This window comes from Zingiber officinale, chromosome 7B (genome assembly GCF_018446385.1).
Source record: "Zingiber officinale cultivar Zhangliang chromosome 7B, Zo_v1.1, whole genome shotgun sequence".
In the NCBI taxonomy this organism is placed as follows: Eukaryota; Viridiplantae; Streptophyta; class Magnoliopsida; order Zingiberales; family Zingiberaceae; genus Zingiber; species Zingiber officinale.
In genome coordinates this window covers 103,079,033-103,151,121 of record NC_055999.1, presented here as the reverse complement: position 1 = coordinate 103,151,121, position 72,089 = coordinate 103,079,033, and the positions used below count along the sequence as shown (strand labels likewise).

Here is a 72,089-nt window from a genome sequence, read left to right as displayed (position 1 = left end):
CTCTCGACTCAATAATTTAGTTAATTATTTGTTACGAAAGTTAGCTAAATCAATCCTTAGAGTCAAGTCACTTCTAAAGGAAGTAGAAGTCCTTAAAGAAGTGACTAACTCCGAATCTTTGACTGAACTAGTTCAGACTGGAAACTCAACTCAAGTCCAAAAACTTGTAGAAGAGAATTCCAGCCTGAAAATTCAAGTCAAGGATCTGGAGAAAACGCTAGAACGGTTTTCTTTAGGTTCCAAGAATCTTGACCTAATTCTTGGGACACAAAGAGTCGTTTACAATAGAACTGGTCTAGGATTTAAACCATAGAAAAAATATAAATCTTATTTATCTCTTGTACAAAGAGCAAATAGAAAAACAGTCCAAGCATGGGTCTCCAAGTCCAAATTGATTAATCAAGTTGGACTTGGTCAATATTGGATCCCGCATGATCAAATACACTACTTCGATAAACCATATCGAGGCTATGATCCAGGGGGAGCAAAAAGAAAGACGATATTAATAAAACGAACATAATTAAAAATTAAAAATTAAAAATTAAAAATTAAAAATTAAAAATTCAATTAAAAATAAAAAATTAAAAATTAAAAATTAAAAATTCAATTAAAAATTTGAAATTAAATTAAAAACTCAAAATTCGAAACTCAATTCGGAATTAATTCAAAACTAAAAGTAAAATTCAACTTAAATCAAATAAAAATAGAAGGAGGATCCAGAATAGTTGGCACCCCCAACTAAACTACCCGACTGGGTAATCGAACTTAATCTACCCGATAGGGTAACCGAACTTTACCTACCCGGCAGGGTAAATATGGTTAGATTAAAATGAGCTAGGTTTAACTTGACCCACGGTACTGGTGAAATATTGGATGATAGTACGTTGGGGAAACTTAGTCATCGCATGCCTAGGAAGATATGGCTTCGTCCTGGTGCATTTGGCTAAGTGAAACTGACCGAAGCTACCCTCTATGGATCCTAACCAGTTAGACCAAGGTTTAGTACTAAGTTCAATGGGTAGGACTATTTGGAAAACCTCGAAGGTATGGTTACTTTAATGATGTCCTTGTGACTCACCATAGCCCAGAAGTTTATTCAAAGAACGCCTGCTTGTTGAACCCAAAACTAAATCTAAATCTAACACAAGTTAAACAAAACCCTTAAATTGAAACTAATTCATCTCACAAAATTATAGGATTCCCTGATTAAAAATTTAGATCAGGTGAGATGACTAAGTAATTAAAAGTAATTCAAAATTTAACTCGTAATTAAAATTAATCAAACTTAATTATTTTTAAAAATTTAATCAAACTTAATTATTTTCAAAATTAATCAAACTTAATTATTTCCAAAATTAATCAAACTTAATCACTTCAATTTCTTTTCATCAAATAGAGTCCAATTCAAACAATTTATGTGTAAGAACATAAAGAATTGGATTAATGGATGTTAGATAGTGGATGCTCCAGACACATGACTGGAGATAAATTAAAGTTCACAAAGCTCAAACTAAAGAATTTAGGGTCTATTGCATTCGGCAACGACGACAAACTTAAGGTAATCGGAAGAGGTAACATCGACCTTAGTTCCAATTTTATTATTCGAAAAGTTCTATTAGTTGAAAACTTCAATTTTAATCTTCTAAGTATAAGCCAATTGTGTGATAGTGGATACTTAGTTACCTTTGACAAATCTAGTTGTTTAGTTAAAAATATTGAAAACCCTGAAATCACACTTAAGGGGGGGCTTAGGAAAAATAATATGTACTCAATTGATCTACCCACTTCCTCAATAAAGTGTTTTCTAACACAAGAAGAGGAAACTGAGTTGTGGCACAGAAGATTGGGTCACACTCACACTAGACTCATTTAAAAAATGAGTCAAAATGGTCTAGTTAAAGGTTTTCCCAAATTAAAATTTATTAAAAAGTCAATCTGTAATGCTTGTCAACAAGGAAAACAAACCAAGTCAACCCACAAATCAACTAATCTAGAAAGAACTAACTCTTTACTTGAGCTCCTTCACCTTGACCTATTTGATTCACATGGAGCCAAGTCACTAAGCAAGAACCAGTATTGCTTAGTTATAATTGATGATCACTCTAGGTTCACCTGGGTAAAATTTTTAAAAATAAAAGATGAAACTTTTGAAGAATTTAGTAATTTTTGCAAGTTAACAGAAAATGAAAAAGATACTAAAATTAAAAGAATAAGAAGTGATCATTGGGGGAATTTGAAAATCATAGGTTTACCCAATTCTGTAAAATCAATAGATACCAACATGAATTTTCATGTCCTAGAACCCCCAACAAAACGGTCTAGTGGAACGCAAAAATAGAACCCTACAAGAAGCCGCTAAAATCATGCTAAATGAATATAACTTAAATTATCAATTTTGGGCCGAAGCCATAAATACAGCAAATTATATTCAAAATAGAATTCTAATTAACAAACTTCACAATAAAACTCCTTATGAAATGTATTATAATAAAATTCTCAACCTAAACTATTTAAAAGTTTTTGGATGTAAAGTTCATATTTTAAATACTAAAGATTACTTAGGAAAATTTACACCCAAATCAAACCAAGGAATCTTTTTAGAGTACTCCACAACCAGTAGGGCCTATAGAGTCTATAACCAAAATACCCTAAACGTTGAAGAAACAACTAATATAATATTTGATGAAGAAAATAATCTACCTAACTTAAATGAAAATGTTGACATTAATCCAAGAATTATTGAAGACGATGAAATTCAACTTAACACTAATAAACCAGAGGAACCAATTTCTGACCCAAAAATAAGACCAACTAGAGTAAGTACTTCTCACCCACCTGACCAAATTTTGGGTGATCCAAACCTAGGAGTCAGAACTAGATCCTCTTATAGTAACCTTAGTCAGATTGTCCTTATTTCTAAAATTAAACCTAAGACTATAGAAGAAGCCCTACCTGACCCAGACTGGATCATTGCTATGCAGGAAGAGTTAGCCCAGTTTGATAGAAACCAAGTCTGGCAACTTGTACCTAAACCCTTAAATAAATCAATAATAGATACCAAATGGGTATTTAGAAACAAGTTGGATGATCAGGGTGAAATAATTAGAAATAAGGCTAGACTAGTAGCCAAAGGATTTAGTCAAGTTGAGGGTTTAGACTATGACGAAACCTATGCACCAGTAGCTAGACTCGAATCCATTAGGATGTTGTTAGCCTATGCAGCACATAAAGGGTTTAGGTTATACCAAATGGATGTAAAATCCGCATTCCTAAATGAGTTCATTAAGGAAGAGGTCTATGTAAACCAACCCCCAGGATTTGAGGACTTAGACTACCCTAATCATGTATTTAAATTGAAAAAGACCTTATATGGACTTAAACAAGTTCCTAGAGAATGGTATGAACGGTTATCCAATTACTCAACATCCAAAGGCTTTAACCAAGGTCACATAGATCCGACCCTATTTGTAAAAACTATAGAAAAAGACATCTTCATAGCCCAAATCTATGTTAATGATATAATTTTCAGCTTAACTAACTCTAAACTTCTAAAAGAATTCATTAAATTAATGGAAAATGAATTTGAAATGAGTATGGTTGGGGAACTAAATTTTTTCTTAGGTTTACAAATTAAACAAACGAAAGATGGAATCTATATTTACCAAACTAAATATGCTAAAGAACTAATTAAAAAATTTGGCATGGAAAATTCAAAAATCATAAATACCCCAATGGCCACTAACATCAACATTGACTCTGACCCAGAAGGAAAACCAGTAGACCCAAAGTACTATAGAAGTATAATAGGAAGCCTACTTTACCTAACTGCAAGTCGACCAGATATAATATTTGCAGTTGGTATGTGCGCAAGATACCAATCTTGTGCAAAAGAATCACATCTAACATATATTAAAAGAATACTTAGGTATATTAAGAGCACCCTCAATATAGGACTTTGGTACCCTAGAACTAGCACCTTTGACCTTTGTGACTATTCTGACTCAGACTATGTCAGGTGCAAATTAGACAGAAAAAGTACAAGTGGTAGCTGCCAAATCCTAGGTCAGTGCCTAGTAAGTTGGTCAAGCAGAAAGCAACATTGTGTTGCTCTGTCCACCACTGAAGCTGAATACATAGCCCTAGGAGAGTGTGCCTCTCAACTTTTGTGGATGATGCATACCTTAAAAGACTATCAATTAGAATACAAAAATATAAAAATCTTAATCGATAATATAAGCTCAATTAATCTAAACAAAATCTAATTCACCACTCTAGGACTAAACACATAGAGGTAAAATACCACTTTGTAAGGGATCACGTAGCTAAAGGTGAAATTGCACTCAACCATGTTAAGTTCAAATCAAACCTAGCTGGCATTTTTACAAAACCCTTACCTGAACTTGAGTTCAGTACACTAAGAAGATAAATAGGAATGTGTTGGGTAGAATAGATGTTAATTTTCAAAACTCATTGTCTTACTTCAACTCTTATTTAATCATCCTGTTTTTTTTCTAGGAAAAATAAATATTTCAAAATCCTAATTTCTTAAAATTATCAAAAGTTGGACTTAGTTTAGGCTCTACCCTAGAAATCATGTTCCCCTAGATTTAAGCCTGAGCATCTCACAAATACCTAGGCTTACCTTGCTTGTGTTTGAAAAACATAGAACGGCGTGAGATGCATAGGGTACTGCCTGGACTCAAGAATGCTTATATCTGTGCATCAATATGAGTCTGGGTGTTAAATACCTTATTAACAGTAATCAGTTTAAGTCATCCAGCCTTAGTCAAATCTAACTGGACCAAATGGCTTAACTTGACTAACCAAGTGAAAGCTATTGCCCTCTAGGCAATAAGCAAGTAGCTAAAGGTTAGACAGTTGGTGAAGGAAATGGAGATTGTAAGATTGAGCATGCTTTAGGGCTCTGATACCTGATCAAAACAATTTGGATAACTTAACATCTATTTAACCTGACTCATGCTTGGACTTAAGGACCAACTAAATTTAAATAAATAATCTAAATTAAATAGTTACTCGCTCTTCGTCCTAAAATTTAACAAGTTCTTACTCCTATTTTTTCAAAATTAAGTTATTTTAAAAATTAAGCCAAGTACATTTTTTAAACTGAAGCTACATTTTCAAAATTCAATGTTTGCAAAAGGCTTAGGTAAGTGATTCATATAGCAACTTTCTAACTTTCTCAAACTTAGCCAACCTTGAAATCTAACTTTATAACTTTTTGCTAAAATATTTTTCTAAGTTACCTCTCAGATTCATTCGTTACTTAGCTAAAAGTATTAAAAGCATATACTTGCAAAATTTTACTCATTGCTTTCAAAATATTTCTGCTAAGTAAAAAGAGACTTCAAATTTTTTTGGCTCCAAAAAATTCTTTAAAATCTAGCTAAGTTTTTCTTCTAACAGATTTTCAAAATTTAGCTAAGTATCTTTCAAAAAACAACTAAGTTTCAAAAGAAGTCAACCATATATTAGCCTTTTAAACTTAGGTGAAAAATATTCCTTTTAAGTCCTCTTTCTCCCTTAGCTAACAGTTTTTTCAGTCAAATTTAATTATAAACTAAGTGTTACACAAACATTTTTTTCCCTTCTTTCAAAGCCTAATATGTTAAAACTTGTTTTAAACTGGCTTATTTTTTATAAATGGCAAAGGGGGAGAGTAGGGAAATTCAAAAGTAAAAGAAAGTCTGATTCAAAAAGAAAGCCCTGTATTAAGGGGGGAACTTCACAAAGTTTAAGTGTTAGCTTAAGTTATGCTTGTATTTGAATTTATATACTTAAGCTTGCTCACTTAAACCTTTTAAATATATTTATGCATTGGTTTTACTTAACTTTGAATTTGGGTTGCCATAATCAAAAAGGGGAAGATTGTTGGTGCGGGAATCATTCGACGATCGAACCCAAATTTTGATAATGACAAAGGATTCAAAGTTAAGGTTATGTTGTGATCTAACAAGTCTGTTTAAGAGTTTCAGGAAAAGTCCTATTTGTGGTTAGGCAAGTGAAAACCCTAGGGGGTGGTAACCCTAGGTCATAGGGGGTGGTAACCCTATGCGGGAAGTCTTTGTGGGTCGAGTGCTTCAGGCAAAAGTCCTAGGGGTAACCCTAGGTGGAAAGTCCTAGTGTCGTGGATCAGGTGAAAGACTGGACCAGCCGGGAAGCAGAAGTCCAGCAGAAAGTCCGGAAGCATCGAGCACCGAGCAAAAGTCCAGTCGATCTGGAGGATCGCACTGGCAACAGGTAAATCTCCTGAGTGGAGTAGGTGAGGACGCGTTCCCCGTAGAGGGAACAGTAGGCGTCGGGTCGACCTAGGGTTTCCGGTCGAAAATCTGAAGTCAGACTCGGACAGTCGGGAGACTGTCAAACTTTAATTCATTATTATTATTGTGCACTAACTCTGTGTTGCAGGTACTCTGGACTAACTCATTTTGCAGGTACCAAAAAACATAAGCTAAGCTCGGATGTACAGTGTCCGAGGCGCCTCCATGGGGCTTGGAGGCACCTCGGGTGCGAGCCAGCTTCTGCTAGCGCAGCTCAGTGGAGGCGCCTTGGTCCAGACCGGAGGCGCCTTGGACCGGGCTTTGAAGGTGCCTTGGAGAGCACAGGAGGCGCCTTGAAGGGATAAGTCACGACCTGTTCAGGCTTGATCCACGCGGGCGACTCGACCATCCTGGAGGCACCTTGGATGGCTTTCAAGGCGCCTTGAACACCCTTTATAAGCAGCACTCTACCAGCAGCTCATAACAACTGCTCCTAAGCGATTCTCTTACGACAAGCTACAAACTCAACGACCCCGAAGTGCTGTAGCAACATCCCGACGATCCGGAACTCCAAATTCGCTATTTTTAAGTGTTGTCGGTATACTTTATTATTGTACTTAATCTGTAGTATTTTTGAACTTATAGTTGTTGCCCACCGAAAGCGGTCAACGACCGCGGGCCTTTGAGTAGGAGTCGAGATAGGCTCCGAACGAAGTAACCTCTCGTGTCTTTTGTGTGCTTGTGCATTGTTATTTCCGCTGCTTTATAGCTCGATAGTTTTATGAATTCGAAATAGTGAAAGCCACGAGCGCTATTCACCCCCCCTCTAGCGTTTTCGATCTATTGGTATCAATTGTTGGTGCGGGAAGCATCTGACGATCGAACCTAAGTTTTGATAATGGCAAAAAATCAAAGTTTAGGTTATGTTGTGATATAACAAGTCTGTTTAAGTGTTTCAGGAAAAGTCCTAGCTGTGGTTAGGCAAGTGAAAACCCTAGGGGGTGGTAATTCTAGGTCATAGGGAGTGGTAACCCTATGCGGAAAGTCTTGGTGGGTCGAGTGTTTCAGGCAAAAGTCCTAGGGGGGTAGACCAACCGGGAAGCGGAAGTCCAGCAGAAAGTCCGGAAGCATCGAGCACTGAGCAAAAGTCCAGTCGATCTGGAAGATCGCATTGGCAACAGGTAAATCTCCTGAGTGGAGTAGGTGAGGACGCGTTCCCCGTAGAGGGAACAGTAGGCGTCGGGTCGACCTAGGATTTTCGGTCGGAAATCTGAAGTCAGACTCGGACAGTCGGGAGACTGTCAAACTTTAATTCATTATTATTATTGTGCACTAACTCTGTGTTGCAGGTACTCTGGACTAACACATTTTGCAGATACCAAAAAACACAAGCTAAGCTCGGATGTACAGTGTCCGAGGTGCCTCCATGGGGCTTGGAGGCGCCTTGGGTGTGAGCCAGCTTCTGCCAGTGCAGCTCAGTGGAGGCGAATTGGCTCTGATACCAATTGTTGGATCGAAAGCGCTAGAGGGGGGGTGAATAGTGCTCGTGACTTTCAATGATTCGAATTCGTAAAACTATCGAGTTATAAATCAGCGGAAATAAAAATGCATAAACACACAAAAGACACGAGAGGTTACTTCGTTCGGAGCCTATCTCGACTCCTACTCCAAGACCCGCGGTTGTTGATCACTTTCGATGGGCAACAATTATAAGTTCGAAAATACTACAGATTAAGTACAATAATCAGAAGTTAAAGTATACCGACAACACTTATAAATAGCAAATTTGGAGTTCCGGGTCGTCGGGATGTTGCTACAGCACTTCGGGGTCATTAAGTTTGTAGCTTGTCGTAAGAGAATCACTTAGGAGCTGCTGGTCGAGTGCTGCTTATAAAGGTTGTTCAAGGCACCTTGAAAGCCATCCAAGGCGCCTCTAGGATGGCCGAGTCGCCCGCGTTGATCAAGCCTAAACTGGTCGTGACTTATCCCTTTAAGGCACCTTCTGTGCTCTCTAAGGCGCCTTCAAAGCCCGGTCCAAGGCGCTTCCGGTCTGGACCAAGGCGCCTCCACTGAGCTGCGCTGGCAGAAGCTGGCTCGCACCCGAGACGCCTCCATGCCCCATGGAGGCTCCTCGGACGTTGTGCATCTGAGCTTAGCTTGTGTTTTTTGATACCTGCAAAATGCGTTAGTCCAGAGTACCTGCAACACAGAGTTAGTGCATAATAATAATAATGAATTAAAGTTTGACAGTCTCCCGACTGTCCGAGTCTGATTTCAGATTTTCGACCGAAAACCATAGGTCGACCCGACGCCTACTGTTCCCTCTACGGGGAACGCGTCCTCACCTACTCCACTCAGGAGATTTACCTGTTGCTAATGCGATCCTCCAGATCGATTGGACTTTTGCTCGGTGCTCGATGCTTCCGAACTTTCTGCTGGACTTCCGCTTCCCGGCTGGTCCAGTCTTTCACCTGGTCTGCGACACCAGGACTTTCCACCTAGGGTTACCCCCTAGGACTTTTGCCTGAAGCACTCGACCCACCTAGACTTTCCGCATAGGGTTACCACCCCCTATGACCTAGGGTTACCACCCCCTAGGGTTTTCACTTGCCTAACCACAGCTAGGACTTTTCCTGAAACACTTAAACAGACTTGTTAGATCATAACATAACCTTAACTTTGAATCCTTTGCCATTATCAAAACTTAGGTTCGATCGTCGGATGCTTCCCGCACCAACAATCTCCCTCTTTTTAATTATGGCAACCCAAATTCAAAGTTAAGTAAAACAAATGCATAAATATATTTAAAAGGTTTAAGTGAGCAAACTTAAGTATATAAATTCAAATACAAGCATAACTTAAGCTAACACTTAAACTTTGTGAAGCTCCCCCTTAATACAAGGCTTTCTTTTTGAATCAAACTTTCTTTTACTTTTGAATTTCCCTACTCTCCCCCTTTGCCATTTATCAAAAATAAGCCAGTTTAAAACAAATTTTAACAGATTAGGCTTTGAAAGAAGGGAAAAAAATGCTTGTGTAACACTTAGCTTATAATTAAATTTTACTGAAAAAACTGTTAGCTAAGGGAGAAAGAGGACTTAAAAAGAATATTTTTCACCTAAGTTTAAAAGGATAATATATGGTTGACTTATTTTGAAACTTAGTTGTTTTTTGAAAGATACTTAGCTAAATTTTGAAAATCTGTTAGAAGAAAAACTTAGCTAGATTTTAAAGAATTTTTTTGGAGCCAAAAAAAATTTGAAGTCTCATTTTTCTTAGCAGAAATATTTTAAAAGCAATGAGTTAAATTTTGCAAGTATATGCTTTTAATACTTTTAGCTAAGTAACGAATGAATCTGAGAGGTAACTTAGAAAAATATTTTAGCAAAAAAGTTATAAAGTTAGATTTCAAGGTTGGCTAAGTTTGAGAAAGTTAGAAAGTTGCTATATGAATCACTTACCTAAGCCTTTTGCAAACATTGAATTTTGAAAATGTAGCTTCAGTTTAAAAAAGGTACTTAGCTTAATTTTTAAAAAAAATAATTTTGAAAAAATAGGAGTAAGAACTTGTTAAATTTTAGGACGAAGAGGGAGTAACTATTTAATTTAGGTTATTTATTTAAATTTAGTTGGTCCTTAAGTCCAAGCATGAGTCAGGTTAAATAGATGTTAAGTTATCCAAATTGTTTTGATCAGGTATCAGAGCCCTAAAGCATGCTCAATCTTACAATCTCCATTTCCTTCACCAACTGTCTAACCTTTGGCTACTTGCTTATTGCCTAGAGGGCAATAGCTTTCACTTGGTTAGTCAAGTTAAGTCATTTGGTCCAGTTAGATTTGACTAAGGCTGGATGACTTAAACTGATTACTGTTAATAAGGTATTTAACACCCAGACTCATATTGATGCACAAATATAAGCATTCTTGAGTCCAGGTTGTATCCTATGCATCTCACGCTGTTCTATGTTTTTCAAACACAAACAAGGTAAGCCTAGGTGTTTGTGAGATGCTCTGGCTGAATTCTAGGGGAGCATGATTTCTAAAGTAGAGTCTAGGCTAATTTCATATTTTGAAAATCTAGTAAAGTTGGAATTTTAAAACCAATATTTTCCTAGAATTTAAAAGATAGAAAAAAAAGTTTTAGGAAACTGATTAAAAATAACTATTCTACCCAACACATTCCTATTTCAATAAACAACTAAAAACTAATAAACATGAGTAAGTAGATGTCAATCAAATACTAATACAGTCTGAGAAGATAAATAGGTGTCTGTCCAAAATACATCAAGTAATAGTCTCAAAAGGCAGGATCATCAAGAGCGGGATCATCAGCTGGAGGATCGTCAGCTGGTGGTGGTGCAAGAGGCTGCTCGGGTGTCGGCTGAGGCTGTCCCTGGCGCCCTATCTCACCTCGGAGAGACGCGAACCCTGCAGCTATCTCGGATCGGAGAGATCGGAGGAGGCGATGGTTGTCTAGCACAGCCCGTCGCGTCTGAATGGACTGGATCTCGAGCCGAGTAAGTCTATCCTTGACGGAGGGAGGAGCCGAAGTCGAAGGCCTGGCTAATGTGGAGGGTCCGGCAGAGGTGGAAGGATCTGCGAAAAACTCCTCTACCAGGAAGTCAGGCCACTCCTCACCCTCACCTGGTACGTCCTCAGCCTCTGGAACACCAGGAGCAGCTACTGGTGGTGGCCGGCCCTTCCAGGCCAGAATCCCCTCGGCAGTGATCTCTGCACCCGCTAATCTAAGACTACGCTGACCTAACTCATCATATATAGTAAGTGGTATGAGTGTCCCTCTGGTAGTGTCTATCCTAGAGGAGGAGAAAATCTGGGTAAGGATATGACAGTAGGGCATATGGATCACTCCAGTCGTGACTGTACTAGATGCATGAATAATGTTATGAAACATATGCAGTGCGATGTCTATATCTAGGCGCTGGCTAAGAGCGTACAAAAAGAAGGAGTGGGATGATCGCATCTTCGAGACGTCTCGAGATGTGATGGGTAGGATGCATGCTGTCAGGACTCTGTATATAACATAGTCCTGAACTCGAAGAAGAGTAGACCTGAACTCAGTCAGGCCAAAGGGTCTCTCCTCCCCAAAAAAATACATGTAGATGTCATCTAAGGTAATATGAGAATAGGGATCACCGAAAGGTAGTTCCCTACTCGGGTAACATAAAAATGTACACTGAGACTCCCTAAGCTCTAAGCTAGTGCGAAGCAGGGAGGAAGTAAACCGAAGATCAGTGCCACCAACTCTGGTGGAATAGGTACTATCATCAACCTTTCAAGGTTGTGATAGAACTGGGCACACAGGTCTTGATTCACTGTAGTGGTGCAGTCAACCAGTTTATCTAGGTGATAGTAGGCTATCATCTGGACTGCGGGGAGACAAAATTGGGCAAAATATTTCCTACCTATATACCTAGGCTTAATGGACTCAAAGGTAAACCTGGCAAAATCTATCCTATGTTGCTCCGAGGGGAATCTAGGGTCCGTGGAATGGGCCCTAGCCGGTGTAGGATCAACAATGTGACGTTTCCTATTTTTGACATTATACAAGAAAAATAGCAAAACTAGCACGAAATTTATGTAATAGATGATTGAGAAGAGTTTAGAGTATACCTAGGAGGCATTTCTAGGATTAGAGGAGGAAGAGATGGGTTGAAGGCGCCTTGGTTGGGGAAAAATCGCACGAGAACCTCGTGTTGTGTTTCGGCAGAAAACGAACAGAAGAAGCCTTCTGTTCATGGAAAAATCGCGGAATGAAGGCGCCTTAAAGGCTCCTTAAGGTGCCTTTGGAAGCACCTTCAAGATGGTCCGAGGCGCCTTAATCAGGTCGGCGAGAGATTTCCCACCGCTGTTGAGGGCGCCTCTGTTCAGGCGCCACGTGTTCCTTTTTTTTTTAAAATTTATTTATTTATTTTTTATCGTTGAAGAAGTTTATGATTAATTAAGTTTTGAGAGGTTATTAATTTCTATTAATTAGGTTTTTAGATTGAAAAATATTTTTAAGTTAATTAATTTTGAAAGATAATTAATTTTTGAAAAAATAATTTTAGTTAATTAATTTTTGAAAAAATAATTTAAGTTAATTAATTTTGAAAGATAATTAATTTTTGAGAAAATAATTTTAAGTTAATTAATTTTTGAAAAAATAATTTTAGTTAATTAATTTTTGAAAAAATAATTTTAAGTTAATTAATTTTTAAAAATGATTAAGTTTGATTAATTTTAATTACGAGTTAAATTTTGAATTAATTTTAATTACTTAGTCATCTCACCTGATTTAAATTTTCAATCAGGGGATCCTATAATTTTTGTGAGATGAATTAGTTTCAATTTAAGGGTTTTGTTTAACTTTGTGTTAGATTTAGGTTTAGTTTTGGGTTCAACAAGCATGCGTTCTTTGGATAAACTTCTGGGCTATGGTGAGTCACAAGGACATCATTAAAGTAACCATGCCTTCGAGGTTTTCCAAATAGTCCTACCCATTGAACTTAGTACTAAACCTTGGTCTAACTGGTTAAGATCCATAGAGGGTAGCTTCGGTCAATTTCACTTAGCCAAATGCACCAAGTCGAAGCCATATCTTCCTAGACATGTGATGACTAAGTTTCCCCAACGTACTATCATCCAATATTTCACCAGTACCGTGGGTCAAGTTAAACCTAGCCCATTTTAATCTAACCCTATTTACCCTGCCGGGTAGGTAAAGTTCGGTAACCCTGTCGGGTAGATTAAGTTCGGTTACCCAGTCGGATAGTTTAGTTGGGGGTGCCAGCTATTCTGGATCCTCCTTCTATTTTTATTTGATTTAAGTTGAATTTTACTTTTAATTTTGAATTAATTTCGAATTGAGTTTCAAATTTTGAGTTTTTAATTTAATTTCAAATTTTTAATTGAATTTTGAACTTTTAATTTAATTTTGAATTATTAATTGAATTTTTAATTTAATTTTGAATTTTTAATTGAATTTTAAATTTTGAATTTTTAATTTTTAATTGAATTTTGAATTTTTTATTTTGAATTTTTAATTTGAATTTTGAATTTTAATTGAATTTTGAATTTTTAATTGAATTTTTTATTTTTAATTTCAATTTTTAATTTTTAATTTTTAATTTTTAATTATGTTCGTTTTATTAATATCGTCTTTCTTTTTGCTCCCCCTGGATCATAGCCTCGATATGGTCTATCGAGGTAGTGTATTTAATCCTTCGGGATCCAATATTGACCAAGTCCAACTTGATTAAACAATTTGGACTTGGAGACCCATGCTTGGACTATTTTTCTATTTACTCTTTGTACAAGAGATAAATAAGATTTATATTTTTTTCTTTGGTTTAAATCCTAGACTAGTTCTATTGTAAACGGTTCTTTGTGTCCCAAGAATTAGGTCAAGATTCTTGGAACCTAAAGAAAACCGTTCTAGTGTTTTCTCCAGATCCTTGACTTGAATTTTCAGGCTAAAATTCTCTTCTACAAGTTTTAGGACTTGAGTTGAGTTTCTAGTCTGAACTGGTTCAGTCAAAGATTCGGAGTTAGTCACTTCTTTAAGAACTTTTACTTCCTTTAGAAGTGACTTGACTCTAAGGTTTGATTTAGCTAACTTTCGTAACAAATAATTAACTAAATTATTGAGTCGAGAGATACTTACAGAGGGATCAGGCCCTTCAGAAATGGATACGGATACGTGGCTTTGCTCGGACTCGGCCTCCGACTCGCTCTCACTCTCGGACAGGTTGATTTGGTCCCGGGCCATTAGCGCAAGTAAACTCGTCTAATCGAGTTCGTCGTCGTCGTCTTCTGAGGAAGATTCATCCCATGTCGCCTTTAGGGCCTTCTTCCTTCTCTGCTTCTTGGCTTCCTTTTGATTGGGGCAGTTGGCCTTGATGTGCCCCTTCTGGTTACATCCGTAGCAGATCACCTCAAATTTTACCTTAGAATTCGGTTGGGCCTCCTTGGATTGGACTGTCTTCTTTAGGTCCCTCTTGTTGAAGCCTTTCTTCTTCTTATAGAGTCTTTTCACAAGGTTCATGAGTTCAATGGTTAGTTCATTGTCTTCTTCTACTGAGTCGGTTTCTGCTTACGGCTCCTGTTCGGTTCTTCGACGTGATCTTGATTCGCGAACTCCACCGGTACCTGCAAGCAAAGCAATTCCTTTCTCGAAAGGCTGTGTATTAGTCTGCTCATGAAGTTCGAAAATAGCTCGTCTAATCTAATTGAAGATAAATCTTTGGAGACTTTGTAGGCATCTACCATTGATGCCCACAATGTACTCCTAGGGAAAGAGTTGAGTGCATATCTTATGATGTCTCTATTCTCGACCTTTTGACCAATTGCGTGGAGGGAGTTGAGGATGTCTTGTATACGTGCGTGGAGTTGACAGGTCGTCTCATCTTCCTGCATTTTTAGGTTATACAATTTATTAAGCAACAAGTCACTTTTACTTACTTTTGTGTCGGAGGTTCCTTCGTGGAGTTCGATCAGCTTCTCCCAAAGCTCTTTTGCGCTGGAGAATGGTCCAACTCTGTTGAGTTCCTCCTTGGTTAGTCCGCATTGGAGGGTGCAGGTTGCTCTGGCATCAGCTTCCACCTTCTTGATTAGGGACGGCTCCCATTTTTCGCAGGGTGTTGGCTCGCCGTCTTCGTCGGATGACAGTTGTAGTCCAGTCTTGATTATCATCCACGTGTCGAATTGTGCCTTGAGGAAGGTTTCCATTCGCCCCTTCCAATATCCGAAGTCTTCTCCGAGAAAAAGTGGGGGGTGAACGGTGCTGAAACCTTCTTGTTGGGCCATTTAAAATCCTGAATGACAAAAACAATAAAACCGGTTCCAAGACTGGGTCTTGGATTAGTAGTGCGGGAGAAGGAAGGGAAAACGAGCTCGAGTGGTATTGTACCAACCTCGAGCAAAACCGATTCGATAAAACAATTAGAATATAGCTATTAAGCTAATTCTAATTTGACTTCGAAAAATCTGAAAATACCACGAAAAAATATTTTGAATAGTGGTTGCACTGATTCAAAACGACCCCGCTCTGATACCAATTGTTGGATCGAAAGCGCTAGAGGGGGGTGAATAGTGCTCGTGGCTTTCACTGTTTCGAATTCGTAAAACTATCGAGTTATAAAGCAGCGGAAATAACAATGCACAAACACACAAAAGATACGAGAGGTTACTTCGTTCGGAGCCTATCTCGACTTCTACTCGAAGGCCCGCAGTCGTTGACCGCTTTCGGTGGGCAACAACTATAAATTCGAAAATACTACAGATTAAGGACAATAATCAGAAGTTAAAGTATACCGACAACACTTAAAAATTGCGAATTTGGAGTTCCGGGTCGTCGGGATGTTGCTATAGCACTTCGGGGTCGTTGAGTTTGCAGCTTGTCGTAAGAGAATCGCTTAGGAGCAGTTGTTATGAGCTGCTGGTCGAGTGCTGCTTATAAAGGGTGTTCAAGGCGCCTTAAAAGCCATCCAAGGCGCCTCCAGGATGGCCGAGTCGCCCGCATGGATCAAGCCTGAACTGGTCGTGACTTATCCATTCAAGGCGCCTTCAAAGCCCGGTCCAAGGCGCCTCCACTGAGCTGCGCTGGCAGAAGCTGGCTCGCACCCGAGGCGCCTCCAAGCCCCATGGAGGCGCCTCGGACATTGTGCATCCGAGCTTAGCTTGTGTTTTTTGGTACCTGCAAAATGCGTTAGTCCAGAGTACTTGCAACACAGAGTTAGTGTACAATAATAATAATGAATTAAAGTTTGACAGTCTCCCGACTGTCCGAGTCTGATTTCAGATTTCCTACCGGAAACCCTAGGTTGACCCGACGCCTACTGTTCCCTCTACGGGGAACGCGTCCTCACCTACTCCACTCAGGAGATTTACCTGCTGCCAGTGTGATTCTCCAGATCGACTGGACTTTTGCTCGGTGCTCGATGCTTCCGGACTTTCTGCTGGACTTCGGCTTCCCGGCTGGTCCAGTCTTTCACCTGGTCCGCGACACCAGGACTTTCCACCTAGGGTTACCCCCCTAGGACTTTTGCCTGAAGCACTCGACCCACCAAGACTTTATGCATAGGGTTACCACCCCCTATGACCTAGGGCTTGTACCAACATGTCATGCTCCTCTTGTGTTAGCGTCACCGTGGTGAATCGTCCAGAGCCCTCGATCTTCTCGTTCAGATGCATTCTACGTTCCCACAGACAATGCTAAAATGATCATGTCCGAAAGCAAGAAGCTGGAGATGTGGCGACTTCGCTGACCAGATGTAGACCTCGCTCTGCTCTGCAAAACAAGTAACGTCAGTGCCAAGCCAGGGAAGGGGTCCCTGCATTGGCCCTCCGACGCTCAAGTGAGTCACTGAAACTTGTGGAAGAAGTAGAGCAACAGTAGAGCTAGCACCAAATAGTAATAACGTGTACCTCTATCGGTGATGGACCCCCTCTATATAGAGCCCTGGTGGGCGATGTGCACGCTTCTCGAGGCATGCACACGCTCTCCCATATGTCCTATGAAAGGACCTGTCAGGAAAGTACCTCTGACAACATGCTGACGAGACAGTAGAAGCTTCCGTCGTACGATCTGCTTGTCGACCATGCCTCGTGTTAGCGGCACTACCTCCTAAAAGGATGTCGAGAGATACTACGGTGGTCTCTTTGCTGGACCGAGTGGGGTAGCTGCTCGGCCGGAACTCCACTCCGTCTACGGCTAGGTCCCGCTGCTCGGCCGAGCGAGGTAGTCGCTCAGCCAGGAGCCCTCCGCTCCGGCGACCTCAGTTGCTCTTCCGTGCGGTGATTGTGTAGTAACATATCCTCTCCATTCGAACCTACTATCTGATTTCCCTTGGCGTCCTATTACTCCGTACTAAGCGTCGACTGTCTTACATATCATCCCGAGTTGGACAGGTAGTCTGCTCGGATATGTCTTTCATCGGTCGAGTATTGACTGACCCGATCGACCATTGCAATTATTCTCCGTTTGGCCCTTTGACACTTGGACATTGACTACCTTGACTTTGACTTCCACCCTGGTAGTTGACCCCGTGTTAGATGAGCCTCCCTCTATCACCACATCATCGTCCTAGAGAAGTAGCTAATGCTTCGCATTTAGGGCATGTCACCGTAAAGTATACAACAGACTTTCATTTCTTTTGGGAGTATTGTTGCCATGATGTACTATTCTATTATAGTAAAATATGATTATGTTCATCTCAAGCGTCTTTTATAACTCATGCTTAGATTATGTGAAGAGAGATAAATTATAAGATAAACTTATAGTTGATCATCGTCAAGTTAATTAGGAGTGAAAGGATTTTTTTTTACAAATATATGAGAATTAATTTATTATTATAATAGTTTTATCATATTGATTGATTGATTGGGTATATTTTAGGGGCAATAACGTAACATTGTGTTTGGTATATAAGATGGAAAAGTGTTGTTAAATTTCTTTCTTGGGCCTTGACCTCCCCAATTTGCGGGCCCAGTGGAGCAGGTTGAGAAACATACGTTTCTTGTGTCGAATACACACTCTTTCCATTGGATAATGCGTTTGGCTCAGAAGTCAACCGCAATCAGAAGGAAGGTGCGTCCGATTTCTCATAAAATACAATGCTGATTTTAGAAGCACGATACGTGTCCACTCGCGTGCCCGTTTCTCGCCGCCTCTGAGACCTCTCTCTCTTGTTCAGCTTCACACGGGATTTCTACTGCGGCGACAGAATAAGGGAAGTAGCGAACTCGACCTGCTCGACGGAGCTGTTGATCCTTGTCGCAGAGAATCTGGAGGTCGATGGAAGGGTGCCGGGCGATCCACCACCGCTGGACTCTCCGGGGGCTCGTTGCCTCCTACCTCGACCTCGCCCTCGCCTATCTCTTCCTCTGCGCAGCCTCCTTCGCCTTCTTCGTTTCCAAGGCCCTGTCGCTCGTCGGAATCTCCGTCCCGTGCTCCTGCGGCCTCGACCTCATCGATCGCCGCCAGCAGCAGCAGCGCCACCAACAGCAGCGTAGCGTCGGCTGCCTCCAGCGCTTCCTCCTTGACTGCACGGCTGGAAAGATCGGAGGCGTCTTCGATTCCTTTTGCTTGGGCGATTGTAGAGACTCCCGTGTTGGAAGGCGCGATGACGTCCGGTTCATCAATCATACTGATGAGGATAGAGAAGGCAGCGCCGCCTCAGCCGCCCGTGGGAAATTGGATCTGGACCGAGGCGAGGAGTCGTGCTGCTCGGTGTCGCAACCGCACTGTCCCCGAGATTCCACGAATTTGAGCCTTATGAATAATCTTTTGGTCGATAGAGGAGAGTCTTCAAACTACCGAGATAAGGATTTTGTTGATGTCAAGGGAAAGGCGATCGTCCGACAAGAGAGGCCACCGAATGTACTTAAACGACGGAAACGACAGAAGAACAATATTTCCATCAAAACTACTTCTTTGTCTGCCTTGCCTTCTTCCCTTCTGGAGGTGGGTCGGAAAGGGGAAGTAGCCACTGCCACTCCTTTGACCGTTAACGTCCCTGTTTCTGTGGTAGAGAGCACCTCAAATGTGATTCCTGGAACTAGTTTTCTTCTTTCAGGTGCGGAATTGTGATCTCCACTTCCATCCATCTAATTCGTATGATTCTAGTTAAGCCCCAACTTCTCTACCTATTTCTGCTTAAATTTCAATGTTTATGTAAACTGATTTCTAGGTTATCAGAAGGCTATTGTTGAAGAAATAAATTATACTAATCCGTTACAAACTATGGAAAAGACCTTATCTAATGGCATTGGGAGAGTTCGTGATGAAGAGAAAAATGAATGTGATGTAACAAGAGAACTGAAACAAGCGCTCGAAGAGGAAAAGTCTACTCGAGCTGCTCTTTGTTTGGAGCTCGAAAAAGAGAGGAACGCTGCTGCAAGTGCTGCTGATGAAGCAATGGCCATGATATTTAGACTCCAGGAGGAGAAATCAGCAGTGCAAATGGAAGCTCGGCAATACCAGAGAATGGCAGAAGAGAAATCTGCATATGATGAAGAAGAAAAGGAGATTCTTAAGGAAATCATTGTGCGTCGGGAAAGAGAGAAGCATGTATTGCAGAAAGAAGTTGAGGCATATCAGCAAATGATTGTTGGTGTTGATAGTGCTAAGCAGATATCAGGGAGTAATCTGTCTACTGAAGTAGAGTTAATTGAAGACAACACTGGTACTTCATTTGGTTCATTTGATGACACTGAACTCATCCTAAAAACGGTCTATGAATCCATCAAAAAGAATGAAAGGTGTAGGGATGAGGTACAACATGTCGATGCAATAGAGCCTCTGGTGGCTTCTGTACAGAAATCCTCTACAGAATTTGTGAATGAATCAGCCATGTCTCAAGAGTTACAACTTTTGATCAGTGCGGACGACCAGCATAATACCGAGGAGCAACGTTCAAATTTGCTAAATGATAGGAATGATTGCCATGTGCAGGAAAAAGGCATGTTAACAATGGAAAGGGTTCCATCTTTCATCGAGAGCAATGGAGCTGTCTATGCAAATGGTTCTAGCTCACCTAGGTTAATTGGGACACGACATAAAGAAGATAATGCAGTAGATATGAAATTCGAGGTTGAAGTTCCATCGGATGATTTATGCATGGGGCAAATCCTACATACAGATGAAGTAGGTTCCATCTCATCTCAGGTCGATACTGAAGCAAGTGTATTTGATGTGCATGTAATTGATGATGAAATAGACATGAATAGACAAGGGGATATGGGGCAGTTAAATCTTCCTCAGACGGCATTGGGCAGATCACACAGATATGGTGTGCCAAAAGAATCGTCTTCAGACATCAAAGTTCACTGCTTGATTGAAAATTTAAACACTTGTCCAAAACCATTAGGTACAAACATACACAGAAGTAACTCTGATGTGATAACAGTGGGCCAAGCAGTTGATGTTGCAAGTAATAGAGTTCTACGGTTGGACATGAGAAGGATTTCTATGCCTGCAATCAATAATGAAAGATCTAAACTTGAAAATGAAGTTGAACTCCTGAGGAAAAAGCTAAAAGTGATTCAAGAAGGAAGAGAAAAGCTAAACTTTTCAGTAGAAAAGAAGGAAAAGTAGACTTACAATCTATGTCAATTACAGGAAATCCGAAAAGCTACAGAATGTTGATAATATGTATGATGCTCTTATACCTCCTTCTAAGGTATGCCATTAAGATAAAAAAAAAATTGTTATTTCTTATCGCAAATAGTTAATGTCTGAGTTAGTACTACAGTGCTCTCTAAAATCTTACAGCTATGTCGTTGTATTGTTTGGTCAAAATCAAAAGGGCACCTATCCATTTTATGGCATTTTTTAAAGTAATTCTTAACAATTGTTAGGTGTGTGGAGAGTTCTTCCATCTTACCTCTAGACAAATAGTTATCTATAGTTTATGTTGTCACATTTAGCTACTTTTATACATATATTAGGTGAACTGTATGCACAAATAATGCAGGACAACAGAAAAATAGAGCTTACATAATGAGATAATGAAAGCATATAATAGCCAATGTATAATGAAAATTCTTTGCTAGCAACTGAAATTATGTTACCTAACTCTTCAAAATTATCCAATTGAGCTGAACAATGAAGAAAATGGAAAACTGAAGGCTAAAAATGTTACTTTTACCTCAGATGTTTTAATCAGTGAATTCCTTATGAACACAACAGCCTGCAAGATTGGCCTACCACATATGATAAACAATCTAGACTTCTATCTAGCATCATGAAACAATTATTATAAAAGAAGCATGAAACTAGAAATAATATAACAAATAACATTATGTCTATGTCTGAACAAAAGTTAATATCTAGGTAATGGGAACAAAAGAACATGAGCATGTTTACATGATAACGAACAAGTGTGATATGATTAGATTAACAAAAAAAAAGGTCCTAGTTTAATAATAGATACCAGAGCCCTACATGATTAAATTTGAACAATAAAAAATGCACGACCATCCCCTGTGGTTTAAGCGGCAGATAATTTGTTTGAGCAACTCGCAAGACCTACAATTATAAAAGGGAAGCTTAGGTTTATTCTTGCACAACCAATACTATAAGAATAAACATTTTTTAAAAAATGTTTTTAACTACTGTGTGTGTGTGTGTGTACGTGCGTGCGCGTGCGCATGTGCGTGTGCGTGTGCGTGTGCGTGTGCGTGCATGTGCATGCGTGTGTGTTACATTACTAATCCATGTTGTACAATTATCTTGTCACACAGGAGTAAATGCTAACCTATTTATGTTGCAATTTCTAGGGAAATTTGGTACCAGCTAGCTCCGTTTTTTGCATTAATGTTCTTGCATCAAGTGAAATCCCAGCTATCTAAGTTGTCTTGGATCACAATGTTAAGGATTTCTTTCAATGTCCAAGTCAGCAACGGTAAATAAATTCTTTCTTTGCCTCATTTAGTCACACAATCCTATGAAACTTCTTCCTGGCTTATCTGTCCCTTTTTTTCCCTAGTACTTGGCTATATTTGTGTGCCAAGTTCATTGCGAGTTGTTCAGGTTTTGTACAGTAGATATATGGTTAACAAAACAGCTTTTGTTTAAATTGGTGCATATGTAATGCTATGTCTAAGTTGACATTCTATTCTGTTAATGAAGTCCATCAATTTGTTGTATTTAAAGCTATGTCAAAAATTAGAATATAACTTTTCTGGTTTAAACCAACCAAGGTGGTATCCCACTGGCGCAGAACCATGTCCAACCTGCAAACATTGCCCGGTAGTTGTTTCCAAAGGTTTTAACGTTTGATTGTACGAGTAATTCGATGTGAGTTGTAAGAGACGTCAATATTGTTGTTCAGCTAGATTCCATGTTTTGTTGCAGTGCAAGAGATTTTGCCTATGGGGAGAAATTTTCATGCTGAAAAAAGGCTTTGTTTTTCCCTTCATCTATTTTTTTCTCTCTTTATATTTTTACCCTTCTTTTTTAATGTCAGAGTTTTGTGTTCACCCTCAAAGTTTTAGCACAGATCTCCTGGATCACTTTTTGTGGTCCAGGGGATGTGTCATTCGCATAAAAGTGGTCTAGGGGATGTGTCATTCGTATTTGCGGCCGGATTGTGGTCGCGATCCAGCCGCAAATGGTTACGATCCCTTCCTGTGTTCACGTCCACATCAAGTTATAGTTTTTGTTCGGAGTAGGCGGTCGGAGGTTGTCCGGAGGATATCCTCACTCGACGTCTAGTAACCTGGCCATTTATCCATCACCAGAGGTCTTTGGGCGATCTCCGATCGTCCGTTCCGAACAAAAACTATAACCTAGTGGGGACGGTGAACTCAGGAAGGGATCGTGACTATTTGCGACTGGATCGCGACTGTGATTCGACCGTAAATGTGAGTGGCACATCCTCTGGATCATAAAAAAATGATCCAGGAGATATGTGTTCTTCAAGTTTACACTTCAAACCTTCAAAATGAAGGTTGGTTATCACACTTATTCCTTATAATGACCATTGGCCTGGAATTGGGCTAAATCCTGTTAAGGTTCAGATGCCAATTGTTTGATCAAACTCTAAATGGATCATGCCATGGCGGTTGAGCTTAATCCTTGAAATTATCATAGACCGGTCGTCTGGCTTAATCCTGGAAGGATCAGCCCTCTGATGCGAGAGCCCTTGAAATGTGCCCATTGCGAATTCCTCTGGAAACAGTGAGTTTAATGAGAAAGAGGACTCTGGATAAAGGGGAGGGGAATTTTGTATCTTCCCATCCAAAGCCTCTTTATTTCTTTCTCTTGATTCACCGTTCATTTACATGTAAACGATCCATGAACTGAACATTAAGTGCCGCTACATTTTGGTTTTTAGGTGCTGTAAAGCTATTTCCAACCCTGCTTGAGGATTGAGGTCTTCAAACTAGTGGATATTCGATTGAATACATGAACTGATAAAAACCAAACTGTAAATATTTACTGTGATTTGCGAAAATGAATCTCATTCTTCTCGCTGTAGGAAGATTTGTGCTCGCCGTCCGAAGAGTAATTACAAAAACGAAGAGCTCTTCAACGGTCACAAATCAAATCCCAAAACCGTATTTGATGTTCCTCTTTTGAAGATAAGTAGGATCAGATCTGTCATGCACTCTTGCCCTTGGACACGATATATATATATAGAAACAAGTGAGGTATGTGGGTAGTTTTTGTAACTGCTCACACCTCCCACTTCTCCCACGTCCAACATTTCCTACTCGTCCAAGTCAAGCCACAAAAATCATATAAGGATTTAGCCATAGAGATCATATTAGAACATCCAATCCATACTAAGAGAAAATGGCTCGTGCACCAACAACCACACCTAGGCTAAGAAAGTTGTTACACCTTAGCTACTTTCATAATGACACTTAGTCACTCTCATAATGGTACATACCTTTCTCCTAGTGGTACATATTCATTATCCAGGAAACATTCAATATTCTGGTAGCATACAACCATTATCTTGGAGATATCCATGTATTTTTATTTATTCAAATTAAATAATCTTTATTACATCAATATGATTATTATATCAAGAGCATGTTTCATATTCAAATATTCATAATCATTTCTATACATAACAGAAATGGATCGACCAGCGAATAACATTAAAAGATATAAATTTATTTAATCTTCCTTTTTAGTTAGATTTATTCATTCTAATTGGTCGTTTTCCTAATTATGCTTCATAAATTAAGTCATATATAGCCATAAGATACATGCTAAAGAAGCAATCACTGATTAAAACTTCAAATAAACAACTAAATAATCACTTAGGGTAAAATTAATATTAACTTATAATCTCAAGAGTCTCGTATAGTGGAGAAGCAGGGATTCATTCTCTTACTACTCTTATTGTCGCTATGACATATATAGTATGAATCACAAGCTACGATATTTTTCTCTTTACAAAAAAAGAGTGCATGTTTTTCTCAAAATTTAACGTTGTACTAATTTTGATTTAAACATACATAATATCTAATTTTGAATTTAACACATGAATTCTAATCGCCTTCAACAGGTTCAGTAAATGATGAGTTCATTTATTTTGATCATTATTAACACATAAATAATCTCATCTGGATACAATTATCAAGGTAATTTTAACTTATGGATATGTCTCTATTCATAGCTATGTAAGTTGTCCTATAAGTAATGATCTTATCTCTATTTGTACTTAACAAACAGATATGATTGTCTATATGAGTGGATCAATCTCAACCTATCAACATGCTTACTAAAATCTTATATGAATATAATAAAAATAATATATACACTGAATAAGTTATGGCAAATCATACAATCAAATCATCTAATTGTTATTACAATATTGTTATATTCTACGAAGCCCCAAAGACTTTACATATTCTTTAAATGACTCTCTAGTCATTGGCTTAGTAAAAAGATCTGCAAGCATAGCACGCGTAGGGATATACTCAAGAATCACCTTCATTTTAGCCACAACATCCCTCACATAGTTATATTTTATAACTATATGCTTGCTCTTGCTGTGAAATTTGGGATATTTTGAGAAAGCTATTGCAACTTGACTGTCACAGTAGATAGTTACTGGACTCCCACTATCCTTAGTAATTTTCAGATGCTTCAGGAACCTTCTTAACATATATTCATCTTTCATAGTCGACAAAATTATACAAATTTGTTTCTTGTTGTTCCATGAGATGATGCCACCATTTAGCAAGAACGCATAGCCTGAGTTAGATTTTCTATCATCCTGGTCTCAAGCTCAATATACATCTGAATAGTCTTTCAGACTTATATATGATCCTTGGAAACAAAGACAATAATTTGTTGTCACCTTTAGATTCTAAATATTCTTTTTACCGCCTTCTAGGGTCTCAGTCTGAGTTTGATTGGAAACGACTGACTAAGCCAACAACATAGCTGATATCAAGACGTGTACAAAACATAATGTACATCAAACTACCAATAGCACTGACATATGGTTGTTTATTCATCTTGCCTATTTTATCAAGAATTTTGGGACTCGTACTCTTGCTCAAAAGAGTACCTTTCACAATAGGTGTATGTTCTAAATTGCAATTAGATATGCTGAAATGATGTAATATCTTATTTATAAAAGATTCTTGTGACAGACCTAAAAGTCTTTTAGAATGATCTCTAATGATATTCATCCCTAAGATGTACTAAGCTTTTCCCATATCTATCGTATCAAATTGTGATGACAATCACTTCTTGACTTCATTCACATACCCTATGTCATTTTCAACTATCAGCATATTATTAACATATAATGATAAAATAACATTTTTTTCCCCCTTTTATAGAAAACTCAATTATCCTAATTGATCATCTCAAAATCATAAGATAAAATAATTTCATTAAATCTTATGTTCAATTGTCTTGACACTTGTTTTACCCTATATATAGACTTTTTAAGTCTACGTACTTTCTCCTTTTGGCCTTCAGCAATTAAACTTTCTTGCTGAACCATATAGATTTCCTCGTCAAATTCACCGTTAAGGAAAGTGACTTTTATATTCATCTTATGTAATTTCAAGTCATAATATGCTACAAAGGTCAAAATAACTCATATTATTATGGGAGAAATGTCTCTTTAAAGTTAATACCTTCCAATTGGGTAAATCCTTTTGCAACCAAGCGAGTTTTGTATTTGTTAATCGATCTATTAGCTTTCCTCTTTATTTTGAGAATTCATTTAAAGGGTGTTTTACTAAATTTATTAAAAGAGCTTAGATACACTCAAGGAAAAATCTCAAGGAAAACTTTTAAGGATAGACACATAAATGATGGGACCCACCATTTCACTTTTTGTGGGTCCCAATATTTATGTATCTATCCTTAAGAGTTTTCCTTGAGATTTTTCTTTAAGAATATCATTTTTCTTATTAAAAATAGCTTATAAGTTTGTGCATCTTATAAGCTGTTTTAGGAACTTATAAGTTGTTAGGTTTTATTTTAAAATAAGTTGTTAAAATGTTTGGGTGAATTTATTACAATCAACTTAAAGGTATTGATATGTTTAGTATTATACGATCTGTTTATTAATAAAATTACCAAAAAGGGTATAATACTATTAATAGAGAGTTTTGGGCTTTTTATTAATAGAGAGTTTGGACAAATTTCTACATCGGGGGAGAGAAAAATTGGAAAGAGGCGTCGATGGAATAGATGACACGGCGCTGGAAGAGAAAGCGGCGGAGATAGAAAGATATTAGGTTTATAAAAATTTATGGAGGATAAGATGGGGATTTATAAAATTATATAAGGATATTTTAGAGAAGAAAATTATTAAAATAAGATCTTTTTTAAAAAAGTAGGGTCTCCCATCTTTTTTTAAAAACAATTTATAAACTCCAAAACAGCTTATTTTGACAGCTTATAAGCTGTTTAAAAAAAATTTTACCAAACAAATTTGAAGAGCTTATAAGTTTCAAAACAGCTTATAAGATATTTTAAAGAGTTTATAAGCTCGGTCAAATACCCTCTTATTCCCAATAACCTTTCGACCAAGAGGAAGATCGACTAAGTCCTAAACATGATTCTGATTCATAGACTCTCTCTTCAATCATTGTAACTTTCTACTTTGCTTTAACTCTACATCCCAATGCTTCCTCAATAGATTAAGGTTCATTATTATCAACTGAGAGTGTCATCAATATCTCATTCTCAATATCAAATCTCTTCTTAGGTTTGATTTTATGAACACTTCTTCGTAAGTTAGGTTGTTGAAAAGTTAACTTATGACTTGACAAATCACTTCCACTCGGTTGATTAGACTCATGCATTCCTTTTGATACCTCTCTTGTAAATAATATCTCATCTTCCTCAAAAAGAGGAACACTTTTATTAGCATCACCCCTGGTTGGGAACTCTGTTTTGAAAAAAGTTACATCTCTCGAATCTATTTTGGAGATAATTCCATCTAGTTGTTTACCTATGAAAACATAACCTTTGGGTCTCAGGATATCTAATAAATATACATTTCTTACCCTTAAGTCCCAGTTTTCCATACTTATGAGAACTATCATGAACATAAGCAGCTAACCTCCAGAGTCTCAGATTACTCAAATCTGGTTTCTGCCTGTCTATCGTTTATATGTGGTAGATGGAACTGACTTTAAAGGTACTTTGTTAAATGTATAGGCCACAGCTAATAATGCATCTCCCTAATCGGATATCGGCAAATTAGTCTGCGCCTTCATAGACCTAACAATTTCAAGAAGAGTTATATTTCTTCTTTCAGCTATTCCAGATTGCTGTGGAGTTCTAGGAATTGTCAACTATGTAATAATCCTTTTATCATTATATATTGTCTTAAACATATTAGACAAATATCCTCTCCCCCCCTCCCGGTTTGTGCATTAAGTTTTAATCTTACGTTCCGTTTGATTCTCAACTTCGTTCATATAATGAATGAAGCAATCTAATGTTTCAAATTTATGAGAAATTAAATACACATGATCAAAATAAGAGAAATCATCAATGAATGTAATGAAATATGAAGCTCCACATCTAGCCTTCACATTCATTGGACTATAAATATTTGAATGAATTAATTGCAATGACAATTCAACCCTAATAGTCTTACCAAAAGATTTCTTAGTTATTTTTCCAGCAAGATAATACTCACATATAGACAAATAAATCTTAGTGCAAGTGCCCAATAGACCCTTTCTTGCCAACCGATTCATACGTTATTGTCATTGTGCCTTAATTTAGCATGTCAAACCTTATTAGTTATATCTGCATTACTAGTTAGAGCAATGTTCGAAAAACAACTCTCACTAACACAATTGATATCTAGTTTTACATCAAGAATAAAAAAATTATTTATTAAAAAATCATATCTGATTGACACTGAGTCAATCTTAAGTTCAACACATTGACTATAAAAATTAATATAATACTCTAAATCAAGAAGACATGTAACGGAGATAAGATTCTATCGAATTTCAGGAGTATACAAGACATCATGTAAAAATAAAACACTACCACCACGGAGGTAGAGTTTGTAAGTGTTGACTCATTTGACTTCAACTTTTACATTGTTTCCTATATAGATCCATTTGTTGCAAGCTGGTACTTGACGATACTCCATAAATGTAATTCGCTCCCAAACTACATGGTTGGTTGCTCCTGAATCTATAATTCACAAAGGATAAGAATCAACTAATAACACTGAACTAGCAACAAATTGCTCAGGAAAAGAAGACATATTTGAATTTAACTTCTTTTTTTTTTTTGACTCAGTGCACTCCTGAAGGAAGTGACCCTTCTTGTCATAATTAAAGCAAGTCAACTTGCTTTTAGGTTTCACTCCAGTCTTCTTTCCTTTCTTCTTGATTGAGTCATGTCTCACAGTAGCAACTTCTTTCTTCTTTCCCTTCCCCTACTTGAACCATTTATTTTTCTTGGATCTAGATGATCCAATAAAACCGACAACCACATAAGTTTGTCTAGAAATCCTTATGGATTCTACTCTCTTCGCCTCCAATTCCACATGGCGTGAGATGTTAGTGAAATTTTTGATACCCTCACTGTGAGTTAGGGTTTACTTCATGGTCTCCTAAGAATCTGGAAGGGAACGAATAACTGCTTGAACCTGTCATTCATCAGTCAACTCATGACCAGCAGTTTTAAGCTTCTAAATCATGTTCGATATCTTCTTGAGATGTTGAACCATCGAAACATTTGGACGCTTCTTGTAATTGTCAAACCTAATTGTTAGCTGTTGGAACTTTCTCAGAATTACTCCACTGTATTTCTTCTTAAGGGCTACCCAGACTGTATGAGCCGTAAGATACAACTCATATTCAAAAACTAGGTCATCTACCATTGAACTAATCAATATGCCCTTTGCAGTGGAGTATTTTTCTTTCATGACTTATAAACATCAAGATCTCGTTTGTTTTGTGCAATGAGACCATCTACAGGTTCTACGGTACCTATAGTTATCCCCATTGAGTTTTTTCCTTGTTGAATTCAATTATAATGTTCTTGGATGTCATAATATACCATAAATAAATAAATTATTTGGTTATTTAGTGTATGTTGTATGTATGTAATATTTTATCAATTTAATATAAATTTGATTTTGTTTACAAAATCAAGTGATAATGTTTCCCCTCTTTATTTATATATATCAATGCGACTGACATTGATTGATTATATTACATACACCTCATCTAATGAACTTAATCATTATTTAATCATAATTTTCATTTAATATAAATAAATGAACTAATTATTTATTATTATACTCATAATGAACTAATCAAAGAGTATATTGTGTTCATCGTATTATCATGCATCATACGGAGTAATCAACATAAACAAATATATGAATAAACATATTATTAACATAAATATATTGTATATTGTTAACATATAAAAACTCACATAAACTAAACGGAGTAATACTGTTGATACATAATGACAATAACAATAGCAGAACTCTAATAAATTAGATAGTAAACAACATAACAAGCTCACATAAACTAAACGGATTAATACCGTTTATACATAACGATAATAACAATAGCAGAACTCTAATAAATTAGATAGGTTGATACCACTCCCATTAGGACAGACACTAGTGCAGTGACCAACATTATCCCTTTCAACCTGAATTCATTTGGTGCAATCTTAGGTAGGACAGCTTTAGGATTCTCCATTGGATTCACAATCGGATCCTCTTTTGGATCTTCCTCAAATTCTTCAAGGTCCTCTTCAGAATCTTCAGGATCCTCTTAATCCACATGGTGAAGTAATTCCACACATAACTCTGAATATGAGATGCGTCTTTCATAGCTCCCCCATACATAGTTTGTTATCGCCTTGGGATACTCCAGCAATGAACGCATCAAAGCCTAAATTCTATAATTGTCTAGGACTAGAAACTCTTCCGCTTAGTTTCCAAAATAATGTATCAAGTCGTTCAATGTGTCCGCTGACTCCATAAACTGAGTTATACTCAATCTCCTGAATTTTTTCCCTCAGCTGGTTCTGTAGCACTTCACGACGAGTCAAGGTGGTAATTGTCTGTGCCATCTGAAAAATTAAAATTAAATAAGTCAGTATATAACCAATTAACCAGTATAAAACTAGCTTAATTCAATTAACCGATTAACCAATATAAAATCAGCTTAATTCAATTTATACAGACATAGAGCTAATATAATTAATCAAGAAAAATAAATCTTCTCGATATCCAGGAATGACCCAATTTATTCAATCCGGTTTGATTGAATCAAATCGATCTAAGTAAACCAACCAATGATTTAAATAAGATAGGGTCTAACTAGGTCAAACTGGATCTGATTAAATATGATCCATCAAAATAAATTCAGCCTAATTATGAATTAAATCTAAGCCCATCCATAATTAATTGAAAAATTAAAACATAATATTTAATTTTCAATTAATTGAACCACAAACCAATTGAAAAATAATTTTTTCAATTAATTCCAATTAATATGCCAAAGGCACAAAAAAAAACTTTTTTATTCACCAACAACGTTTCGTTGCCACTAAACAAACTATTGTTCAATTTTTATGGAGCAACAACATTTCGTTGCTACTAAACAAACTATTGCTCAGTTTTTATGGAGGAACACTAAAGAACAAATAATGTTCTTCTTCTCCGCTGCCATGCTTTGCTCCAGTAGGACAAACACTCATCTCCTGCCAATTGCCGGCTCAATGAGGAAGTTATCGAAACTTTCTAGCAACAGATGCTAGTCGCCGGTGGCCTCGACAATCTCTACCTCTACCGTGATTAATGCGGCTGCCGACCAAAAGTTCAATCGCCAGCCATCGATGCAGTCATCAACGCCCGTCGGCCACAGAGGCTGATCGCCAACCACCCAACGTGATCGCCAACGCCTGTGACAGTCTTTGCGACGACAACACACATCGGCAACAATTAAATTTTATTATTGATACTTTTTCATTTCCTTAAGGACAAGCAGAAATTTCTTAACATCAGTTTGTGAATCAAACGTGATTTTTCAAAATTTTGTAAGTGCACAATATTAAAAAAAAAATGGACATGATGTATGATCCTGTCTGAGATCATAACCCATATCAATGTATGTATGGACCGGTTTGCTGTGTTTTTATTTTATTCATAACCAATATTAAATGAATGCATGATTACTGCTGGCACCATTTTCATTATTTAACAATGTCAATGGTAAATTTCACCATCGAACAGGGAGTTGCCATAACATTCACAAGTAATTCATAAATCATTTTTGGTTATAGAATGATACAATTACAATCAAATTTATAGATAAAATTATCAAATAAAAAACATATATGGACGTAACAGAATTCCTATGTGATAGTCACGTGGTAAAAAAGCGAAATCGTTTGTCCCCAGTGTTCTCGTCGCACCCGACCCCAGGTCATCATGAGGGAGATAAATCATGACAGTTGAGAGGGCAAGTGGTGGTGGGATGAGTTGCACAGGGTTCAGGGATTTACATCCCGACAGTCGTGTGATTCGATCCCATGACCTCATGTGACAAGTATATCACCACTTACCATCTCAAATGATCCATGAGGTCTCTAAGAAGATGAATCACGTTCTTTGTACTCGTCGTCGGAAGATTCATACTCGCCGTCAGAAGAGGAATTACAAAAATAAAGAGTTCTTCAATGGTCACAAATCAAATTCTAAAACCTAGTAGAATCTAGTAGAATCAGATCTCTCATGCACTCGAACACAACATGTATAAAGAAACAAGTGAGGCATGTGGGTAGTTTTTATAACTGCCCATACCTCTCACGTCTCCCACGTCCAACAGTGGAGAGACTGGAGAATGAGAGAATATATGTCTACCTATATGTTTAGGTTTGTTTTTTTGTTTGTGCATATAATACTTTTCGTCAACATTCATGAGAACTGAACTTAATGCAAGAAAAGAAAATAAAATAAGCAGAGAAGGAACAAACAAGAACACCAAAGTTGCTCCTATCTTAAAATTAGCAATGTGTTTAAAACAAAATATATGGTAAATCGATGGTTGTGTGGATATTTTATTTTATTTTGTTGTTCGAACCATGTCAAAATCTAGCTCAATTATATTTTTCTATAGACAGATTTGATCAAAATGTGATTATTTGCTTAAGCAGTTGAACTGACCCTGTTCCATCTTTTTATTAAAGCTTAATGTTTAAAATGTAGCCTGAAAGATCTTCATCACCCACTGATTGAATTTATAAGAATGGAGCCCGCTTCTGACTATTTTGAATTGTTCCTCGTCAGTCCAATTTAAAAAAAAAAATACTTATATTATTAGCTATTAGCTATTGTTTTTAATTTTAGTTTTTAAAACATGTTTATTTTGTTGATATATCTTCTACTTGTATGAGGCTTAATGCCCTTTTCAATTTTAAAATAAATGATCATGTCGGAAAGTTGAGATGACGGATCTGTCGATGTGACGTGTCTGGAAGGTTGGCTGCATCCCCATGACCCAGTAGTGAACTGTCTTCTGCGTTGGACCGAGCTGTCAGAAGTCTTCTGGTCAACATGACCTGCAGCCAACGACCGGGTTGCCCCGATCCCTGGTACCTCGATACTCGAGGTGGGTCCCGTGAACATATGAGCAGCCAGATAATAATAGAAAAATAAATGAATGAATAAGGAGTACGAGAACATACCCTGGCCCCGGGGGGCGCCCTCAGATGGATGAGTGAGGTAAATTACTTTTCCCACCCCCCTCTGATAGCCCACCCCCATCTCTCTTCCCTATTAAATGACCTTTTATCCCTTCTTTCTTTAAATAACAAGTTATTTTTTTTCTAATTTTATTTACTTCTTTAATTTTTTCCAATTTTATTTACTTCTTTAGTTTTATTTTTTTAATAAATTTTGTTTATTATTTTTTCATCAATTTTTTCATTTTTAATCTATATTTTACTTTTAAATTTTTTATAAATAATAACCCCTGAAATATACTATTAAAAAAATAAAAGATTACAATAGATCTAATCCTCTATTCCAATATCACCTATCTCTGTTCTCACTCGTTACCTCAACCCACCATCGGCGGCACCACCGACGGCTCTCGGTCGCCGCCTCAATTAAAATTACATCCTAGAGGGAAGGTGAACGTAGTGGGGTCGCATCGATGCGATCAGCGCCGAAATTTGGCCTGATTTGAACAGACTTTCCTTCACCATCGATCTGAGTCCCTGTTCAAATTCGGCCAAATTCCGATCTCGATCGTGTCGATGGCGATCCTCCTCGGTTTACCTTCCCCCTAGGGTATAGTTCTGATCGAGGCGACGACCAGAGGCCGTTGGTAGCGGGCTGGAGGCGACGAGTGGAACACAGGGAGAGAGAAAATTAGGGACATAGGATCCGATTTCATATTAAAATAGTATGATATTCTTGTCGAAAAAATACTTAATAAAAAAAACAAAAATAGATGGAATAAAACACAATATAAAGATAAATAATATGATGGAGCTAGGAGCGAATGTGCGAAATGTGAAAATCTACAACTAAAAAATAAATAAAATATTACAAATATATAATAAAAAATTATTTTAAAAGAATAAAATTGATAAAAACTGATTAAAAATAAAACTGTTAAAAAATTTTTGATAAAAAACTGATTAAAAAGAAATAAAAATTTGTAAAAAAAAAACGCGGACACTTAATAAGGGCCAGGGGTATAAAGGTCAAAAAATGGGTGGGGCCGGGTGGTGAGGGTGTCAGGGGAGGGGGGAAAAGCAGGCCTCACGAGTGAGCTGGTCGGGATACTGATCGAGTTGTCGCGACCCTGAATAGTAGATAAATGTCCACCAGGTGAGTAGCTGGCTCCGGTGGCTCGGAGCCGGACGTGATATGGATCCGTAGGACGACGCACTATCCAACTACAGCCTCGGCTCGCAGGCCGGAATGCAACAGCGGCACGAAAGTCGAACACTCTATCGGCTCATAGGCCGTGATACAATAGCGGCATGAAGGTCGAATACACTCTCGGCTCGCAGGCCGGAATATAGACATAGTACGATACCTGAGCCCTCGGACGGCGACTGCTCGGAGGGTGACAACGGCTGCCAGGAGGTGCCAGCAGCTGCAGAAGTGGCTGCTAGAGGTGACAGCGCTAGACTCTGGAGGCACTGGCCACCAGAGGCGGCTGTGTCCGTGGCGGCCAGAGGTGTCGATGTTGGCTGCCGGAGGCGGCTGTGGCCATGGCTGCAGTGGGAGATGCCGGTGACGACAGCAGCGGAAGATGCCGGCAGTGGCAGTCCCTGGAGGATGCGCGCGACTGACGGGAGGTGCTGGCGGCCACTGGAAGCGGTGGCGTCAGCCACCGGAGGTGGTGTACGTTGGAGACGAAGATGACCTTCTCCAACAGCGTCTGAGTTGGCGAGGAGAGGAGGTAGCAGAGAGGGAGAGCAGGAGAGTTATGCGGCAGCGACGCGTGCGACTAGCGGTGTCGCTGGCCTCTCCCTGCGGCGGCTCAAAACCTCCCTGGGGCGTGGCGGCGGCTGGCGCGAGAGGTAGAAACGAGGGCAACCGGCATAAGGGAGAGAGGCGACGCGCCCACGCCGAAGGAGAGGGGAGGAGGCGTCCTTGAAGAGGCCGTCGTCGGCCATGATGTTGGCGATCTTCGGCAAAGAGTGTGAGAAGGAGAGAATACTTCCTTGGCGGCGGCCAGAAGCTCCAACCGTGCCCCTTCCCTCTCTCCAAGATGAACAGTGCTACTTTATAACATAAAACCTAATCACACTAAAAGACCAAAACGCGCCTCTATTTTCCGTAACCTAATCCTTGGCGCTCTACTGACTAAAACCTAATCCTTGGCGCTCAACCACTCCTTTGCCGACCGAGATAGTCAGACAACCACCTTTGGCCGAGACTTTTTCTGTAAGTCCTAGTGTTGATCACCTTGACTTTGACCGATATCGTATCAATTGACCCGTGCTTTTCCTTATCGTCGCATCACTGCATATACTATTTCGATATTAAAATTTAAGTGGAATTAAACTGATCACTTTCATAATTAATCTATATCTGAATTACAAAAACCATAAATAAGGGGAAAGTAAAAAACAAAAATATATACACTTAAATGTGTCTTGTACGTATATAAATTGAGATGGCAGGTTGATATAACAAAAACAAACACACAAACACACCAACCAGAAAATTTCCCAGCTTAAACGGGCTTAGTAAATCTCCTACATAGTATTTGAAATGTTAAAAGCAATCAAAAGTTGGGTTCTGCACCCTCTTGAAAACTAAATACAATCCACAGGGTGATGGCCATGAGAGAAGAACGATCCTTCCCAGTTCCCATGGAGTCATTAAGCCATCCCTCTTGCAAGCTAGTACCGCTCCAGCCAACTCATCGCGCTTTCTTGGGAACCAAATTGCAAGTCCTGCATTACCATGCAGCAACCCATAAGCATCGTCCAATTAACTTCAAATCGTTAAAAGGACAAGATCGAACAAGATCTCTTACAGAGAGTTGAAAATCCGGCGGCGTGTCGACCAGTATCTCGTCGAGGTCAGCGAATCCACGAGCGTTAGTACCGTTGACTTCGGAGTCGAAGGCGTATTCAGTTTGGGGGACTGACTCAATTCCGATCTCGGGACGCCGCAATGGCCGTGGGCTACTTGTGCTTGGGTTTCTCGATTGTACTCGTTGGTAGAAAACTTTTGAAACCACGAGCTGACCTTCCGATTCGTCTTCCCCGGCGCCGATGTGGTACTGATGCATGACCCACTTAGCTCTGTCAGGTTTGGCGACTCCCTTGGAGCTCTCGTGGAGAAGCATAATCTTCTTCCAGCCTTTCTGGACGCCATTAATATCGAGCACGCGCTTGGTCCGACCTGTCTTGTGCCACCTTACGGCCGGTTCCTCCGACGAGCCGCATCGGCTTATCCTCCGCCTCTTGCGCGGGCCTTTCGCGTATGCGCTCGATATCCTGTGGAAGAAATGGGCACTGCCGCTTCCATCTTTCACGGCGCCTGCTTTGGGGTTTAGGGTTTTAGAGGTGAAACAGAGACGGAGGGAGTGAAAGCTTAATAGTCATTTAATAATTACCGGGGAGATTCTGGGGATGGGTGTAGCAGATTCCTGCGTCGTCCTCCAGCGTCGGAATGAACTCGTCGATGAGGACGTGTGGCTTTGAGTTGCCGAGCCCGGTCCTCGCCGCTAAATGCTCCAACAGCTCGACGTCCGAAGGGTCGAACTTAACGCCGGCAGGAAAACCAGGCCAATCCGACGTCGCAACCTACGTCGCGCAAGAAGCAAACAATTCAAAATTAAAATAGAGAGAAAAATGCAACGCTAGCTAGCTAGAAGAAGAACTCGCATCGTTGTTGTCAATAAGCTGCTTGCAATTAGGGCACTCCCTGTTGAGGCAATCGAAGTCGCCGCCGCCGCCGCTGCCGCTTTTTATTTTCCTTGCAATCCCCCTGCCAGTGACAAGCCACGCCCTGCGCGCGAGCGCACACGCAAATTAAACGTCGAAGATCATAAGTTTTCAGGTCCAATTTTGAGCATACCTTGCCATCACTCTGGGCAGCTGAGAGAGGGAACGACTGAGCAGGATAAGCAAGGAGAGGAGAGGGGAAGGAAGGAAATCGCGAGGCGGTTGACTCGCTTCTCCGCAACGAGAAGCAAGAGGTTGCGCGGGAAGGAGGAGCCTAGCATTACCTGACTTGTGAGTGCATCGGAAATGGGTCCCGCGGTGAAAGGTAATAATGGACCGGTTGTAGAGAAGGTAGCCGGACGTGCTAGTTCCTTAAGTACTCGAAGAGAGGCAAGACCCGGCGATTGACCTCTTCCTTGCTTCCCAAGCTAACAAGTTTTGTTTTTTCTTTCCCACTATTTTTCACTGTAATAAATATACAATATAGGGCAAAAATCAAAAATCGATTCTCTTTATTGGAATCGCGAGGGTGTTTTATTATTATTATTATTATTATTAATTATATATTTTAATTTTTGATATTGTTATAGTTCATATCTACTAATACAATCCAAGGTGATACCCTAGCTTGACAATATTAGTAATTATATGAACACTTATGCTAATAGATTTTAGAATTAATTTTCAATGGATATAAAATATTTTATTAAATATTTGATTTTTTATATAAAAAATCATTGTATTAAGATAAAATTTTCCTGTGATTTATATGCTTATATTTAATCGAGAGATTGATAATACTGAACCTCTTGGGAAGCGTATTATCACCATTTACTGTAATAACTATTAACATTTCAACTTTTATTAATACTATTAAATTGTATTGTAATAACTATGAATTATAATGGTTATAATATAGATATTTTATGTCTATCAATATTATTATGTTACAATGGTATTTAGATTTTTATCAACACTAGTAATATTATGTTGCAATATTTAGACTCTATAGTTCTTATAATATATATGCTTCATCTCTCATAAAACATGATCTATATTAGTCCATACAAGTCAACATCATATTATAGAAATTACGAATCATAATTATTATAATACGAATAATTTATTTCTAATTAATATTAATCAATATTATGATATAGCTAGGTATAGAGCTAAGAGCTAAGTGGGTGAATGAGAGGTAATGATATAACCACGTCTTAATATAAATACCTTCCACTCCTAATATGAAATTTTTTGACTCTGTCCCTTATATTTTACAACAGTTATGATCTCTTAGCTACGATTTCATAGCTATTATATAATTATAATAATTACAAAATTGTAACTATAATAATTCTATAACAATTATAAGAGCATTCATGTTGGTATTAAGATGCGTGTTATATGTAAAATACCGAAAAAAAATGGCGAACAACGATAGGGGAATTTTTCGGAATTTTTAGGAATTTTCTAGGAATTTTTTGGAGCACGTACTCCGGGTTTTGAGGGGACGAATTTATGGGTATGAATAAAGCCAATTTATGATACCCGTTTAAGTGAGGAAATGTTTTATTTATAAATACATTTTCTTTGCTTTTTCTTATTTCCCCTAAACGTCGTTTCCTTTCCCCAAACTAGCGCCCCCTTTTTCCTCACCGATCCGTGCCCTACGGCGGCGCCGCCGCCCAACCGACGCCGCAAACGCTTGCGACAGTTCCTCTCCTCCCCTCCGGTACAAAAAGGAGTGGCCAAAGGAAGCCCTAGCGATTTCCCCCACTGCCACTTCCCCTCTTCTGCCGATTCCGATTTCACAACCGGCACCAACTCCGATCATCTCCTTCTCTCTCTCTTTGCGGACACCAGGAGCCCGCCCGAAAACGAACGTTCGAGCCCTATTTGGCCGTGCCCTAGTCTGAAGTTGCCGTCGTCACACCAGTTGCCGCTATCTGTAAGCCCTAGCCCCGGCTGACACGATTCTCCCTCTCCTCTTCTTGTTGCCGTCGCCCAAGAAGCATTCCGCACCGCCTGAGAACAGCAACGTAAAGTAATTCACGTTGGGTTTCTGACCGGGAAGAACGTTGCTGATTGGAGAGTTGCTGATTGGAATGGGAAGCCAACTCAAGAAGTTGATTCAACATTTATGATCATGTTGTTGACCAAGCATCAATAACAGAGGGATTCAACAGTTGTTGATCATGTTGCTGATTGGACCAAGAATAGTTGTTGGTCCTCCAAATTGAACGTTATTAATTGGGTGGTTCTTCTAAGCAACCAAGCTGTGGTTCTGTTCTGACCAAAAGAGGGATGTGCTGCTCCTACTTCGGTTGTGGATCAACAGTAGTGTTTCGGTGTTGAGGTAAGAAGTGGAGGAAATTTATCATTTTTGTAGCATACACAGGATTTGAATAAGGGAAGGGTTAAAGTTAATAGAGCTAATCCTAATTAATTTGTGAGTTATATTTAAATAGGGATTAGAGATATATTCATTAGTTGACTTCTCTAGTTGGACAAATTCAAAGATATCAACTATGAAGAAAGGATAAGATAATTAAAGGGAGTTAAAAACATAGCTTCCTAATCGGATTAAGATTTAGTATAGCTATTTTTGTTTATAATGGAAATTAGCTAAATTGTACGATTTATTACAGGACATTGATTCGGGACAAGCACTTCGACAGTTCGATTTATTAGCTCAATCTACATTGGAGGCGTGTACCTCTTGACTTATCTTTTATGATATTGTCAATTGGATATGCATAGTATTTTATAGTTACAAGCAATGATCATGTTTGCCTTTGGTATGTCATTGTTTGTTACCCATATCATGTTCTGTTGGGCGTTTGTTATATATCCATGTTTACGTTTCATGATTATTGCCATGAGTACCTTAGTTCCTAGAGTAAGTGACATACCATACCTTACTGAGGTTAGGACTAGGTTCTAGATTTTATTATCTGGCATGTGTATTTATGTGTTTATATCATATCTGATTTGTATACTTAGACCCTTTTGTTTTGATCCATGTACATTGTTGGTACATATTTTATGGATGTGGATATGTGCAGGACCTAGGTTGTTATACCATAGAGGACCTGTATACCCTAGATCTGAGGATTTGACTTACTTGTACTAGGGTACACATTTTTATATATATATGTGGATTTGGTTCAGGATATCGTCATGCTTAGTGTCATGCACCATTCGCATGATTGCATGCTGCGTGATAGTCTGCTCTGTTATTGTAGAGCATATCACCAGTTTCATCACTGTTCGGTGCTCCGTTGGTCCGCTCATGGGTAGCGTTGTTGGTGCGGGTAGCACTAACGGTCTAACCCAGGTTTTGATGAATGACAAATAGGTTAAGTTAGTTGTGTTGTTGTCTGACACTTTGATCAAGTGTGCAGGAAAAGTTCAGCTAGGTCGACGGGCTGACCGGATAGCTGGCGAGAAGTCCAAGCGGGTCGACGGGCTGACCGGACGCTTGGCGAGAAGTCCAGCTAGGTCGACGGGCTGACCGGATAGCTGGCGAGAAGTCCAAGCGGGTCGACGGGCTGACCAGACGCTTGGCGAGAAGTCCAGACGGGTCGACGGGCTGACCGGACGTCTGGCAGGTAAGCAAGGTAAGTCACTGGAAAGGAGTGACTGTGAGGACGCGTTTCCGGGAAGGGAACATTAGGCGTCGATCCGACTTAGATCCATTTCGGATATCTAAGTCGAGATCGTGACTAGATTCCGGTCTCGGAAAGACGGAATCTAAGTCATACTCTTTTTAATTATCTGTTGAACCTTAACTGTGCTGACAATCTGTTTTACAGGATATACATTTGCCTCGGACTAACTTTGTTTTGCAGGAAAAGGGAGTTTTCTGGAACAAGGTGGTCCGGGCGCCCGGAGGTCCGGGCGCCCGGAAGGGATCCGGGCGCCCGGAAGGCGAATTTTATCCAGCCAAGTCGTCGCCACGTGGAGCATCTCGATTTGAGCAGTTACGTCACATTTCAGGCGCCCGGAAGGAATCCAGGCGCTCGGAACAGCATATAAAAGAAGCCCCAGACAGGAGCTTCAGAACAATCATTCAAGCTGAGAAATCTTCTACTGCTGGTCTTGCTGCTCGACGCTCAGTGCGACGCCAACAAAGCTCCGACACTACGCTCCGTTCTTTTCCCTTTTGTCGGTATTTGTTTTTCAGTTTCATTAGCATTCCCTGTACGGTTCTTTTGTAATCATTATTCCGAATTGCTAGTGATTGCCCAACGAAAGTGGTCAAGGACCACGGGCCTTCGAGTAGGAGTCGTCACAGGCTCCGAACGAAGTAAAATCATTGTGTCTATTTTACTTTTCCGTTGCGTTTAAACTCTTGTTTTTTTTCGAATCGATATTCACCCCCCCTCTATCGAATCTAACGGTCCTACAAGTGGTATCAGAGCAGGTTCCGCTCTGATTTGGTGCAACCACCAATCAGACAGGGGGTGAATTGTTTTTGTTTTTTTTCTCAATAATTAATTTTAAAACTGGTGTTTCGTTAACTTAATATTTCTCTAATCAATTTAAATTAGTGCAACACGAATCTAGATTTTTTTTCTATTTTTCTCTTCCCGCACTACTAATTGGGATATTTTTTTTTGGTTATTTACCTGTGCACAGAATGTCCCAACAAGAAGGATTCAGCACAGTGCGACCTCCACTCTTCAACGGGGACGACTTCCCTTACTGGAAGAAGCGCATGGAGGTCTACCTCAAAACAGACTTCGACCAGTGGATGAGCATTACGAAACCTTACAAAATTCCAGTGGACAACGCCGGAATCTGGATCCTGAAGACTGGACAGCGGATCTCAAGAAAAAAGCAACCGAAAATAAAGCGATCAACACTCTACAGTGCGGATTAACAAGAGAAGAACTGAACAGAGTCGGTCCACACAAAAACGCTAAAGAGCTATGGGACAAGCTGATCGAACTGCACGAGGGAACGAGCGACGCTAAGGTAACAAAACGAGACCTGCTTCTAAATAAAATTTTTAATATAAAAATGCAGGAAGGAGAAACAACGAATCAACTACACGTGAGGATCAAGGACATCCTCAACGGGCTTCATGCAATAGGCCACCAAATGGAGAACAGAGACTTAATAAGGTACGCTTTAAACGCTTTTCCACGTAATAGTTTGTGGGCATCAATAGTGGATGCCTACAAAATTTCTAAGAATCTTTCTAACTTAAAATTAGACGAGCTGTTTTGTGAATTAGAATTACACGAACAAACTAATGCTGGAGCCGAGAAAGGTATAGCACTATTTGCAGGTTCCTCCAAAGAAAAGAAAAGCAAGTCTGAACTTGAAGAAGACTCCGATCAAGATTCTGAAGACGAAGAACACCTGGTGAACTTGGTAAGAAAAATGTTCACCAGGAGAAAGAGGAGCTTCAGCAAAAAGGATCTTCAAAAGATCAGCTCTCCCTCAGAACAAAAGAACGTGACTTGCTACGGCTGCAACAAAAAGGGACATTACAAGAACGAATGTCCAAAACTAAAGTTCGACAAACCAAAGCCAACCAAAAAGAAGGCACTCAAAGCAACGTGGGACGACTCCTCGGACGAATCGGAGGAAGAAGAGCAGAAACATCAGAGCCACCTCGCACTGATGGCCCATGAAGCTGAAACAGAAGACGAGTCGGAAGATGAAGACGGGTCTGAACCCGAAACAAGCCACGAGTCCGTACTCGTTTCCGAAGGCCCGAATGAGGTATACTTTAATTTAAACAAAAAATTTTTTAGAATTATTTCCTGTTTAAATAGTAAATTAACTAAATTAGAAAATGAAAACAAATCACTTCTTGAGGAAAATCAAAACCTCAAGGAACAATTAAAGAATTCGAATCCAACTCAAGATCTAACACTTGAGGAAGAGAATTTATCATTAAAAAATAAAATAAACAATTTAAAGGAGATGTTAGAAAAATTCACAACAAGATCAAAAAATTTAGACTTAATCCTAAATAATCAAAAAGCATGTTATAATAAAATCGGACTAGGATATAAGTCGAATTCAAATAAAACTTTCAAATCATTAATAACCCAATACAAGTCAACCAATCTAGCTTGGGTTCCGAAAGCGTGTCTGACCACGCAAGTAGGACTTAATCAATATTATATACCTAAAGAAAAGATACATTATATAAAAGTGTATAAACCAAACCAAAAACCAAAATACAAACCTAAATCAAATTCAAAATCTAAACAGTCTAAAAATCAACAAAATTATCACCAAGTTAACTATAACTATAAAAAGAATCGACACAAGCCTAAAACCAAAATCTAAATTAATGGCCAATAATTCAGGGGGAGGCTCGGAATAGTGGCACCTCAAAACTAACCGGCAGGGTAACCCAAAACTAACTAACCCGAGGGGTAATTAGGATTAGTTAAAAGAGACTAAGTTTAACTTGAATCATGGTATTGGTGAAATTTTTGGATGATAGTACGTTAGGGAAGCTTGGGCATCGCATGTCTAGAAAGATATGACTTCGATCTGGTGCATTTGGCCAAGTGGAACTGACCGAAGCTACCCTTAAACGAATCCTAACCAGTTAGACCAAGATTTAGTACTAAGTTCCGTGGATAGGACTATTCGGAAAACCTCGAAAGGTTGGTTACTTCTAATGATGTCCTTGTGACTCACCAAGCCTAGAAGTTTATCCGAAGAATGCCTATTTGTGGAAACCAAAGCTAAGTCTGAATCTAACACAAGTTAAACCAAAAGTCTGTAATCAAACCAATTTCATCTCACAAAATCATAGGATTCCCTGATTGATAATATAGTTCGGGTGAGATGAATAAGGCTTAAAAAATTAATTTCAAAATTTTAATTTTAACTTAAAAATTAATTTCAAAATTTTTAACTTAAAAATTAATTTCAAAATTTTAATTTTAACTTAAAAATTAATTTCAAAATTTTTAATTTTAACTTAAAAATTAATTTCAAATTTTTAATTTTAATTTTAAAATTAATTTCAAAATTTTTAATTTTAACTTAAAAAATTAATTTAAAATTTTTAATTTTAACTTAAAAAATTAATTTCAAAATTTTTAATTTTAACTTAAAAATTAATTTCAAAATTTTTAATTTTAATTTAAAAATTAATTTCAAAATTTTAATTTTAACTCAAAAATTAATTTCAAATTTTTTAATTTTAACTTAAAAATTAATTTCAAAATTTTAATTTTAACTTAAAAATTAATTTCAAAATTTTAATTTTAACTTAAAAAATTAATTTCAAAACTTTTTAACTTAAAAATTAATTTCAAAATCTTAATTTTAAACTTAGAAAAATTTATTTTCAAAATTTTAATTTTAAACTTAAAAATTAATTTCAAAATTTTAATTTTAAACTTAAAAATTATTTTCAAAATCTTAATTTTAAACTTAAAAATTATTTTCAAAATTTTAATTTTAAACTTAATTTTAATTTTAAAACTAAAAAATTAATTTCAAAATTTTTTAAAATTAATTTCAAAATTTTAATTTTAAACTTAATTTCAAAATTTTATTCAAACTTAAAACTTAACTTCAAACCTAATTTCAAAAAAAAAAAAAAAAAAAAAAAGTCAAAAACCAGGGCCGGGCGCCCCTGGTATTCCCCTCCGGGGCGCCCGGAAGGGGTTCCGGGCGCCCGGAAGGGATCCGGGCGCCCGGAATCCCCTATAAATAAGGGGCAGCAGGCGCCCCCAACCTTTGCCCCACCAATTCTCACTTTTGCCAAGGTTCACTTTGAACCTCAGTGCGAAAGTACTCTAAATCAAAATTTTCTTGCGGTGAAGACGCTGTTGTGATTCAACCGAGGTCGTCAAATCTATATTTTTCGATGGCTCCTCGGTAAATAAAATACTTCCCCTCTCTAAGATCTTATTTGTCTTCTCAATTTTTTTCTTAGAATATTCTTTTATTTATATACAGTAGGAAACGAACAAATACTGGTGCTGGACCCTCCAATGCTAGTACAGACCCTAGGTTTCCCACAGACGAACTTAGGATTAAGTTTGAGTCCACCATTTATAAGGCCATTAGGACTACCTGCATAGATAGATCGTTCTTTCTAAGGTCATGTCCCTCTGCTTTAGAGGTTATAGGCCACTATAACTTAACGAACCTTGTTGAATGTACCAGTCCAATAAACATAAGTCTTTGTGCCGAATTTTGCAATAACCTAGTAAAAGTAGACGATTTCACCTATACCACTAGGGCAGCAGGCACTGATATCGTATTTTCCCCTACGACTATCCGAGAGTTTTTAGAGTTGCGTCCATCTACTTGCTCCTTTTTGTGCTATCCTCCGAGGGATCTGCTCAAGATCCCTACTCACATATTACTCTCGACGATTTATTCGTATTTTTGGGGAGAGATCCCACTGTGACACAGTTTAGGTCGAGAGAACTTCGAGTCCAGGACTACGCTCTTTATAGGGTTGTAGTCCTTTGCATTTTACCACTGACTACGGGACATCGCTGTGATGCACCCATTCCATTCGTTCTTACTTTATGCCCGATTCATAGGTTAGACATTGACATCGACCTACATATCTTCTCCACCATCATCTATTCAACTGGATATGTGACTGATAGTAGAGTCCATATGCCATTTGGTCACATTCGACTATATGTCCTCGTTGCACATTGATGTCACTAGGGAGACGTTGCCCATATGACCGAGTTCGATGTTATAGCCGCTCGGAACTTTTCCTAGCCGGTATCCACATAGATAGAGATGACGGGACTATGTCTTGGCGGAGGGGGCACAGCACCAGATGCACAGGTGGACGAGTTCATGCTCGGACTATTTCAGGAAGCCGCACCGGCTCCACCACCGCCCCCAGCTCGAGCACCACGACACGCTCCCCGCACTCTAGTCGACCGTATGACCGGACTAGAGAGAGCTATGGTGAGTCTCCAGCAGGAGAACTCTGATTTTCATCGGGACATACGGCGAGAGGTTGCCGAGTTACGAGCTGCCGGGGACACCCGACACACTGAGCTGATGGCACTTCTTCGATCCTTGGGATCTGGACCACCCCCTTCATCATCTCAGTAGCTTTAGTTATGACCTACTTCTGTAGCTACACTACTTGTAAAATATTTTGGATTTATCTAGTGATATTTCAGACCTACATTGATTATGTTCTATCTCGGTAGCCTAGGAATTTTAAATTTCAAAATTGTTTTCAAAAATCACTCTTTCAAATTATAAGTCAAATTTGTTTGTTTTCAAAACTTTCCATTTTTAGATTTTCAAAAACAGTTTTGGCCTTAGACTAGTTTTGAATCCTTAGAAAGCATGTACCCATAAGACTAGTTTTTGAGCATCTCACCAACACCTTAGGTTTACCTTGCTTGTGTTTGACAAACATAGAAAGGGGTGAGATGCATAGGCCAACTGTCTGGACTTAAGATGCTTATTTCAGTGCATCAACATAAGTCTGGACGTTAAATACAATTCAGACATTAATCAGATTAAAGTTCATCAGTCAAGTCAAACACTGACTGGTTATAATTAACTTAATCTGACTAACCAAGTGAAAGCTACTATCTTCTGATAGTCAGTTAGTAGCTAATTGGTTAGACAGCTGGTTAGAGTAAGTATCAAGTTCAGGGGGAGAATAAACTCAAATTTTGTATGTTTGAAAAATGCCTTTTAAAACCTAACCTATGTTTGAACATTGATTTACAAAAAGTTAAATTTAACTAAGTATTTGAAAAATATGAAAGTTTAATCCCACCTAATTTTCAAACCTGATTTGAAAAATTAATTTTGGCCTTAAAAATTAATTTTGGCAAAAATTTTATTTCTTGAAAAGTTTAATTTTTGTTTTGTTTTAAATCGAAGTTGAAAATTTTACCTTTTTGAAAATTAAATGTTATTTAAACATAAAAAGTAAATTTGAAAAACCTGTCTTGAAAATTTCTACACGCTTGAAAAGTTAAACTTGATTAACTTTAACTTTTCAAAACTCAACTTGTCTACCCCATGTCAACTTGACTATTGTTTTAACTTGGTGTTAAAAATTACACTTTTATCTTTCAAATTTTGAACCAAACTTAGCTATCTTTCAAAATTTGATTACCTGTTACAGTAACTCTTCACTATGATTATTTACCTTTGTTCATTTTTTGATGAATGCCAAAGGGGGAGGAGGGTTAGGTGGTTAAGTTAGCTAAACCAATTTGAAAATACAAACTAACAAACTTTAAAACCACATAAATGCATGTTGTTTTCTTGCATATGTTTTCACTAACTTAACCAGGTTGTCATTCCATCAAAAAGGGGGAGATTGTTGGTGCGGGTACCACTAACGGTCTAACCCAAGTTTTGATGAATGATAAAATAGGTTAAGTTAGTTTTGTTGTTATCTAACACTCTGATCGAGTGTGCAGGAGAAGTCCAGACAGGTCGACGGGCTGACCTGATGTCTGGCACGAAGTCCAGCTAGGTCGACGGGCCGACTGGATAGCCGGCACGAAGTCCAAACGGGTTGACGGGTTGACCGGACGTTTGGCAGTAAGTGAAGGTAAGTCACTGGAAGAGAGTGACAGTGAGGACGCGTTCCCGGGAAGGGAACATTAGGCGTCGATCCGACTTAGATCCATTTCGGATATCTAAGTCGAGATCGTGACTAGATTCCGGTCTCGGAAAGACGGAATCTAAGTCATACTCTTTTTAATTATCTGTTGAACCTTAACTGTGCTGACAATCTGTTTTACAGGATATACATTTGCCTCGGACTAGAGTTTTCTGGAACAAGGTGGTCCGGGCGCCCGGAGGGGATCCGGGCGCCCGGAAGGGATCCGGGCGCCCGGAAGGCGAATTTTATCCAGCCAAGTCGTCGCCACGTGGAGCATCTCGATTTGAGCAGTTACGTCACATTTCAGGCGCCCGGAAGGAATCCAGGCGCCCGGAAGGAATCCAGGCGCCCGGAACAGCATATAAAAGAAGCCCCAGACAGGAGCTTCAGAACAATCATTCAAGCTGAGAAATCTTCTACTGCTGGTCTTGCTGCTCGACGCTCAGTGCGACGCCAACAAAGCTCCGACACTACGCTCCGTTCTTTTCCCTTTTGTCGGTATTTATTTTTCAGTTTCATTAGCATTCCCTGTACGGTTCTTTTGTAATCATTATTCCGAATTGCTAGTGATTGCCCAACGAAAGTGGTCAAGGACCACGGGCCTTCGAGTAGGAGTCGTCACAGGCTCCGAACGAAGTAAAACCATTGTGTCTATTTTACTTTTCCGTTGCGTTTAAACTCTTGTTTTTTTTCGAATCGATATTCACCCCCCCTCTATCGAATCTAACGGTCCTACAAGCGTGACACAGCGTGGTAGCACGTCAGTTTTGCTCTGTTCGGTGCTCCGTTGGTCCGCTCATGGGTAGTGTGACGCAGCATGGTAGCACGTCAGGGATCCCTCCCCATCATAGTGTATCGGGAGATGAGAGCATTGCGCTCCCCCATTAGTGATTTGGGGTAGGAGTATGTGTGTACTCCGACAGCATCCCGTCCATTCGGTCACTCATCAGGAGTAGTGACGTCAGAGTGCACGGTTGTCACAGCTCTACCCACTCAGTCTCACCATTATGTGTGAGATGACTGACTGGCATCAGGGGTGACCATGTCATTGGCATCATATGCATTTATTTCATTTATTTGCTTGTGTTTGCTGCACTTATATGCTGCATTTTGGTGGATGCATTTGTTTGACATGCATACAGGAGGCATATTGTGTATCTGGTTTGACGACCCTTTTGTTCTGGATAGGAGTTCCTGGTGAGTACAGCTTCCTCAGTTACCTTTCAGTTTTGCATATTTCCTATATATGATTAAGAAGCTGTATTCCATATTTATTGCTGTTAGATATATCTTGCTAGGCATGTCTATTGGTATCCGCTGAGTTGTTGAACTCACCCCCGTGTACACTTTCTTTTTCAGGTACCAGGTTGTTTATGGTGTCGCTTGGAGTATCCTGCCTGCTGGTCTCATGTCACCTCAGAAGATCTGTCTTCGTTGTTGTCCATTTGTACCTCGGTATTTTTGTATCTAGCTTGTGTTTCGGTTTTATTTTCGGAGTGGTGTTTTGTGGTGTGGTATAAGCCTAGCCGGCTAGCATGTCATATATTTTGGTTTTCTATTGTTTTTCTGTTGTGTTTTGGATTTTTGTTCCAACCGAGTGGGCTGATGATATAAACTGCGTGGATGACTTTGTGTTATGTTTTTTTTATTACTGTTATTGTTCCGGCCGTGTTGGTCGAGGTATATGTGGCCCTGAGGGCTTTGTATAAATGTTTCAGATTGTCACCCGTACAGGGGAGGTGCTGTCGAAATTTCTTCGGACAGGGACTTCCTCGGGGCGTGACAATTTAGTGGTATCAGAGCAGGTATACGATACTTGCTATGTGTTCTGGATTTTCGAGATTTGTCTGATACCAATTTATTTGATATAAGAGATCGGCTTACGAGTCTTATTTCTCGTGTTTCGGATTTCATGTTTTACTCTTCTCGATGTGGCTTTTCGGGTTTTGGGACCTGGCAGCGACAGGACATCTCTAAGCTATAGGAGGTATGTTTTGTTTACTGTTATCACATACTTCTAATGGTACTTGTTTAGTCATTTGTAGCATGTATGTCATGTGTTAGGTCAACCATACCTATTGGAGATCATGGATTACAATCTCAAGGATGTAAAAGCTATATTAGCGCAGTTAGTAGATCTTGTAAGGAACAACAAAATAATGAACTAAGATTGTTTCACATAATTTAATTTATTGATAAACATTGATTCAAGGGATTTTTAAAAGAACCTCATTATAAGTTTATTAATTTAGTACACTGTTGTCCAAAGAATTGGAATATCCTAAATGATTGGCTTTCCTAAAGTGTTGAGTTGGTTGAAGCTATTTGTGGTGTTTTCAATATTCGTACATGTACACCACATTGCTGAACAATTGCTTTGTGAGTATACTCAACATTGTAGTAAAAATATGAATTATATATCTCATGCTCATCAATAGGTCACTACTGTGCTTTGATGATTGAGTGAAGATTGAGTGAAGTAGGCTCTAAATGATATAATGTGAGAACATAGGTTAACATTGCATGAAACGTTTGATAGATTCTGCAGATGAACAACTTGAATCATCTAGATTTGGAGTATAAAGCTAGACTATTGATCCTGTTCGAATGTTGAATCAACGGACGCTGGGCACGTGGCGTTCCCCGGATGCTGACGTGGATCTTCGACTGGTCGCACGAACCTCCGGCGAACCTGCACAGAAGTCGGGCCGGGAAGGGGTTCCCGGCGGCGACCCTCCGACGCTCAAGTCAGGCAAGCAGATGAAAAAAGTGGCTCCAAAGATGTTAAATGCGTCAAGGATCTGGATGCCCTTCTGGAGGTTCGTGCGACCAGTCGAAGATCCACGTCAGCATCCGGGGAGCGCCACGTGCCCAACGTCCGTTGATTCAGCATTCGGACAAGATCAACTATATAGAGAGACCAAAACAATTATACACGACATATTTAAAATGATTTAAAAGAATTGCTTGTAAATAAAAAAAATAATAAAATCTTTAATTGATGAATATGATTCATTCAATGGTTTCTAGTTAATTCTCACTCACGACTTGTTCATGTATGCTCATAAATTTTGCATGTCCTATGATTATAAAATATCTTTTATGTATGTTCTTATTTTGATTTATATATATACCTATCCTGCAGTAGCCTTATTGCAGTGCATCCCCTTAGCAGGACACTTGTATTTGGTAAGTTAATTGTGGTTGCATTGTTTTAAATGGTGTGTTATTTGTGTAATCGTTTGAATCTTAGAGCAACAATGGTGGTTCCCATTGAGTTGATTATCTTCGTAATTGAGCCAACCAATTAAGGTTTAACTCTTATCCTATTTCTTTATAGCAACTAGTTTTCATAATGGTTGGATGTTGTAGCATTGTGATAGTTCTTCTATCTTTGTATTTGATTAGTAGAGTTTTGGTCATTAAATTAAGAGGCGAGATTTGAGTGGGGGTATGACCATAAGTAGTGATGTTATAGGTTGATTGGATTGAATTTGGTATTTTGAGTGCATAGATGACATTGATGGTGTAGATGGACAATTTGTTTTAGTGACAAGCAATTGAGGTTGATGACATTAAAATGATCATGTTGGTTAACTATTTTATTTCAAGAACTGATTGAGACTAAGGTGGATATGAGAGATAATGATGGGATCATGTATTGATTGATACGTTTTGCTGATTGCAAGATGAGTCTTAGATTCTAGGACTGTAATAGTGTTTTGATACTCAACTTTAAGGATATTCATTTTGAACTTGTAAATGATTATTTTTTTTTATGAGATTAAATTGTGGATATTGAAAGAACTTTGGATTCGCGTGTTAATTGATGTGCCTAAAGAATGAGTCAAGGTTATGTTTGACGATAAGTTATTCAGATTTGAAGTTGAATTAATGATTAAAGTTACAATTGTTTTAATTATGGAGTATGATTGATCACCATAGATAATAGTGTAATCATGTAGTCTTGGTGATGAAGTATCTTATTGAACCTCAGCTATCTTCTATTTCCATTTACTTGAGTTGTGTAGCTACCTTTGTAGTATTGATGAGTTCCAATAATTTGTATATTAGTGGAATAGACCAAGTTTGGAGATGGAAACATTGCACATTTCACAATATAGATTTATTAGTCGTATACCATTGTCGGCTTTGTCAGTCTATTGAGGATCAATGTATCTTATTCCATGTGGACTTTAATTTTAGACTGTATGTACCTAGTTGGATTGGCTATGATTGCGTTTTCCTGTATGATCTTTATGTTAGATTTTATTTAGTTATACCCCTAAACCATGAGAGTAAATAGCATAGGGTTTATGTGGTAGATTGGATTAAATATGCTGATTATACATACATGTGTAGTTTATACACTTGATTATTATGTGTTGTAGGAGTTCTATGATAGACGGTCAAACTTGCATGTAGTGAGTGTATATTTGTCTGGATGATGATTATTATGGGTTTCTAGTAGATTATACCTGAGTGGTCTGATTGGTTTATTGGAGGTATTTTGTCGATTAAATATATGTTGTGAAATGTGTAAATGTGTTAGGTGTAATATTTGAGGTATCTTGTTTATTATATGATTGTTCTGAGTGTATACTCGTGTCGATTATGATTTGTTAGAAGTATTACGTTGATTATACTCTTGGCATAGGTGTATATATGTCATGTGAGTGTTGTTTGAGGTATATTGTTGATTATACCTATGTTGATATATGCACACGGGTTCAGTATGCATTGTTGGAGGTTTCACGATGAATTATACCTATGTTGTGAGTATGTGTGGTGTGTACAAATTGGAGGATTATGTCGATCATACATATGTTGTGTGAGCAAGTGTGTCAGGTGTATTGTTGGTAGCAGCGTGATGATTCTACTTATGTTGAATGCAGAATGTGGAGTGTCTGCATTATGTCATTTGTTGGATTACTCTGTCAACCCATTTTCTTATCAGTGGGTGACACTACGATATTGATAGATTTTACGATGAGTTTGATTTGCTTACTGGGTTGTTACACCCTAGGCTACCCATAGTGATATGTGGTAGAGAGATCTCGTGCAGTCTCTAGCTGGATAGTTAGGTGCCTTGGGCACTTATGTATTGGTTGTGGTGGAGCGTTGCTCCCACACATTTTATGGATTTTTCTATGGTGGAGCGTTACTCCCACATATTGTGGATTTCTTGTAGCGGAGCATTACTCCCATATTTATTGCAGATACATATTTCGGATTATTTGTGGTGGAGCGTTGCTCCCACATATTGAAGATTTCTTGTGGTAGAGTGTCGCTTCCACATATGTGGTATTTCGTGTGATGGAGTGTTGCTCTCACACTGGAGGATCTATTTTTTTTTGTGATTTATATCGTTGATGATCAGATCTGTTTATTATCGAGGATCTTATGGTTAGTAATGCCTGCGATACAGACATTATGTGTCTTGGTGTCACCATTAGGGCTTGTGGAGCCTTAGATGTTTTCAGGGACTCGATGATTTGGGTATCCCTATGATATTGGATCAGAATTCATTATCGTTATTGACGACGTGGTGTTTTATTCCTGATCTGAGGTGTATCACGTACACCATCTTCGCATAGTTCTAGAGATGTTTCGACGGAAACGTCTATATATGAAGATCAGTAGTGCGTATTTTGATTGTCTTCTGTGAGATGATTGAGACACATGGTCACCAGTAGGGGTATACCATGGATCCACAGGAGATAGAGGTTGTTACCAGATGAGAGTTACCATAGTCTATACATGAGGCTCGCAACTCCCTTTATCAAGCTAGTTATTACCGGAGGCTCGTTGGGGGTTTCCCACGCGTTACTATGCTACTTACACGCTTGACCAGGAAAGGCGTGAAGTTCACTTGGACTGAGGATTGCAAGACCAGCTTCTAGGAGCTGAAGCGGAGACTAGTGTCGGCTCCGATTTTTAGTTTTTACCTTTTGGAGAGGACGGATTTGTCCTCTACACCGACACGTCTCTACAGGGTATGGGTGCTGTTCTGATACAGCACAGTAGAGTATTCTCATATGCTTCTCGATAGTTGAAGGAGCATGAGAAGAACTACCCAGTTCATGATCTGGAGTTAGCCGCCATTATCATTGCTTTGAAGATTTGGCGACATCATTTATACGGCGTTACATTTGAGATTCTTACTTAACATAAGAGTCTCAAATATATTTCCACCCAGAAGGAACTAAATCTCCGACAGAGGAGATGGATGGAGTTCCTGAAGGATTACGATTGTACCATTAGCTATCACCCGAGGAAAGCTAATGTAGTTGCCGATGCACTTAGCCGGAAGTCCAGAGGGACTTTAGCTTGCCACCGAGTTGTGGTCATGGACTTGATTCAAGGTTTCTCCGAGTTAGACATTGAGGCGCAGGACCGCCAAAGGAGTTATGCTGATCGGAGACTCAGACTCTTAGAGTTCTCCATTTGTGACCATGTATTTCTGTGAATTTCACCACGAAAGGAGTGAAGAGATTTTGCTTCAGAGGTAAGCTAGCTCCGCGATACATTGGCCCTTTCCAGATCATGGAGAGGGTGGGAGCGGTAGTTTATCGGCTGGCCCTATCGCCGTCCCTGTCAGACCTGCACTATGTATTCCACGTATCTATGTTGAGGAGATACGTACCCGACCTGACACATGTGCTGACAGATAACTCAGTTCCCATACAGCCTGACGTGACCTACGAGAAGGTTCTGGTATGGATTCCAGACCGGGAAGAGCGTTAGCTGTGGAACAAGACCATCCGACTGGTTGATGTAGGATGACAGCATCATTCGGACGCGAAGGCTACCTGGGAGCTCGAGGATACGATCCGAGCTCGATACCCCTATCTTTTCACTTGAGGTATATGATTTAAATTATCGTTCAGCATTTATACTCTTTACCTGTGGTTAGTATTTGCTGATGGTAGATAACGAAATTTGGGAACCAAATTTTTATTAGTGGGGAGAATGTAAAATACCGAAAAAAATGGCAAACAATGATAGGGGAATTTTTCGGAAATTTTAGGGATTTTCTAGGAATTTTTCGGAGCACGTACACCGGGTTTTGAGGGGATGAATTTATGAGTACGAATAAAGCCTGTTTAGGATACCCGTTTAAGTGAGGAAATGTTTTATTTATAAATACATTTTCTTTGCTTTTTCTTATTTCCTCTAAACGTCGTTTCCTTTCCCCAAACCCGCGCCCCCTTTTTCCTCACCGATCCGTGCCCTACGGCGCCGCCGCCGCCCAACCGACGCCGCCAACGCTTGCGACAGTTCCTCTCCTCCCCTCCGGTACAAAAAGGAGTGGCCAAATGAAGCCCTAGCGATTTCCCCCACTGCCACTTCCCCTCTTCCTCTCTTCTGCCGACGTCGACTTCACAACCGGCACCAACTTCGATCATCTCCTTCTCTCTCTCTTTGTGGACACCAGGAGCCCGCCCGAAAATGAATGTTCGAGCCCTATTTGGCTGTGCCCTAGTCTGAAGTCGCCGTCGTCACACCAGTTGCCGCTATCTGTGAGCCCTAGCCCCGACTGACACGATTCTCCCTCTCCTCTTCTTGTTGCCGTCGCCCAAGAAGCATTCCGCGCCGCCTGAGAACAACAACGTAAAGTAATTCACGTTGGGTTTCTGACCAGGAAGAACATTGCTGATTGGAGAGTTGCTGATTGGAATGTGAAGCCAACTCAAGAAGTTGATTCAACATTTATGATCATGTTGTTGACCAAGCATCAATACATTGGAGAACAGTTGTTGGTCCTCCAAATTGAACGTTATTGATTGGGTGGTTCTTCTAAGCAACCAAGCTGTGATTCTGTTCTGACCAAAAGAGGGATGTGCTGCTCCTACTTCGGTTGTGGATCAACAGTAGTGTTTTGGTGTTGAGGTAAGAAGTGGAGGAAATTTATCATTTTTGTAGCATACACAGGATTTGAATAAGGGAAGGGTTAAAGTTAATAGAGCTAATCCTAATTAATTTGTGAGTTATATTTAAATAGGGATTAGAGATATATTCATTAGTTGACTTCTCTAGTTGGACAAATTCAAAGATATCAACTATGAAGAAAGGATAAGATAATTAAAGGGAGTTAAAAACATAGCTTCCTAATCGGATTAAGATTTAGTATAGCTATTTTTGTTTATAATGGAAATTAGCTAAATTGTACGATTTATTACAGGACATTGATTCGGGACAAGCACTTCGACAGTTCGATTTATTAACTCAATCTACATTGGAGGCGGGTACCTCTTGACTTATCTTTTATGATATTGTCAATTAGATATGCATAATATTTTATAGTTACAAGTAATGATCATGTTTGTCTTTGTTATGTCACTGTTTGTTACCCATATCATGTTCTGTTGGGCGTTTGTTATATATCCATGTTTACGTTTCGTGATTATTGCCATGAGTACCTTAGTTCCTAGAGTAAGTGACATACCATACCTTACTAAGGTTAGGACTAGGTTCTGGATTTTATTATCTGGCATGTGTATCTATGTGTTTATATCATATCTGATCTGTATACTTAGACCCTTTTGTTTTGATCCATGTACATTGTTGGTACATATTTTATGGATGTGGATATGTACAGGACCTAGGTTGTTATACCATAGAGGACATGTATACCCTAGATCTGAGGATTTGACTTACTTGTACTAGGGCACACATTTTTATATATATATGTGGATTTGGTTCAGGATATCGTCATGCTTAGTGTCATGCACCATTCGCATGATTACATGCTGCGTGATAGTCTGCTCTGTTATTGTAAAGCATATCACCAGTTTCATCACTGTTCGGTGCTCCGTTGGTCCGCTCATGGGTAGCGTGACGCAGCGTGATAGCATGTCAGTTTTGTTCTGTTCGGTGCTCCGTTGGTCCGCTCATGGGTAGTGTGACGCAGCGTGGTAGCACGTCAGGGATCCCTCCCCATCATAGTGTATCGGGAGATGAGAGCATTGCGCTCCCCTATTATTGATTTGGGGTAGGAGTATGTGTGTACTCCGACAACATCCTGTCCATTCGGTCACTCATCAGGAGTAGTGACGTCAGAGTGCACGGTTGTCACAGCCCTACCCACTCAGTCTCTCCATTATGTGTGAGATGACTGACTGGCGTTAGGGGTGACCATGTCATTGGTATCATATGCATTTATTTCATTTATTTGCTTGTGTTTGCTGCACTTATATGCTGCATTTTGGTGGATGCATTTGTTTGACATGCATACAGGAGGCATATTGTGTATCTGGTTTGACGACCCTTTTATTCTGGATAGGAGTCTTGGTGAGTAAAATTTCCTCAGTTACCTTTCAGTTTTGCATATTTCCTATATATGATTAGAAAGCTGTATTCCATGTTTATTGCTGTTAGATATATCTTGCTAGGCATGTTTATTGGTATCCGCTGAGTTGTTGAACTCACCCCCGTGGACACTATCTTTTTCAGGTACTAGGTTGTTTATGGTGTCGCTTGGAGTATCCTGTCTGCTGGTCCCATGTCACCTCAGAAGATCTGTCTTCGCTGTTGTCCATTTGTACCTCAGTATTTTTGTATCTAGCTTGTGCTTCGATTTTATTTCCGGAGTGGTGTTTTGTGGTGTGGTGTAAGCTTAGCCGGCTAGCATGTCATATATTTTGGTTTTCTATTGTTTTTCTGCTGTGTTTTGGATTTTTATTCCAGCCGAGTGGGCTGATGATATAAACTGCGTGGATGACTTTGTGTTATGTTTTTTTTTTATTACTGTTATTATTCCGGCCGTGTTGGCCGAGGTATATGTGGCCCTGAGGGCTTTGTATAAATGTTTCAGATTGTCACTCGTACAGGAGAGGTGCTGTCGAAATTTCTTCGGACAGGGACTTCCCGGGGCGTGACATTATAACACTCAAATAATATTTTATAAATCATTGTGGTCGAGTGTTATAAATAACTCCTACATATTAACACCGTTTAATTATTTAAACGTGTTTAATAAGTGGGATTTATAGAAAAAAATTTAAAAATAAAATTTGAATATAAAAAATAAAGATAATAAATAAATCGTGAGATGTATAAATAATAAATATTAATATTAAAATGAGTATGAATACGTTTTAATAATAAGAGAAATGTTAATATAATATATATTTGACATGATAGTTATTATAACCGTTTAAAAAATATGGATAGTTTTTAAAAGGATAATAAACAAATGAAAAATACTCTTAGGACGGCTTATTTTTATTTTTATCCAATATATTATAATAATGATTTTATTTTAAGAAGGTTGAGAAAAACTGTCGGCGTCATCGATCTGCTTCCAGTACCATATGTCGCAGTTTTTTTTTCCTCGGATAATTTATAAAATCTGTCGCGAAGAAGATCTAATGTTCGGATCCGATGGAATCCACGGCTTATGACAAGACCACGGGAATCAATTTTGCAGCTCCATGTGGATACTTCATTAACACCGACGCTATTGCCAAATTCGTACTGTTGTGTGAAACTATGAGACTCCAATAAATAATTTATATAGATAAGATTTTTATAGAAAGTTTCTTTTAAGAAAATAAATTACTTCTTATTTTTTTTAATGTAATAAAATCCAATATTTTTTTAAAAAAATAGTAGATTTTTTCCCCTTTTTAAAACGTTAAAGTCGGTCTGCCTTATCTAGGCACTTTAATCATATTGGTCCAAATGAAGAGAAAGAGATTTATTGATGATATGAAAGATTTAAAATTAATTTTATTTATTATAATTTAGATAAAAATCAAAATAACACTCTAAATTAATTAAGTAAATTACTGAAAATGGCATTTTTAAAAATTAAAATGAATAGGATGTCATATTAGATATTTTACCTCGCAACTATCCTTACTTTTAGAGTTTTAGTTCTATTATAACAACTACAACGGATTATTATAATATATAAAAGTTAATAGATAGTTGTTATAATATGTAGAAATTATGCTATAATTATTTTAAAGAGATTTAATAAATTTATAATAATTTTGATGAAATTTATTTATTTTTAACAAAGTTAGTAAAAACTATTTTGATATAAGAATAGTCAAAGTCTATGATTTAAAATTTAAAATTTTAGTTAAATGACATTTTACATATTGTAACAACTATCAATTGGCATATATATTGTAACAATGACTAAATAACTTGTACATATTGTGACTAAACCCTAAATCTTATAATCCTAAACTTGAATACTAAAATAGTTGTATTCTCATGTTATAGTAGATACAAAATAATTTTTATATAATTTTTTATATTATAACAACTATCGATAGTAATAAATATTAGTCTCCGGAGCTATAGTAATATGGAAAGATATTTTGATTGTCACCTAGGTACTTACCGTTCGAATCATAGTTATGATATATTTGTAGGAATTTTTTCTCTAAATGAGACGCACAATCAATAGATGTTGGGTTTCTAGACTGTCCACTGTGCACACTTCTTGATTTATCCTAGTGACCAGTAAAAAAATTTTGTGGGGCCAGTCTGGTCATCCCGAGATTAATCAATGAAATTAAATTGATTTATCATTTTTTATAATAAATATTAAATAAGTGATATTTTGAGAATAAAATATTTAATTAGTGTCCTTCTATTTTTTTAATGTTTTTAAAAGAAACGCTCTTATAATAATTTATATAATTTAAAACGTCTTTTTTTTAATATATATTTTTTCCTTATAATTTTACATCACTAAATAATAAAAATATCAAATAAATAAATAAAAAATTTCATAGGGTACCGCACGACTGCGACTAGTAAGCTGTCGATCCTGCCACTTTATGCATTTCCCATAAATAATATAATACGATTCGTTCAATGCCTATAATTAATCTTTGACTCCTGTCGTAACTATTTTTATTTTTATTTTTTATATTTCTATAAATATTTAATATACTCCTCGCTCTCACGCTTCTTTTGCTTGCTCTCCTTCTCCACTCTCCAATCTCCATGGCTGCCCCTTCTCTTCTTCCGCTGCTTCTAGCTCTCACCTCACTCTCTCTACCAACCATCTTCTCGTCCTCTTCCTCCTCGTCGTCGCCGTGCTCTTTCCCGGCCATTTTCAACTTCGGGGACTCGAACTCCGACACAGGCGGCATGTCGGCGGCCTTCTCCACCGTCTCTGCGCCCAACGGGGAGACCTTCTTCGGAGCGCCGGCTGGGAGATACTGCGACGGTCGCCTCGTCATCGATTTCATCGGTGAGCATTGCATTTACCGATCTCCACTCCGGCTTGTTCTTGCTTTCATCTGATCTAGCTGGGTCGAACCGATGGAATTGGGGGTAATTTACTTAACGCATCCGGATTATCACAGTTTTACGCTTAAATCGTGCTTGTTTGATGGTCGAGAAAAAAAAATTCGAGTCTTTATAAGGAAGATTTAACTGCTCAGATTCCTTTGCGCGTTAATTTTCTGTTAACAATTTGATTGTATAACCCTAGTTCCGAAAACCTAAGATAGGGCTATTGACTAAAGCAAGATTTACTTGCTCCGACAGCATTGTAAGTGGTGAGGATTTACTAGGGCTACCCTGATTACTGTCTTTGTTTATCTTACTGTGCTATTGGTTAGTCTATCATGTGTTCCTTGAAGATAGTAGATGAACTTACGAAAAGGAACCATTACAAGTTGATGCAACAACTTCATCGACGGAGTCTTTCACTTGCTGTGTTAGTGTCTTAGAATTGGGGAAAGAAAACGAGTATAGGGAGATATTATCCCTGGGGAAATTTTGTCTGTTTAACTGTCAAATGATGAGAAGGAATTGGAGGATGAGATACAACAACTTATTGTCTGGTATGGTTGCATGCGATTTACAAGTATGCGTAGTAGATTGTCCTGAAGTTCAATTATTGGCCTTCTTTTATACAATAAAAGTTGCATTTATTGGCATCATGTGGATTGGTCTCCACACTGACGGATTCTGGTCCCGTCAACCATTACATTTATTTTACAAGGATCGTGGTAACTTAAACCACTGATTCAACTTTGTCCCTAACTCATGCTTTATGGATATCTTTCTGCTCTTCCAACTTGGTTAGTTGGATGTCCAACACCTTGCATTATCTTGAAATGGTGGCATCTTACCACCTTAATCAACAAGTAATGACTCAATTTGTTGGATATAGAAGCTGAAGTTCATAAGATATGAAATCCTTCTGAATTCATTGGCCAAGTCCTCTGGAATGAAACGGTCATTTTTTTTTTTTTGTATTCTATCTTCATTTCCTCCTATCGTTAGACTGAATAAATCGCCAAAAATGATTGTCCTATACACATATAGCAATGTAACATGTGTCTATATCATTGTTTGAATAATGCAGAGCCTTAGCATGATCGAAAATACATTGTCTTTGAAATGTGACACTTAAGTGCATACAAAGTGGTGTTTTTGACTAGGAGAGTCCAATTCGTAATAGAAGAATTTATAAGAAACAAAACAATTCCTCTGGATGTACCTTCTAATGACAATTTTGAACCTACAGCTCAGGCACTTGGACTTCCTTTTATCAGCGCATACCTTGATTCAATGGGAACAAATTTCTCCCATGGTGCTAATTTTGCTACGGCCGGATCAACCATCCTAAGACAAAACACAACTTTCTTCCAAACTGGTTACAGCCCCTTCTCTTTGGATGTGCAGTTCCACCAGTTTGAGCAGTTCAAAACTAGATCCCTGCTAGCTCACACCAACGGCAAGTACTGCACATCTATATACTTTTATTTTGATCTAAGAGCTCAAACAAAAAATTATACTGAACCTTGCTTTAAAACTTCTGGGTAATTGTAGCTTGGTTTTCGTGCAGGAGCCATCTTCAAAGATTTGTTACCTCCAGAAAAATACTTCTCGCAGGCTTTGTATACCTTCGATATTGGCCAAAATGACCTCACTTCAGGCTATGTCAGCAACCTGACAACTGAGCAAGTTAAAGAAACCATCCCTGTCATCCTCGGCAAATTTACTGATGCTGTCAAGGTATGAGGAAATGATACATGTTAGAAACACTTACTTTGTATGTACTGACTCTAGATATTGATGATACCTTGGAATTGAGCTAGTGCAGAATGTTTATCAACTTGGCGGGCGATACTTTTGGATCCATAATACAGGACCATTTGGCTGCCTGCCTTATGTTCTAGCTGGATACGCTCTTAGAGCTCCTGAGGTTGACTCTATTGGTTGTGGAGCTCCATTCAATGAAGTGGCTCAACGATTCAATGCTAAACTTAACAAAACTGTAATGCGACTCAGAAAGTCATTTCCTAGTGCCGTGTTCACCTACGTTGATGTCTACACCATCAAGTACTCGCTCATAAGCCAAGCGGAAAGGCTCGGTGAGTTCCATGATCAATACTAAATCAAAAGGGTTAGCTTAATTACATTTGTTTAGGCTTCTAATTTTTGTTTGAATACAACGAACTGTAGGGTTTGAACAACCTTTTGTGGCTTGCTGTGGGCATGGAGGGAAGTACAACTTCGACGTGCGGTACAGTTGTGGAGCTACAAAGAAAGTCCACAACACCAAGGTTATCATCTCAAACACATGCGAGGATCCTTCAAAGAGGATATGTTGGGATGGATATCACTACTCGGAGGCAGCTAACAAATGGGTGTTTGATCATATTGTGGATGGCGCCTTTTCGGACCCGCCAAATCCAGTAACAATGGCTTGCAGAAGGCAGTAGCCTTACCGAGAGTGACTTTTGCAAGCAGGTCGCCACTCTCCGGCCATGATTTCTTTTCTTGCGGTTCAATTTTTAGGAATCTCATGTGGCTTGGTCAAAGAAAAATCAAAAAAATTTGATTACCTTCTTGCAATGTTATTGTTGAATTCTACCTCAAAGGCAATTGATTAAAACTTTAATCCTTGACATATATTTGGTTATGAGGCTGATGGAACTGTAATTAGAATCAAGAAGAAGAACAGGAACACTGAAAACTACAAATGTGCGATTAAAATTAAAATCAATTTTAAGGACAAAAAATTGGCCACGATTATCCCTGCTCTTTCTACCAATTTTCGGCGCCAGTGAAACTGCGATAGCCACCTCCAGTCTTTGGACTACCATTAAAATTCCAGGCCGGTCCGGTCCGGTCGAGCCGAATCGGGTCGAGTGAAAAATGAGCCACGACGCCTACTGTTACAGACAGTTTGATCACGTATCGGTTACAATGGCGCATGTAACAGCCATCCAAGCCTTTCAGTATTGAGACTGCGGTGTTACGATGGGGCATGTAACAGCTATCCAAGCGTTACAAACCCAAGCCAGTGTGTTCTTGTGGTTTATACTATAAGAGGCCCTCCTTCCGTTATTCTCCAGTTGGAGAGATAGGGATAAGAAAGGGCATCCATTCCCAATCTCCTCTTCGCCGCTCCTCCCCCAATCCACCAATCTCATCGCCATGGCTTCCATCTCCACCACCATTGTTGGCGCCCAAAAAGCCCTCCTACCGGCTACCTCCTCCTCCGCCTCCAAGCCCAAGTTTCATTCGCTCACCGGGTTCCTCGCCTCTTCTTCCTCCTTCTCCACCTCCAGCCTCAGCTGCGCCGCCGCCTCCCGCCTCAGCATCCGCCGCCGGGCCAGCCGTCTCGTCGTCCGTGCCGCTCGCGGTAAGTACGAGCGCACCAAGCCCCATGTCAACATCGGCACCATCGGCCACGTCGACCACGGCAAGACCACCCTCACCGCCGCCCTCACCATGGCCCTCGCCGCCGTCGGAGGTTCCGCCCCCAAAAAGTATGACGAGATCGACGCCGCGCCCGAGGAGCGCGCTCGCGGTATTACCATTAACACCGCTACCGTCGAGTACGAGACCGACTCCCGCCACTACGCCCACGTCGATTGCCCTGGCCACGCTGATTACGTCAAGAACATGATCACCGGGGCCGCACAGATGGACGGCGCCATCCTTGTTGTCTCCGGCGCAGACGGTCCCATGCCCCAGACCAAGGAGCACATCCTCCTGGCTAAGCAGGTCGGCGTGCCCAATATGGTGGTCTTTCTCAACAAACAGGACCAGGTGGACGACGAGGAGCTACTCCAGCTCGTCGAGCTCGAGGTTCGCGAGCTGCTCTCCTCCTATGAGTTCCCAGGCGATGAAATTCCCATCATCTCCGGCTCCGCACTCCTCGCCCTAGAGGCCCTCATGGCCAACCCCAATATCAAGCGCGGGGAGAACAACTGGGTCGACAAGATCTTTGAACTCATGGACGCGGTGGACAGCTACATCCCCATTCCGCAGCGACAGATCGACCTCCCTTTCCTTCTCGCCATAGAAGATGTATTCTCCATCACTGGACGTGGGACGGTCGCCACCGGCCGAATCGAGCGTGGCACGGTAAAGGTCGGTGACACTGTCGAGATCGTCGGCCTTCGGGAGACGCGGACCACCACTGTCACAGGCGTCGAGATGTTCCAAAAGATTCTTGACGACGCGATGGCCGGAGACAATGTCGGGTTGCTTCTCCGTGGTATCCAGAAGGCGGACATCCAGCGAGGGATGGTGCTTGCCAAGCCTGGCACCATCACTCCCCACACTAAATTTTCTTCCATCGTCTACATCCTCAAGAAAGAAGAGGGTGGGAGGCACTCTCCCTTCTTTTCAGGGTACAGACCGCAGTTCTACATGAGGACCACCGACGTCACAGGCAAGGTCACAACCATCAAGAACGACAAGGATGAGGAGGCAAAGATGGTGATGCCCGGAGACCGCGTCCAGATGGAGGTTGAACTCATCGTGCCCGTGGCATGCGAGCAGGGAATGCGGTTCGCTATAAGGGAGGGCGGAAAGACTGTAGGCGCCGGCGTCATCCAGTCAATCATTCAGTAAATTATGCATGTAAGAAGATTATTTGGTTCTCTCAGTTTGCATGAACTATCCATGAATTGCTACCTTCTGCATAGTTACTCCTGCAAAACTTAGATTAAACACGAGCTTAGGTTGCTATCCGAGAAACCCTTGCCCATGCATTGTCTGATATTCTGCTCCTTGCTTCTTTGGAATTTCTATTTTTATTTTTTTGCTGCAATGCTCTGTCTGTCGCTGTGTTCATATGGCTAGCTCTTTTATGAACTCATTGCAATCTTGTCACGTAATTCAAATATACTTGCACTTGGATAACTATTAGTTTGTATGTACTTCTTTTGCCTCGATGGATCATGTTTAAAGTGTATAAACATAAAGTTTTGAAATGCGTCTTTAACCAAATTGCTCTTGAACTCTAATTCTAGATAGCAAGCAGTAGAATTACCAATCTCTTCTCACCTAATGCACTGATGATTGATTATATATGTGGACTCCATTGTTTCTGATACTTGGAACCTACTGAGCTTTTGCTGCCTTTAATGATAGAAAGTATCACAAACTACAAGTTCATTTGCCATATCCTTGTCCTCACTTGAACTTAAACAATAGAAAGATTTCCATTGTTGCTTTAGTCTGACACTTTGTATGTTGAGTAGTAATAAAATTTCACTCTTTGCAAACGAAAGAACTTTGCATTGAGGAATTCTTTAGGCCACTGAGAGTTTGTATATGCATTGTTTACAAATTTATGGAGCTTTTGTTGGGCTCAGTTAGAAGTATTATTATCGGCATTTTACTGGACCTACTGAATCACATATGCAGTTTTCGGAATTTTTAATTTTGCATACCTAACTTTCATAATATCCAAATCACGCAACCAATTTACGATGCCGAATTCAGATTTGAGATCATAATATATTAAGGAGTTTGGAGAAGTATATTGATTTAAATTTGAAGTGATTCAAAGTTTTAGATCCATTATTTGACGTTTTAGATAAAACTGATTGATAGACTTTGAGAACTTTGAATTATTTCAAACTATAACTAATGTACTCTTAATTTGCTTCTTAATGTATTTATTCTCTCAAATTTAAATTCTGTTGTGTACCCAAATCCTGTCTGCTTTTTGCGGACCAGAGGAGGACCACTTGTATGCATAGGTGGAGGCCATTATTCCCTATCAATACATGTAAGTGGCTCCCGCAAAAAGTGAACTAGAGAATCTGTCCTCTAAATTGACAACAGTGATTTTTAAATTTGTAAAAGTTTGATAAAATTTGTCACAAATCTATGGAAATGATACCCACTAATCAAGATCATCAATCGTCCCTAGGATTCCTTTGATTCAAAAAATAATGAACTTTTGAATTTTTGCATAGTGTAGTTCCATAAGTTAATTTTGTCAACTTTCGATGAAATTAACTCAGAATCTAGAGAATTCTAAATTACTTCAAATTAAAATTAATATACTTTTAGAAGTTTTCTTAATATATCTATTAATATACTTTTAGAAGTCTTCTTAATATATCTATGTCCTTAAATTTAAATTCAATAGCGTAAATTGAGAATAGTAAATTTTAAATCGATAAAAGTTTGATGAAATTTATTATAAGTTCATATAAAATCTATGACAATAATACTCATTAACTAAAACTACTAATGAGTTCATAGAACTCTCCTAATTTGAAAAATATCAAATTTTTTATTTTTCAAATAGTATAGATCATCAGCCAATTGCGAATGAAATTGGCTGATGGATCTAGAAAATTTTGAATCATTTTAAATCAAAATCAATATATTTTGAAAGTCTTCTTAATATATCTATGATTTTAAATTTGAATTTAATAACGTAAATTGAGATTTTTGATTTTTAAAATAGCTAGAGCACAAAATTTAAAGAAGAGACAAATTTTGAGAGCAGTTAAAAAGGAGGAGGGTTATAATGGGAATGTATTGCATACTTTGGGTAGTATGAAAGTTAGATACGTGGAATGATAAATTCTGAAATCTGCATGTACGATTCAATAAAATACCGGATTATTATTCTTATAATTTAATTAAAATATTGCTTAATAAATAGATATATATTTTTAGCATATTATAAAATATATGGAATTTTTAAAATATCAAAAATAAAAAATAATAGATATGATAAATATATAAGTATATATGTAATTGAATAAAAAGTAAAAAAGAAAAATTGAGTTTAGAATAATGTATTAAATTGAGCTTTTAAAAAGTAATTAAATTCATTACTCTTTAAACATAAACAAATTTTAATTAAAGCATATATTAATATAACAACTTATTCTTATCCCACTAGGTGGGGTTGGTTATATAAATCTTTTTACACCATTAGATTTTATTCTTTATTATATTATCATTTATATTTAAATAAATTTTATCTTGTGTAATTGTTACTAACTAAGTTTTTTTTTTTGTAGCTTTTCTCGTTTGATATGTGTATTTGTTATAGTTTTAGATCACCTAATATGGACATTTATTGGTCATCTAAGTAGATGTCTGTACTATCTTAAATGTATTTTTTAGAGTTTTTTTTTCAATAAATATAATTTTAACTTTTTCTCTAATATTCTCATTTCTTATTCTCATCATCTTATGTTTACACATCCAATTTAATATCTTCATCTCTATTTTCTGCTTATGTGCTCGAGTCATAGTCTAACATTCATTGTCATATAACATAGCATGTCTAATCGTCTTTTTGTAGAATATTCTTTTAAATTTTAGAGGTACTTTACGATAACATAAAACATCTTACGCTTTTCTCCATTTTAACCATTTCAATTATATTCTATGTATGATATCTCTCTCAATTTCTTCATTATTTTACAAACAAGATTCTAAATATTTAAAGCTCTCAGTTCTAGATAAGTCGTTATTTCCTATCTTAACAATTATCTCATTACGTCTAATATTGTTAAATTTAAATTTCATATATTCTGTCTTTATTCTATTAAACTAAATTAAAATATTTCACTTTTAGTCCTCCCGTCATGATTCTAATTTAACATTTATTTTTTCACGTGTCTTATATATCAAAATAATATTACATGCAAATAATATACACCACGATATTATATCTTGAATGTGTCTAGTGAGTTTGCTCATAATTAGTATGAAAAGACAAGGACTTAGAATTTGTTCTTGATATAATTCTATTTTTATTAGAAATACTTCAATTAATCTGTCTGAAGTCTTCACTTTGGTCGTTATATCTTCATACATATTCTTAATTAGTTTGAAAGATACATAGCTGAGTCGGTCACCATACGGTAGATTTGTAGAATTAATTAGTTTAATATATGTTATGCTAACATATCTCTTTTATAGAATTCTTCATATAATTTCTCTTGGAACTTTATCATAATATTTTTTCTAAATAAATGAATACTATGCATACTCTCAATATTTTTCAGTTAGTTGCCTAAGAAAATATATAATTTCTATTATCGATCTTCCATGCATGAATTCAAATTGATTTTCGATCATTGTGGTCTCCTTAATCTTATTTTCCATTACACTTTTCCAAAGTTTCATAGTATGAGTAGTTTAATACCCTTAGAGCATCTGCATCAGATACCCTATTCAAAGATTTTACCTTAAATTTTAGATAGGATAGCTAAAAAATTTTTACATCAGCTACCCTATCCATTCCCTAAATTATGCATTTATGAACAGTACTTCTCTAAATTTAGGGAATGAATTCCATTCCCTAAACATTATAAAGGAGAGAGAAGAAATAGAAATAGGGAAGCTGATATATGATGTTTTGAAAAGTGGATATCCAAATTTAATAAAGTAACTTTTTTACCTTAAATTATGCATTTTGGATAGGGAAACTGGTGTGGATGCTCTTATAGTTTGCATAATTTTGTACGTCTCACTTGTTCTTATATAGAGAATTATAGTACTTGCTGCTATTAATTAGATATTTTTTTATTTTCAATATCATATTAAATAATATTATAAATAATTTAATACCTTATTTCCCTAGACACTTTCATATTTAAATATCATCTGATTCAATGACTTTTCCATTGTATATTCCATTTAAAGCATATTTTACTTCTGAAGTTTGAATTCTATGATAAAAATTTATTTAAATTTCTATACTCATTTGACCTACTTAAATTACATAAGTTAAGTTGGTCACCTAAACTTTCATTAAAAAATTGATGAGAATACATTTTCCATTACTCTTTTATTTCTTTATTGTTTACTAGTATCCTATTGTATGTAGGATCGAAAAGCGCTAGAGGAGAGGGAGGGGAGTGAATAGTTCTCGTGGCTAATTCATTCATTTTGAGTAAATACGTAGTGGAAAACAAAGATAGACAACGCAAATACTAAGAATTTACTTGGTTTGGAGCCTGTGGCGACTACTACTCTAAGGCCCGTACGTGAGAGTGCTTTCGATGGACAATCACTAATTAATCGAAGGTTACAACAAGATTTACAGTTGAATTACAAGTAACTTTGAAATACAATAATACCAACGACTTAGAGAGATGAATCCTTAGCACAATCGTCGTCGAGGCAGCTTTCAAGCGTTGAGGAGGCGTTTTATGAGTAGTTCGAAGAAGTGGAACTTGTTCTAAATGTTGTTCTCAAGCTCTTGATCGAAGATGCTTTTATAGGCTGTTCCGGGCGCCCGGAACCCGTCCGGGTGCCTGGATCATGTGGCTCGGCCACTCCGCGAGCTCCATATCAGCTTGGCGATAACTTTTGAGTTCTGGGCGCTGGGACCGACTCCGGGCGCCCAGACCATCTTTTTCCAACTCCTTATTTTCTGTAAAATAAAGTTAGTTCAGACAAAAATAATATATCTAAACTGAAATTTGATAGTCTCTGACTGTTTGGTTCTGACTTTGAGTTTCGTCGAAACTCTAGGTTGAATCAACGCCTACTGTTCCCACTTCGAGGAACGCGTTCTCACCTACTCCTCTCAGGAAAAGTTACCTGTTGCTAGACCGGTCCTCCAGACTGACTGGACTTTTGCTCAGCGCCCGAGGCTTCCGATCTTCATGCTGGACGTCCGCTCCAAGACCCGTCCAAACTTCCACCCGGTCTGCGACCACCAGGATTTCAACCTAGAGTCCCCGACTCTAGGATTTTAACTGAAGCGCTCAATCCACCAAGTCTTTTCGCCTAAGGTTACCTCCCCCTAGGATCTACAGTTGCCGTCCTCTAGGGTTTTCCACCTGCCTAATCGCAACTAGGATTTTTCATCACTTAGGGTTATCACCCCCTAGAACCTAGGGTTATCACCCCCTAGGGTTTTCCACCTGCCTAGAATCCATTAAGACTTTTGCCTAAGAAGACTTAGGACTTTTCTTGCAAGCTTAATCAACTTTGTTAGATTACAAGACAACTTAACTTTGGACCCTTTGACATAATCAAAACACAGATTCGATCGTCTGGTGCTTCCCGCACTAACAATCTCTCTCTTTTTGATTATGACAACCTGGTTCAAAGTTAAGTAAAACATAATGATAATTAAAGGAATTTTAGCATGAGCATAAATACAATAATTTGTAAAAAAAACTTCCTTATGCTCCCTTTTTTCATAAAAATTATGTTTAACTCTTAACTTTTAACTTTTCTTTCCCCCATTGACATAAATCAAAAATAAAATAAGTAGAGAGAAAATTTGTTTAATATATATAGATAGTAAAAAAAAATTTACTCTGTTTAACTTTAAGCTCTCCCTGAAAGGTAACACTTAAAAACTTAGCTAATTTTTAAACGTTAAAAGTGACTTAGGTTAAAAAAAAAACTTAGCTAATCTTAAGTTTTGAAATTGTCTTAACTTTTTCAAAAAAAAAAAAACATAGCTAAATTTTAGCTTTGAAAATAATTACTTTTAAAAACACTTTATTAAATGCTTAGCTTTCTAAAAAGAAATTTTGACAAAAGTTTTGACTTTTTTAAAAAAAACTTGGTTAAGTACTTAGCTTAAAAAGTATTTTAATAAAAAAATTGATAAAAAAACTTAATTAAGTACTTAGTCTAAAAAAGACTTTGATAAAAACTTAGCTTAAAAATTTTTTTGATAAAAGGTTAGTTAAGTACTTAGCTTAAAAAAGATTATGATAAAAGCTTTAGTTAAGTACTTTAATTTTATAAATATTTTGATAAGGACTTAGTTAAAAGTATTTTTTTTTTCAAAAACTTATTCAAAATTATTTGAAATTATTATTTTTTTCAAAAATAGTTAAACAAGAAAACAGAACTTCTTTTTTTTTTAAAAAAAAAAACTTTGAAGTCTTGAAAAACATACTTTAATAAAATAAAAATTAATGTCTTAACTTTCATTTCACTCCCCCTTAATTAATGTCAAAATTTTAATTAAGTGATTTTAGTTTGGGAATCCTAGAATCTAAGCATGTAAAAAAACATAAAAATTATTATTTATTTTCATGATTTTCTATTTCATCCATTCTAGATTATCAGGTATGTTCAGCTTTATGAGTATGTACGAGATGAAGTTAAGTTAATCTTGAAGTTAATTTATCTATGATGATATTAAGGACTATTTAAAAAAAAAAATTAAAGTTCAATTTGGATTTCAATTGAATTTTGAATTTTAGAATATTTAAGTTTAAATTTTAAAATATAAGTTTAAATAGATTTAAATATTTGACAATAATTAAAATTTTGAAGATTTTAAAAATATATTAAAAATTAATTAAGTTTGAAATTATAAACTTACATATTAATTGTGATTTAAAAATTATTATCATTTAAGAATAATTAAGATTTTGAAAATCTAAGAATTAATATTTTAAAATTTAATTATGATTTAAAAATTAATAATCAAATAATTAAGATTTTTGAAATTCATTATGATTTTAAAATTAATTAGACTTTGAGATTAATTATGATTAATTTTAAACCTCAGCCTATGTCACCTTTTTCTAGATTTTCAATTAGGGAACTTTAATAGTTTTGTGAGATGGTTTATTTAATCTTCAATTTAAATTCTAATATAAGGATTGATCAATATTTGAGTTAGACTAAGGTTTAACGGTCAGTTAATTAAATATCTATTTCAATAATTGACTTTTAGGCTGTGACGATGCACTAAGCTTTCTTGGGTACGAGATCATCTACCACTTCTAGACAAAATCTTTTAAAGAAATTAAATATTTAATTTCCTTTCTGAAAATCCTAGGTCTAACTAGTCAAGTGTTAATCAAGCTTAAGTCCTTATCTACCCTAATCTTGATTAAGCAATTATTTGTTAATTTTAAGTTATAACTTTAAGTAGTTTTCAAGTTGTGTTTTAAGTTGAAAGTTATTAATTTATGGTTTATTGATTAGTTTCATAATTAAAAGACACTTGATTATAACTTAGTTTGTAGAGTTTAAGTTTTACCTTATACTTGTAATCCAAGTCTAGATTTTGTAATTTGGTTAAATTATTAACAATGTTTTCTAACTTATCAATTTTATCTTTTAAAATATTATTTTGTATTTATAATCTTCTAAGAGTTAATTTCTTATTTTTATTAAACAATTTTGAGTTATTCTTATTTGAATCAACTTTATTCATTACATTATTAGCATGCATATCTAATTTCCGAGAGAAATTTAAACTACTGCAATCAGGATTAGCTAGGGTACCGATATGTTTTGCAAAAATTAGATTTTCATGTAATGTAAATTTATTAATCTTGATTTCTCTCTTTGGATTCTTGGGTCTTCTTTTTGGACATTGACTTTTACAGTGACCCATTCATTTGCACTTGGAGCATTCAATGTGCTTCTTCTCTTTCTGGATTGATTTCTCCTTTTCCTTTGGTTGTCCTGACCGAATCTTACGAGTAGGGCACTGGTTTCTATAGTGTCTTCTCTCCCTATACTTAAAACAAGTTATGTGAAATCTACAATTTGAATTTACAATTTTACCTTTTGGATCCATTATAGGATTCTCCCC

At 37.9% G+C, this 72,089-nt stretch overlaps 4 protein-coding genes across 4 annotated transcripts; 3 read left to right on the top strand and 1 right to left on the bottom strand.

The window, feature by feature from the left end:
- Positions 1 to 17,910: 17,910 nt before the first annotated feature.
- LOC122006622 lies at positions 17,911 to 21,932 on the top strand. The gene is made up of 3 exons (XM_042562189.1): positions 17,911 to 18,853; positions 18,968 to 20,458; positions 21,558 to 21,932. Exons 1-2 carry the CDS (start codon positions 18,073 to 18,075, stop codon positions 20,371 to 20,373), a joined length of 2,187 nt encoding a protein of 728 aa, XP_042418123.1. The 5' UTR covers positions 17,911 to 18,072; the 3' UTR covers positions 20,374 to 20,458; positions 21,558 to 21,932.
- Positions 21,933 to 35,372: 13,440 nt separating this feature from the next.
- Positions 35,373 to 37,016, bottom strand: LOC122004006 (SUPPRESSOR OF GAMMA RESPONSE 1-like). Its single transcript, XM_042558960.1, has 5 exons — positions 36,824 to 37,016; positions 36,631 to 36,754; positions 36,360 to 36,549; positions 35,775 to 36,283; positions 35,373 to 35,691 (listed from the first exon to the last, which is right to left on the bottom strand). The coding sequence occupies exons 1-5, from the start codon at positions 36,829 to 36,831 to the stop codon at positions 35,638 to 35,640; spliced, it is 885 nt and encodes a 294-aa protein (XP_042414894.1). The 5' UTR covers positions 36,832 to 37,016; the 3' UTR covers positions 35,373 to 35,637.
- Positions 37,017 to 59,224: 22,208 nt separating this feature from the next.
- LOC122004005 (GDSL esterase/lipase ACHE-like) lies at positions 59,225 to 62,192 on the top strand. Its single transcript, XM_042558959.1, has 5 exons — positions 59,225 to 59,516; positions 60,804 to 61,013; positions 61,125 to 61,294; positions 61,383 to 61,653; positions 61,745 to 62,192. The coding sequence occupies exons 1-5, from the start codon at positions 59,267 to 59,269 to the stop codon at positions 62,002 to 62,004; spliced, it is 1,161 nt and encodes a 386-aa protein (XP_042414893.1). The 5' UTR covers positions 59,225 to 59,266; the 3' UTR covers positions 62,005 to 62,192.
- A 444-nt stretch (positions 62,193 to 62,636) lies between these two features.
- LOC122006621 (elongation factor Tu, chloroplastic-like) lies at positions 62,637 to 64,441 on the top strand. Its single transcript, XM_042562187.1, has one exon. It carries the CDS (start codon positions 62,723 to 62,725, stop codon positions 64,148 to 64,150), a length of 1,428 nt encoding a protein of 475 aa, XP_042418121.1. The 5' UTR covers positions 62,637 to 62,722; the 3' UTR covers positions 64,151 to 64,441.
- Positions 64,442 to 72,089: the final 7,648 nt, after the last annotated feature.

What these genes read in the sequence shown, in the direction of transcription:
- LOC122004006 (XM_042558960.1), bottom strand. An exon ending in CCATCCCCAGAATCTCCCCG is followed by an intron (nt 36,284 to 36,359) that starts GTAATTATTAAA and finishes ACCCCAAAGCAG; the next exon opens with GCGCCGTGAAAGATGGAAGC. An exon ending in CGCCGGATTTTCAACTCTCT is followed by an intron (nt 35,692 to 35,774) that starts GTAAGAGATCTT and finishes ATGGTAATGCAG; the next exon opens with GACTTGCAATTTGGTTCCCA.
- LOC122006621 (XM_042562187.1), top strand. Translation starts at nt 62,723, where the DNA reads ATGGCTTCCATCTCCACCACCATTGTTGGCGCCCAAAAAGCCCTCCTA.
- LOC122004005 (XM_042558959.1), top strand. Translation starts at nt 59,267, where the DNA reads ATGGCTGCCCCTTCTCTTCTTCCGCTGCTTCTAGCTCTCACCTCACTC. An exon ending in CCTGCTAGCTCACACCAACG is followed by an intron (nt 61,014 to 61,124) that starts GCAAGTACTGCA and finishes GTTTTCGTGCAG; the next exon opens with GAGCCATCTTCAAAGATTTG. An exon ending in AATTTACTGATGCTGTCAAG is followed by an intron (nt 61,295 to 61,382) that starts GTATGAGGAAAT and finishes GAGCTAGTGCAG; the next exon opens with AATGTTTATCAACTTGGCGG.
- LOC122006622 (XM_042562189.1), top strand. Translation starts at nt 18,073, where the DNA reads ATGGAAGGGTGCCGGGCGATCCACCACCGCTGGACTCTCCGGGGGCTC. An exon ending in AACTAGTTTTCTTCTTTCAG is followed by an intron (nt 18,854 to 18,967) that starts GTGCGGAATTGT and finishes ACTGATTTCTAG; the next exon opens with GTTATCAGAAGGCTATTGTT.